Genomic DNA, 72,089 nt, shown 5'->3' with positions numbered 1-72,089 from the left:
GCTACGAAAATGATACCTGAATTGGAAGACCTAAGTTACGAGGAAAGACTGGAAGAAATTGGATTACCAACACTGCAAGAAAGAAGGGAAAGAGGAGACCTGATAACAATGTTCAAATTAGTAAATGGCATGGAGAAGATAGACAGAGATGACCTAGTTGTAAAAGTAGAGGAAGGAGATAGACGTACAAGGGGACATATGAAGAAATTAAAGAAGAGTCTTTGTTTGGGAGATATTAAGAAATACAGCTTTCCGCATTGAACGGTTGAAATATGGAATAACTTAAAAGAAGAGGTAGTTGCGGCAAAGAGTGTGCACATGTTTAAAGAGAAATTGGACAAATTCGGGTATGGAGACAGGACTAATTGAGCTTTGGCTCGGACCCTGTATTATACAACTAGGTAAATACAACTAGGTAAATACACACACACACACACACACACACACACACACACACACACACACACACACACACACACACACACACACACACACACTTATATGAAATATCCCTTCCACTGATGCATTTCTGACAGCCTTCTGAGGCATTTTACTGGTTCTAGAATATTCATTTGTTGCCTGCTTGTACCTTTCATAAGCCTGGTTCACTGCTGTCTGCTATATCTGTTCTATAGTAAAGTCTTGGGTTGCCTTGGCTTCAGCAAATTTATTATTGTAACCAGTTCTTTTCTTTATAGCAGGGAATGTATTTGGTAATCCCTCACATAAATTTCAAAAAATCTTTCATAGTGTTTGTCTTTGTCTCCTAATTCTTGTTCTCAACTCACTACTTTGAAAATTTCCCGAGTTCATCGTAGTTTCCATCATTATAATTCAGTTTTTTCCTATAGCCCTCCTTTTCATTTCCAACATCATATGCTACAATAAAATCATATTCGAACAAGAAGTGAATATTTTTTTCCCAGTGGAGAAATATAAATTATGTTTTCAGTTTCTTCTTTATGTCTTGTGAACAGTAGGTCTGATATGGATGGCTCATCTAAGCCTCTTTCTGGTACTGGATGTGATGTGTTGTGATTGGAAAAAAAAATTAGTTAAGTTTAATAGCATACTATCCCAGTAGTTCCCAGTATTCTTAACTTCCATGTCTTGCCAATTTTTTTTCCCAGTGGAGAAATATAAATTATGTTTTCAGTTTCTTCTTTATGTCTTGTGAACAGTAGGTCTGATATGGATGACTCATCTAAGCTTCTTTCTGGTACTGGATATGATGTGTTGTGATTGAAAAAAGATTTAGTTAAGTTTAATAGCATATTATCCCAGTAGTTTGCAGTATTCTTAACTTCCATGTCTTGCCAATTTTTATTGCTTTTGAAGTTGCCATTTACTATTATCCTTTAAAATCTCTCTCTTCCATACTTTGCACTCCTCACTCTTTTTCTCGACCTAAGCCTTCCAAACCTTGGTTTAACACAGCCTGTTCTCATGCTATATGTAGTGATATAGAAACACTTGCATGTGGTTACCCAAGCTTTACTTAGCTTAAAACCTTGGTACAGTCTGGAAACAGAACATAACTTCTCAGTACCAACATAACGCTCCCCATGAACACTCCAATAAACAAATGACACTTGTCAGTCATAGAACACACATCTTACAAGAGCACACAATCCATACCTAATAAATAATACCCTAAACAACAAGAAACTTAATAATAATTACCAGCAAGATTCATGCGTGTGTACGTGGAGCTGTCAATTGATCTTGACTGAAGGTCCTGTATGTAAACAATGTATGAGAAGGGCTTGCATCAAGTATGAAAAAGCTGCAGTAGCCAAATACATATTCCTAATATCACACTATACATGATAGAGAGGTGGCCCACAATAGGTACTTAAGTCTTCCATCACCAGAATCTCATGCACTTTATATTTCTACCCAGAACCATGCCAAGTCTGTTCTCCAATTAGCCATTTACTCCTTCACTAATAGAAAATGTCAAAATCTTTCAAGATCTAACTCCCCTTGTGACTTCTGGTATCTAGCCAAAAATATCTCCAATAACTTTGCTTCTTCTTTCTCTACTTTAATTCTACCAGATGGCACCACTGCTATCACATCTATCTCTAAAAGCTGAACTCTTCCCTCAGACTTCTGTTAAAAACTCTACCTTGGATGATTCAGGGTTTGTTCCTCCCTCTCCTCCACCCTCTGATTACTTCATGTTACCTATTAAAATTCTTTGCAGGGATGTTTTCCATGCCCTCACTGGCCTTAACCCTCAAAAGGTTTATGAACCTGATGGGGTCCCTTCTATTGTTCTCCGAAACTTTGCCTCCATGCGTGTACCTTGCCTAGTCAAACTCTTTCAACTCTTTGCAACTCTGTCTTTCCTTCTTGCTGGAAGTTTGCCTACATTCAGCCTGTTTTTAAAAAGGGTGACCGTTCTAATTCCTCAAACTACCATTGTATTGTCTTAATTTCCTGCCTATTTAAAGGTTTTGAATCTATCCTCAACAGGAATATTCTTAAACATCTATCACTTCACAACCTTGTATCTGATTGCTAGTATGGGTTCCATCAAGGCTGCTCTGCTGATGATATTCTGGCTTTCCTTACTGAGTCTTGGTCATCCTCTTTTAGAGATTTTCATGAAACTTTTGCTGTTGCCTCACAAATAGAGTTTGGCACAAAGCTTTGATATCCAAACCACCCTCCTACATCTTCTATCCATCTCTCTGTAACTTCATCTCAAGTTTCCTTTCTGACCGTTCTTTTGCTGCTGTGGTAGACGGTCACTGTTCTTCTCCTAAATCTATTAACAGTGGTGTTCCTCTGGGTTCTGTCCTGTCAGCCACTCTCTTCTTATTATTCACCAATGACCTTTTAAACCAAACTTCTTGTCCTATCCACTCCTATGCTGTTGATACCACCCTGCACTTTTCCACATCTTTTCCACACCCAACACTTCAGAAAGTAAACATTTCGTGCAGGGAAGTCACAGAATGCCTGATTTCTGATCTTTCTAACATTTCTGATTTGGGGCAGAGCAAGACTTGGTATTGTTCCATGCCTCAAAAATTCAATTCCTCCATCTGTCAATTCATCAACCTTCCAGACAACTATCCCCTTTTCCTCAATGACACTCATCTGTCCCCCTCTTTTACACTGAACATCCTCAGTCTGTACATATAATCTAAACTGAAAACTTCACATCTTATCTCTAGCTAAAACAGCTTCTATGAAGTTAGGCATTCTGAGATGTCTCTGCCAGTTTATCTCACCCTGCCCCAGCTGCTAACTCTGTACAAGGGCCTTATCCATCTATGTATGGAGTATGCCTCACATGTCTGGGGGGACTCCACTCATACCGCTGTTCTAGATAGGGTGGAATGAAAAGCTTTCCATCTCATCAATTCCTCTCCTCTCACTGACTGTCTTCAGCCTCTCTCTCTCATCGCTGCAATGTTGCATGTCTAGCTAGTTTTTACTGCTAACTACTCTTCTGATCTTGCTAACTGTATGCCTCCCCTCCTCCCGAGCCCTCTCTGTACAAGACTTTCTTCTTTCTCTCACCCCTATTCTGTCCACCTCTCTAATGAACCAGTATTCTCAATCATTCATCCCTTTCTTTGGTAATCTCTGGAACTCTCTGCCTGCTCCTTTATTTCCACCTTCCTATAACTTGAATTCCTTCAAGAGAGAGGTTTCGAGACACTTATCCTTCAATTTTTGACTACTGCTTTGGACCCAGTTCTGGGACTCGCATCTCTGTTTTTTTTTTTATTTGATTTTTGTTGCCCTTGGCAACAAAAAAAGTCCCTCCTATGTAAAAAAAAAAATACTGATTTCATATCTTTTAGTGTGTTTTCAGCAAAGTTTTTGTATTAATCTGAATTCCAAGATCTTGTGTGAAGAGGCATATATAAGGTTGCTACTTTTATATTACCTTCCTTGGTTTTAATTTCAGCTGCTATTAACTCAATTCCACTTCATCAAATGCTTCTATTTCAATTTTTTTGCACTACAACTTTACTTGCATCATGACTTTTTTTCCTTCACCTCTGTCTCTCTTGTACATATGTGGTAATCTTGTATCCCTGAAGTCTCATCCTTGATGTTCTTGTTGAGTTTAGTCTCAGTGAGGCAGAATATCTGTGAATTTTTTTTCTTTATTGTATCTTTGACCTCCAGGAAGTTTGAGACTAGCCCATCCACATTACCGTATAATACCTTCATTTTGCTGCACCTACATTATGTCAGCATACTTTCCTCATTTAGTTTTCAATTCTCTTTATGTACCACTTTACCTGTAATCCCACGACTCAGTAGAAAATTATTTTCTTGTGTCCTTTCATCGTTCTTTTTATAGCTTCACATTTTTCCTTTATCCCAAACCTCCTTAGACAGACACCTGGTTATTTTTGTGTTCTTTTTCGTCTCATCTCCCTTTAATTTTCTAAGATTTCTGATTACTTCCTCCATCATTGGTGACATTTGGAAAGTTATTTGAAGTGGTCTGTTCTTGCCATTTTTCATATTTACCAATCTTGTGGTGTTCAATGTCTTTCTCTGATATTTGATTGTTACCTAATTTATTTTTCTTTCTGCTTTGTCTCTTATTATTCTATTGGGAATATCTTCCTTCTTGTCATGTATAATAATGGCCATATTTATGTCCACTGTCTCCGTGAGGGATTTGCCACATCCTGATTACTTTCTTTATTTCCTGTATCATGTTGCACATTTGTTTTTCTTCCATTTCTTTCATTTCTTGTGGCATGTCAGCATAAGATACTTTGATTTCTTCTCCTGTGTTGACTTCCAGTCTCTTTAAGTACCTTATTGTATTATTTCATCATCATTGATTTTTTTCTCTCCTTCCCATTGCATTATTTTGGTGGGAGACAATTTCTCCTCTTTCTTTAAATTTTCTTTCTACTATACTCAAATCTGATGACAGTTCAGTAGACGTCTTCTTGCTGCTTTTTTTCTTTTCTTTTTCCTTTCTTTCTTTTTCTCTAGTTTCTAGTGCAGCACACTGCTTGTATTCATGACCATCTTGGAGATACACTCAACATTCTTGACCTTTTCTTAACTTCTACTCATGCTTATGCTGTCACTCTGTCTTTTCCATTAGGCTCCTCCAATCACAACCTCATGTTTGTTACTTGTCCTATCACTCTAATCCCTCTTCAGGATCCCCATAAAGCAGAGGTGCCTCTGCTGTTTGGTCTTCAGTAATTGGGAGGATCTGAGGAGGTATTATCCTGATTTTCCTTGGAATGACTACTGCTTCCATGTCAGAGACCTGTCTCTGTGTGCGGAGCACATAACATTGGCATGGTGTCTGGCATGGAGGCATACATTCTTCACTTTTGTCTCACCCTAAACCTTCCAAACCTTGGTTTAACTCAGCCTGTTCTTGTTCTGTACATGACAGAGAGGCAGCCCACAAACAATACACCAATACTTAAGCCTTCCATCACTTAAATCTTAAATCTCATGCACTTTATATTTCTGCCAGAAATCATGTCAAGACTGTTCTCTAGCCATAAACTCCTTCATCTGTAGAAAATGTCAAAATCTTTCTCAATAAAATTTCCCTTGTGATTTCTGGCACATTGCCAAAAATATCTTTAATAACTCTGCTTCTTCATTTTTCCCTCCCTTATTTCAACCTGATGGCACCACTGCCATCTCATCTACTTCTGAAGCTGAACTTTTTGCTCATACTTTGCTAAAATCTCTACCTTGAATGATTCTGGGCTTGTTCCTCCCTCTCTTCCACCCTCTGACTACTTCATGGTACCCATTAAGATCCTTTCCAATGATGTTTTCCATGCCCTCGCTGGCCAAAACCCTCAGAAGGCTTATGGACCTGATGGGGTCCCTCCTATTGTTCTGCAAAATTGCCTCTGTGCTTCCACCTTGCTTAGTCAAATTCTTCCAACTCTGTCTATCAACATCTACCTTTCTTTCTTGCTGGAAGTTTGCGTACATTCAGCTTGTTCCTTAAAAGGGTGACTGCCCTTATCCCTCAAACTACTCTCCTATTGCTTGAATTTTCTGCCTACCTAAAGTTTAAATCTATTCTCAACAGGAAGATTGTTAAACATCTATCACTTCACAACCTTTTATCTGATTGCCAATATGGGTTCCGTTGTGCCTGCTCTATGGCCCTCCTTACTGAGTTTTGGACATCATCTTTTAGGGATTTTAGTGGAAGTTTTGTTGTTAATGTAGGCATATCAAAAGCTTTTGATAGAGTCTGGCACAAAGCTTTGATTTCCAAAGTACCCTCCTACAGCTTCTGTCCTCCTCACTGTAACTTCTCTGACTGTTCTATTACTGTTGTGTTAGACAGTCACTGTTCTTCTCCTAAGTCTATTAACAGTGGTGTTCCTCAGGGTTCTGTCTTATCTTCCTATAATTCATCAATGATAGGATAAGTGGGTAGGATAAGAAGTTTGGGTTAGAAACTCATATTTCTTATCGTATCCACACCTATGCTGATGATACAATCCTCCACTTTCCTACATTTCTTCATAGACACCCAACCATTCAGTAATCAAACAACTAATCCATGAGAGCCACAGAATGCTTAACTTCAGATCTTTTAAAAATTTCTGATTTGGGCAGAGCAAACATAGTATTGTTTAGTGCCTCAAAATCAACTTAACATAACCTTCCAGATTTTAAAATCATCATGGCGACTCCTACAACAGCCTCGGAGTCCCCATCTGGGGAGGGGACCATAAATGTCCCCAGGTCAGACTGCCTTTCTGTCGATGACCCTAAGTGTCTTGACACCCCCCCCTCAACTTTTTCTTCATTAACTTCTGCAACATTCGCGATCTAAGATCTAATTTTCAATCTGTAGAACACCACCTCTCCTCTTCTAAACCTCATCTTCTTTTCCTCACTGAAACTCAGGTGTCTGAGGCAACTAACAGTAGCCCCTTTTCTGTTCCCTCCTACTTTCTCTATCCTCATTTTTGATCCAAAGCTGGATGCTGCGTTTATGTGCGCAATGACTTAACCTGCTCTCGTGCCCATGCTCTTGAATCTTCTGAGTTTTCCACCATCTGGCTACGACTACATAGTCACTCTCATACTAAATTTATCTGTGCTGTATACCTCTCACCTAACTCCTCTGACTATAAGAAATTCTTTGACTACTTAACTTCTAAAGTGGAGCACATTCTGACCCTCTTCCCTTTTGCAGAGATCTCCATTCTTGGAGACTTCAATGTTCACCACCAGCTTTGGCTTTCCTCTCCCTTCACTGACCATCCTGGTGAACTAGCCTACAACTTTGCTATCCTCCATGATCTCGAGCAATTGGTGCAACACCCCACTCGTATTCCTGACCGTCTTGGAGATACGCCCAACATTCTTGACCTTTTACTGACCTCTAATCCTTCTGCTTATGCTGTCACCCTTTCTTCTCTGTTGGGCTCCTCCAATCACAATCTCATATCTTTATCTTGTCCTATCACTCCAATCCCTCCTCAGGATCCCCCTAAGCGAAGGTGCCTCTGGCGTTTTGCCTCTGCTAGTTGGGGGGACCTGAGGAGGTATTTTGCTGATTTTCCTTGGAATGACTACTGCTTCTGTGTCAGAGACCCGTCTTTGTGTGCTGAGCGCATAACAGAGGTGATAGTGTCTGGCATGGAGGCATACATTCCTCACTCTTTTTCTCGTCCTAGAAAACCTTGGTTTAACACAGCTTGCTCTCGTGCTATACATGATAGAGAGGTGGCCCACAAAAGGTACTTAAGCCTTCCATCACCAGAATCTCATGCACTTTATATTTCTGCCCGGAACCATGCCAAGTCTGTTCTCCAACTAGCGAAAAACTTCTTCATTAACAGAAAATGTCAAAACCTTTCAAGATCTAACTCCCCTTGTGACTTCTGGCATCTAGCCAAAAATATCTCCAATAACTTTGAATAATAAGAAGAGAGTGGGTGACAGGACAGAACCCTGAGGAACACCACTGTTAATAGATATAGGAGAAGAACAGTGACCGTCTACCACAGCAGCAATAGAACAGTCAAAAAGGAAACTTGAGATGAAGTTACAGAGAGAAGGATAGAAGCCGTAGGAGGGTAGTTTGGAAATCAAAGCTTTGTGCCAGACTCTATCAAAAGCTTTTGATATGTCCAAGGCAACACCAAAAGTTTCACCAAAATCACCAAAAAAGGATGACCAATACTCAATGAGGAAAGCCAGAAGATCACCAGTAGAGCGACCTTGATGGAACCCAAACTGGCGATCAGACAGAAGGTTGTGAAGTGACACTTGTTTAAGAATCTTCCTGTTGAGGATAGATTAAAAAACTTTATATAGGCAGGAAATTAAAGCAATACGACGGTATTTTGAGGGATTAGAACGGTCAACCTTTTTAGGAATAGGTTGAATGTAGACAAACTTCCGGCAAGAAGGAAAGGTAGATGTTGACAGACAGAGCTGAAAGAGTTTGACTAGGCAAGGTGCAAGCACGGAGGCACAGTTTCGGAGAACAATATTGGGACCCCATCAGGTCCATAAGCCTTCTGAGGGTTTAAGTCAGTGAGGGCATGGAAAACATCATTACAAAGAATTTTAATAGGTAGTATGAAGTAGTCAGAGTGTGGAGAAGAGGAAGGAACAAGTCCAGAATCATCCAAGATCGAGTTTTAGCAAAAGTTTGAGCAAAGAGTTCATCTTTAGAAATAGATGTGATAGCAGTGGTGCCATCTGGTTGAAATAGGTAAAGTAAAGTTACTTTACTTTTTCCCAATGTTTCTGCCATTCAATCACCATATTCCACTTCCTCAACAACAATATCCTCTTTTACCAATATCATCACTCCTCCTCCTTTTCCTTTTCTGTCTCTCCACCATGTCCTATATCCTTCCTTTGCAAATCCAAACTTTATTTCCTCTTTTAGTTTGGTTTCTGTTAAACATACATCTGGTTTATTGATCTTTAAGGAATCTTCATGTTCCAATAAACTTGACACCAAACCATCTATACATAATTTTTAAGCTTCTGCTTGCTGTTCCTCTGTGGCATCTTTGTGCCATCATTTCCTCACTTTCATGTGTGTGTGTGTGTGTGTGTGTGTGTGTGTGTGTGTGTGTGTGTGTGTGTGTGTGTGTGTGTGTGTGTGTGTGTGTGTGTGTACTGATGTGGCTGGGAAGGTCGTCTTATGACATTTACTGATGAATGAAGGTAATGGATGTGTGCCTGTTACTTTTTTTTTTTATATGTGTGTGTGTGTGTGTGTGTGTGTGTGTATATATATATATATATATATATATATATATATATATATATAGAGAGAGAGAGAGAGAGAGAGAGAGAGAGAGAGAGAGAGAGAGAGAGAGAGAGATAAATCACAGCATTAGAGATCAGATAAGTTACTGCTCGTGGGCCCACCCCATATATGAGCAATGTGTGTTTTTAAGCATCCTGAGCAAAGTGGTTAAGTTAGGTATAAGCTGAACTGAGTGTAGTGGCAACTGCGAAGGGGGCTGAACCTGTTTGTAACAATATATATATATATATATATATATATATATATATATATATATATATATATATATATATATATATATATATATATATATAGTTACAACCAGGTTCAGTCCCCCTTCACAGTTGGCACTACACTTGGGTCAGCTTATACCTAAGCTACCTCATATGTAGCTTAGTGTAGGGCACAAACACAGGAAATCCAGGCACCTACTGGTCACCAGCAACTATACAGCCTTAATTAGGTTGCCACTCTGTTTACCCACCCACAGAGAAGGGAATATAACTAATACCAAACTTAATTCTCCAAGCTGCATAGTACTACTCAGCCACATTCAAGGGCACAGACGGTATAAACGGCGCACACTCAGAACGAGGGTAAGAATCCTGCTGGACAATCAACCCACAGTAACAAAAACCACCTCCCTGTACAGCAGAAATATTACGCTCTATGGCCAGAGAGAAGCCTATCTACAATCTTCCAGAAGAAAGACCCCGACATCCTATAAAATTGGTGGAAAGCTGAGAAGAAAGTAGAGAGGTGTAGCCTGGCTCAAAAAAAATTATACAATTCTCTGGTTTGTCCCACTCACAACTGTGGGATCCAATACCAGTAGCATTTAAACATGGCTCACAACATTCATGACAATCAGACACACATCAGACCCATAACAAGATACTTGACTTAGGCAGATAGGGGAGAAGACAGGAGCCTGGTCCCATCAAAATACTCTGTACAGTGACACAAATACCCCCAGACAGCTGGACATCACAAGACTGTACACAGAATCACACTCTGTTCACAGCAGTAGCTGGAACTTGAACCACAAATGCTCGCTCACCCAATATCTGGCTTTTCCCAGATCCTGGTCTCCTGTAGGGCCTGTATAGTATACAATAATGATAATAATAACAAGATGTTACACTGTAATCTCACCCATAGATATACAGTAGTATGCCCTCCCTGGACATGCCTTCACATGCTTTGCTAAGCACCACATCTATTTCCTATGATATCCGGCCAGCTGCTAAGCTGGCATCAGTGGGGATGTCCATTAAATTCATCCCCAATGCAGACACAGGAGGGGGGGGGGGCTGGGAGGGAAGGATTGGGGGAATGGAGATCTGAGGTTTGAGAAGTCCAGCTGCTTCCCCACTCTCTCACTAATTGCAAACTCTCTCTCCCTATCTAAACACTTATGCTTTGAAATTTAGTATGGGGCTGTTTGGAGGCCTGGGTGAAAACTAATTACACTGTGGGAAAGAACAACTCTTCTGGTATATGATCTATCAATTTCAACTCTCAAATAGGAATGGGAGTGGAGGAAACTGAGTGGGCAAGATCAGCTTCTCATTAATATAAGTTTTACTGTAAACTTTCAGTGTGTCTCTCGACTAGATGCATCAGTGACGTGTGCCCACGCTATCTTGTCTCTCTCTCTCTCTCTCTCTCTTCCCCTTGTCATCTTCCTCCTTCTCTGTTCAGTTCTCCCTGTCTTCTCACTATCTCTGCTATTTTGCTGAGATTAATATATATATATATATATATATATATATATATATATATATATATATATATATATATATATATATATATATATATATATATATATATATATATATATATATATATATATATATATATATATATATATATATATAAATGTAAAAAATTGAAGAAGTTCAAGCACCTTGATGAAAAAAAAACAAGGTTTGGCACTTGGGAGTAATCCCGAGCCTCTTTGTGGCTCTATATGACCCACAATGCCATCACTACTGCACAACTGCATTTTCTCAGTAGCTATATATATATATATATATATATATATATATATATATATATATATATATATATATATATATATATATATATATATATATATATATATATATATTCGAATTAAGTTCGAAAACCAAGGTTCCACTATATGTGTATGTGTGTGTATATATATATATATATATATATATATATATATATATATATATATATATATATATATATATATATATATATATATATATATATATATATATAGAGTAGAGGAGGCAGTTTGCGCTACCCTAAGCAGAAAAAAATTGCTACAAAATCACCAGACTTGAATACAAAAACAAAATTTTAACAAGGAGTGTAAAATTTTGTCTGCTCATGATGGCGGGTAACGCGCTACCCTCAATCGCTGCAGTTTCCCCGATTGTGCACTGTAAGTAAGGGAAAGTTAGGTAGGGTCTGTGCGCCACCCAGCCGGGTCTACGCGCTAGGTTGAGGAGGGGGTTGCGCCATGGGGGGGTCAGTGCGCTATGGCATGTCGGGTCATCGCGCTAGGTGCCTTAAGTTCTTTGTTTTAATCTACAAGCTATCAAAATCACTCTCAATAGGTAGTTAATAAATCCTCTTGCCTCTCAAGGAGTAAAAGCTTTGGAAAAATAAATGAAAGATTGCAAACTAACTTTTTTTTATTTTTTAAAATAGTGTATTGACAAACATAAAAACTGTGCTTTGGTTATGAATATCATAAACAAATAAATGTCCCACAGAGTTCAAAACAAAAATCTTAACAATACTCCGGGAAAAGTTTCATTTACCAGTATCAAAATAACAAATAAATGTCTCACAGAGTTAAAAACGAAAATCTTAAGAATATTCCGTGAAATGTTTCATTTAACAGTGTCAAAATAACAAATAAATGCCTTTCAGAAATCGAAACGAAAATCTTAAGAATACTCCGTGAAAAAAATCATTCAACAGTATCAAAATAGCCTAATTACATTTATTACAAAAAAACTCAGTATCCATTGTATCAATGTCCTCCTGAGACTTTTCACTCAAATTCATCTCACTCAGACATTCTGCATGCCACCAGCTGTCACACAATACACATTTTATCCTTAACTTTCCTTTTGTTTCACATTGACATTTTCCACAGAGCTCGTTCATATCATCAATTACATCATCCGAGTCATCGTCCAAGACTGGCTCATCCGCACTCTCTGAAGTTTCTGTTTCCTTGTCTTTCTGCTTTTGGGAAACATACTGAAGTGTCCTGAATCGTTTTTCTTTCCTTTTTCTCTTTTCTTTTTCTTTCCTGTTGTTTTCCTTCTGCCTTTTCTTTTCCTCCATTCTCTTTCTCTTTGCTTCAGCTTCTTGTTCTTTAATTTTTTTTCTCTTTTCTCTCTTTCTTTTTCTTTCCATTTTCTCCCTCTCCTCCTCTCGTTTCTTTCTCTGTTTCTCTTCAGTCATTTGCCGGTACTCAACACCGCTTATTGAGCATGGCAATACTGCGATGGTCTTTTTTAATCCTTTTTTCTTCGGGAATGAGGGCAGCGTGAGGTAATCATCAATCGTTTTGGAATTTTTCTTTGTAGAAGGCAGAGGTTGTGGAGCAGGCTGGGATGTGTAAGGCAGGGGTTGTGGAGCCGGCTGGGATGTGGAAGGCAAGGGTTGTGAGGCAGGCTGGGATGTGTAAGGCAGGGGTTGTGAGGCAGGCTGGGATGTGGAAGGCAGGGGTTGTGAGGCAGGCTGGGATGTGAAAGGCAGGGGTTGTGAGGCAGCCTGGGATGTGTAAAGCAGGGGTTGTGAGGCAGGCTGGGATGTGGAAGGCAGGGTTTGTGAGGCAGCCTGGTATGTGGAAGGCAGGGGTTGTGAGGCAGGCTGGGATGTGGAAGGCAGGGACTGTGAGGCAGGCTGTAAGGTTTTCTCCAACAACACCTTCCAGTCTTCATAGGGTGGGTCATCCATGTTGTATCGCTCCTCGTACCGCTTCATGAATTTTAGAGTTGTTCCTTCCCCTAATGACAGGCTCAGCTTCATCAGCTCAAAAATGTTGGAGAATGCTGAGAGAATGGGAGTTCTTTGTTCTGGCCCAGGGAACTTGGATTTGGCTGCTGGTGAAGCAGAAGGAACAGAGGTTGAGATTGTTGGGGTACATGCGGGAAGAGCAGTGATGCCAAAAGATGCTGAGGTAGGGAGAGTGACTGGAGCAGCGCTGGAGAAACTGCAGCTTGGCTTCAGCTTGTCTGAGTTGAGTACAACCTCAGGGTTATACAAGTTAAAATAGCTTGTGAGTAGCATCTCTCCAATGTTTTTCACGATAACATTAACCATACTGAAAATGCAGATAGCCTAAAAAGAGAAAACAAAAACAAAACAAGCACTCTAGCCTAGTGTTGCTTTTGCCTGTTGGGCGCGCGACTCGCCATGAGCGTTTGTGGCGGGTTTGCGAGCTACCCACGCCATCTCCTATTTGCTGACACTCCGGCATGTTTATCCTCAACCATTTGACAGTCATGTATTATAACAAAGAATTGATTGACAAGTTATGTCAGTTTTGTATCAAAATAGGTAGCAGTGACTAACACTGATATTCATGTGTGTTAACGAAACAGCGGAAGACAACTTACCTCAGTATAGCGGAAGACGCACTGCCTCTCTCTCCCTGGCGCAAACACAACACTGGAACGGTACTGGCGGGAAAATTTGAACTACGGCCCGCCATTTAAACACTCTGTTTGTGTGTTATGAGATTTAACGCGGGGCTTAGCGCACAGACCCGACTGGCGCACAGACCCTCCAGTACTCTATATATATATATATATATATATATATATATATATATATATATATATATATATATATATATATATATATATATATATATATATATATATATATATATATATATATATATATATATATATATATATATATATATATATATATATATATATATATATATATATATATATATATATATATATATATATATTTTTTTTTTTTTTTTTTTTTTTTTTTTTATGTAGGAAGAGCACTGGCCAAGGGCAAAAAATCTAATAAAAAAAAATGCCCACTGAAATGCCAGTCCCATAAAAGGGTCAAAGCAGTAGTCAAAAATTGATGGATAAGTGTCTTGAAACCTTCCTCTTGAAGGAATTCAAGTCATAGGAAGGTGGAAATACAGAAGCAGGCAGGGAGTTCCACAGTTTACCAGAAGTTATTAATGCTCTCAATGAAATTCTGACTATCACAAAGAATACAAACTATAATGAAATATTTATTTTTGGAGATTTCAATTTAAATTTACTGCTACATAATGACAACAAGATACAAGAATTTAGTAATTTAATGTATAGTTACTCCCTGACTCCACTTACAACGTTACCGACACGAGTTACTGCCACCTCCGCCACCATTATAGATCACATTTGGTCCACTTTTATAGAAAACAATGTAGGTAATTTTGTCATCAAAACAGATATAACTGATCACTTTCCTGTTGTTTCCTTATTTAAATGTAACAACATTCCATCTCCTCCTGTTTATATAACAAAAAGAACGTTTACTGAAGAAGCTTTGGATAAATTCAGTACTACACTCTCTCAAATAGATTGGTCTGATGTTATTAATTCTACCTGTCCTGACAAATCCTATAACTTTTTTTTTACCAAATTCCAGACAACCTATGATAACTGTTTCCCCAAGAAGAGAATTAAGATTAATAGCAAGAGTAGTCGCAGTCCCCATGTTACCCCAGCATTAAAGAAGAGTATCAAAGAAAAGCATCGTCTTGAAAAGCTAGCATATAAGTGGCCATTAACCTTTCGAGAGCAATACAGAACTTATAGAAATAGACTGACATCGCTCTTAAAGGAAGCTAAGAAAAAGTACTACCAAGAGCAATTGGTAGCTAATCAAGGCAATCCTAAGTCCCACTGGCAATCAATAAACAACATACTTGGTAGGTCGGCAGACGGTACAAATAGCGTTATAGAACTCAAACCAGCTTGTTCTAACATTCCAAATAAATTTAACGAACACTTTCTACAAGCAGGAGGGCAAATAACAGTAACTACTGGTAATGATTTTCTAGATAATTTACAATGTTCTCCAAATTTTTCAATGTTTTTATATCCAGCCACAAATTTATAAATTGAACAATATATTAAGGCATTCAAAACATCCTCCTGTGGATATGATGAAATTTCCCCAGTTGTTATGAAACGGTCAGTAAGTGACATTATCCTTCCACTGACCCACATAATGAACTTAACATTAAAAACAGGCATCTTCCCTGAGGCACTAAAAAAAGCCAAAGTTATACCTTTGCTCAAATCAGGTAATAGATCAGATATAAAAAATTACAGACCAATCTCTATACTACCTGCCTTCAGTAAAGTATTTGAAAAAGTTATTAATGCACGCCTTATTAAGTATCTTGAAGATAATAATCTACTTACAGACTCTCAACATGGGTTTAGGACACGTCGTTCTACAGAAACGGCTATTTTTCATTTCACCTCTAATGTGTATCACTTCCTAGAACAAAAACAATTTTTAATAGGAATATTCTTAGACCTATCCAAAGCATTCGATACTTTGAATCACAAGATTTTGTTAACCAAACTGAACCATTATGGCGTTAGAGGCATTCCTTTAAAACTAATTGAAAATTACTTGAGCAATAGGCTACAATCTGTATATTGCAATTTCACACATTCTTCCTTCAGAGTAATTAACAAGGGTGTACCACAAGGTTCTATATTAGGACCAACTCTTTTCCTTATTTATATAAATGATATTGTCAATGTTAGCTCTAAATTCAAATACACTATATATGCTGATGATACAAATTTACTATTAAACAACTTAAATATTAACAATCTTCACACAGATTTGGTTACAGAATTAAGAAAAATTTATCATTGGACTAAAATAAATAGTCTGAGCTTAAATATTGCAAAAACAAGTTACATAATGTTTCAAAATCGCTCTGTACATCATGAGTTTCCCCCTGTTACTATTGCAGAAAACACATTGAATATAGTAGAATACACTAAATTTTTAGGCGTCTATATAGATGAAAATATTAATTGGAGTAAACAGATATCTTTTGTTACAAATAAATTATCAAGGATGTGTGGTATTTTGTTTAGAGTTCGTAATTGTCTCACCACTGAATCACTCACTAGTATTTATTACACTCTCTGTTATCCCCACCTCACCTATTGCGTAGCAGTCTGGGCGTGTACCTGGCAGTCTTTTATTAAAAAAATAACTATTGCTCAAAATAAAATATTTAGATGTATTTTCCATATGAATAAGTTTGAATCAACACGCAACATTTATAATGAACAAAATTTTCTGAAGTTTTCAAATATTCATAAACATTTCCTACTGTTAAGTATTTATAAGTATTTTACACAATACTCTGGAGCTCAACCTTTTAAATTAGTACAGACATCATACAATATTCGGGGTAATAATGTCAATCTTATGTGTCCGCAATTCAGAACGACTCTCTTTAAATATAGTGTATTATGCTCCGGTCCACAAATATGGAATTCATTACCTTTGGAAATAAAAATGCTTCTTCATAATGATAACTTGCCAACTTTTAAAAGATCTTTGAAGACATACTTGTATAACTGCCAAAATACATGATTTTAAATTTAACATTTTGAATACAAAACTAACATTTCTATCTGAAATTTCCCTTATTCTTTGCCTGTCCCATGTATAGCAAATTTTTATAGATGTATTTTCTAATGTGGTATTGCAATGTGTAGTGTTTATTTCCCTTCATGATATGTTTAGTCTAATTTCCTTTTAATTTTATTATTATTATTATTATTATTATTATTATTATAATTATTATTATTATTATTATTATTATTATTATGATTATTATTATTGTTATTGTTATTGTTATTGTTATTATTATTATTACTATTATTATTATTATTATTATTATTATTATTATTATTATTATTATTATTACTATTATTATTATTATTATTATTATTATTATTATTATTATTATTATTATCAATATTTGCATTTGCAGTATATTTATTGTAATTTCCTTAGCTTTAATCTTGTAATTATTATTGTTATTATTACTAGTCTAGTTACTTAAATAATTCTTTAGATAGTTTACCTAAAATATTGCCAATTAGTGTTGGTGTAAACAATATTCAAGCTTGGGCTTGACAGTCTCTGCCATCTTACTTCTTTTGTAAACATGTCTTTCTCAAATGTATTTATGCAAATGGGCAATAAACCTTTACTTACTTACTTACTTACTTACTTACTTACTTACTTACTTAGAAAGGGATGAATGATTGAGAATACTGGTTAACTCTTGCATTAGAGAGGTGGACAGAATAGGGGTGAGAGAAAGAAGAAAGTCTTGTGCAGCGAGGCCGCGGAAGGAGGGGAGGCATGCACTTAGCAAGATCAGAAGAGCAGTTAGCATGAAAATAGTGGTAGAAAACAGCTAGATATGCAACATTGCGGCGGTGAGAGAGAGGCTGAAGACAGTCAGTTAGAGGAGAGGAGTTGATGAGATGAAAAGCTTTTGATTCCACCCTGTCTAGAAGAGCAGTATGAGTGGTACCCCCCCAGACATGTGAAGCATACTCCATACATGGACGGATAAGGCCCTTGTACAGAGTTAGCAGCTGGGGGGGGTGAGAAAAACTGGCGGAGATGTCTCAGATTACCTAACTTCATAGAAGCTGTTTTAGCTAGAGATGAGATGTGAAGTTTCCAGTTCAAATTATAAGTAAAGGAAAGACCGAGGATGTTCAGTGTAGAAGAGGGGGACAGTTGAGTGTCATTGAAGAAGAGGGGATAGTTGTCTGGAAGGTTGTGTCAAGTTGATAGATGGAGGAATTGAGTTTTTGAGGCATTGAACAATACCAAGTTTGCTCTACCCCAATCAGAAATTTTAGAAAGATCAGAAGTCAGGCGTTCTGTGGCCTCCCTGCGTGACATGTTTACCTCTTGAAGGATTGGATGTCTATGTAAAGACGTGGAAAAGTCCAGGGTGGTATCATCAGCATAGGAGTGGATAGGACAAGAAGTTTGGTTTAGAAGATCTTTAATGAATAATAAGAAGAGAGTGGGTGACAGGACAGAACCCTGAGGAACACCACTGTTAATAGATTTAGGAGAAGAACAGTGACCGTCTACCACAGCAGCAATAGATTGGTCAGAAAGGAAACTTGAGATAAAGTTACAGAGAGAAGGATAGAAACTGCAGGAGGGTAGTTTGGAAATCAGAGCTTTGTGCCAGACTCTATCAAAAGCTTTTGATATGTCCAAGGCAACAGCAAAAGTTTCACCAAAATCTCTAAAAGAGGATGACCAAGACTCAGTAAGGAAAGCCAGAAGATCACCAGTAGAGCGGCCTTGACGGAACCCATACTGGCGATCAGATAGAAGGTTGTGAAGTGATAGATGTTTAAGAATCTTCCTGTTGAGAATAGATTAAATAACTTTAGATAGGCAGGAAATTAACCCTTTCCTTCCGGCAATCGTATATATACGATTGCAAAAATGCGACCGTAGCGACGGCGATCATACCGGTAATCAAGAATTTTCACGCCTCAATTTTGAGGTCCAAGCGCGGTTTCTCGAGTCAGATGGTGTGAATGGAAGTGTCTGGCATGTTTCCACATGTAGTGTTGTCACTAGCTCTGGAAATTTAGCGGTAACTAAGCTATTTTCCCTTTCTCCGGGCGACACTTGGCAACCCCAGCGACCCGCCGGGTGGAAAGCACTCGCCGGGTGGAAAGCACCATGATAAGTGTGAAGAGACATCCTGATAAGAGCCAAGGATCTCAGTTCATAACTCACCATGGAGCAGGACACAACATATGTATTTAGCAGTGCTTCTGAGTTTGAAGACAGTGACAGTGAATATTTAGAAGAAGCTGAAGAAAGCGAAGACATTAGTGAGGACTCGGAAAATGATTTACAGGATCCACCTGTTTTATCAGAACAGAGAGATGATACCTATCATTCTTTATTGTTAATTTTTTCATTATCTTCGATTTTATAATAAAATGGTAGAAGGTAACTTGTCAGAGAGAGAGAGAGAAAGAGAGAGAATGTTATTTGCCTGAAACTTGATGTGAAAAGGGATGAAATCTCTCTCTCTCTCTCTCTCTCTCTCTCTCTCTCTCTCTCTCTCTCTCTCTCTCTCTCTCTCTCTCTCTCTCTCTCTCTCTCTCTCTCTCATTGGAAGTGTACAATTTCCCCTCCAAGATGAGAGAGAGAGAGAGATAGAGAGAGGGAGAGAGAGAGAGAGAGAGAGAGAGAGAGAGAGAGAGCGAGAGAGTGTGTGTGCGAGAGAGTGTGTGTCATCGCTCTCCGGGCTGTTTCTGGATGACGGATCACACAGCGGGAGGAGGAGGAATCCTTTATAAGGCATAAACTCAACTTTCAGAGGTCACATCGAGCTACAAAGTATATCATTGTATTCAGAATAACAAAGAGAAAATAATTATTAGTATTCAAACAATTTTCTGACAATTTCTAGGTTTACCATTTTTAGCCGTCATACAAAACGGGAAAATAATTTAAGCGCCGGAAGGAAAGGGTTAAAGCAATAGGACGGTAGTTTGAGGGATTAGAACAGTCACCCTTTTTAGGAACAGGTTGAATGTAGGCAAACTTCCAGCAAGAAGGAAAGGTAGATGTTGACAGACAGAGCTGAAAGAGTTTGACTAGGCAAGGTGCAAGCACGGAGGCACAGTTTCGGAGAACAATAGGAGGGACCCCGTCAGGTCCATAAGCCTTCCGAGGGTTTAGGCCAGCGAGGGCATGGAAAACATCATTACGAAGAATTTTAATAGGTGGCATGAAGTAGTCAGAGGGTGGAGGAGAGGGAGGAACAAGCCCAGAATCGTGCAAGGTAGAGTTTTTAGCAAAGGTTTGAGCAAAGAGTTCAGCTCTTTGCTGCTTTGTGATAGCAGTGGTGCCATCTGGTTGAAATAGAGGAGGGAAAGAAGAAAAAGCAAAGTTGTTGGAGATATTTTTGGCTAGATGCCAGAAATCACGAGGGGAGTTAGATCTTGAAAGGTTTTGACATTTTCTGTTAATGAAGGAGTTTTTGGCTAGTTGGAGAACAGACTTGGCATGGTTCCGGGCAGAAATATAAAGTGCATGAGATTCTGGTGATGGAAGGCTCAAGTACCTTTTGTGGGCCACCTCTCTATCATGTATAGCACGAGAGCAAGCTGTGTTAAACCAAGGTTTTCTAGGACGAGAAAAAGAGTGAGGAATGTATGCCTCCATGCCAGACACTATCACCTCTGTTATGCGCTCAGCACACAAAGACGGGCCTCTGACACAGAAGCAGTAGTCATTCCAAGGAAAATCAGCAAAATACCTCCTCAGGTCCCCCCAACTAGCAGAGGCAAAACGCCAGAGGCACCTTCGCTTAGGGGGATCCTGAGGAGGGATTGGAGTGATAGGACAAGATAAAGATATGAGATTGTGATTGGAGGAGCCCAACAGAGAAGAAAGGGTGACAGCATAAGCAGAAGGATTAGAGGTCAGTAAAAGGTCAAGAATGTTGGGCGTATCTCCAAGACGGTCAGGAATACGAGTAGGGTGTTGCACCAATTGCTCTAGGTCATGGAGGATAGCAAAGTTGTAGGCTAGTTCACCAGGATGGTCAGTGAAGGGAGAGGAAAGCCAAAGCTGGTGGTGAACATTGAAGTCTCCAAGAATGGAGATCTCTGCAAAAGGGAAGAGGGTCAGAATGTGCTCCACTTTGGAAGTTAAGTAGTCAAAGAATTTCTTATAGTCAGAGGAGTTAGGTGAGAGGTATACAGCACAGATAAATTTAGTATGAGAGTGACTCTGTAGTCGTAGCCAGATGGTGGAAAACTCGGAAGATTCAAGAGCGTGGGCACGAGAGCAGGTTAAGTCATTGCGCACATAAACGCAGCATCTAGCTTTGGATCGAAAATGAGGATAGAGAAAATAGGAGGGAACAGAAAAGGGGCTACTGTCAGTTCCCTCAGACACCTGAGTTTCAGTGAGGAAAAGAAGATGAGGTTTAGAAGAGGAGAGGTGGTGTTCTACAGATTGAAAATTAGATCTTAGACCGCGAATGTTGCAGAAGTTAATGAAGAAAAAGTTGAGGGGGGTGTCAAGACACTTAGGGTCATCAACAGAAAGGCAGTCCGACCTGGGGACATTTATGGTCCCCTCCCCAGATGGGGATTCCGAGGCTGGTGTAGGAGTCGCCATGATGATTTTAAAATTCTTGAGTGAAGGGTGTGTGTGTTATGAGGTGCTTGTAGTTTTGTGTGGAGGAAGAGAGTTGTCTTTAGAGGGCAGGCTGTGACTGCCCCCTTGTGTTGTGAGACACAAAGGGAAACGTTCAGTGAGGTCACAGCTGGGTTTAATGATAAGTTCACAGCACCCCCTGAACAGTGCTTTAGACTTCACTGGGAGTAATTATATATATATATATATATATATATATATATATATATATATATATATATATATATATATATATATATATATATATATATATATATATATATATATATATATATATATATATTTATAAAATTTTCTTTAATTTATTTATTTTTTTTCCCACCAAGTTCATAGTCTGTGTATTGCTTCCTTGCCTTCAGATGTATACAAGAGCATTTCATTCCATTATGACCATTGAAGTCTTGCATATTTAAGGAAAAAATTAAGTTAATTATGTTCTTCTCACATTGACCTCTTGCTTACAGGTGACAGATGTCATCACCAGAAATCTCCCGAGTCTGCCTGTGGATGATAGAAAAAAACTCATGTCCATTCTTCATGGTATGAAGTTAAAGACATCAATGTTTCTTGACATTTTATCACAAGATCTTGCAGAGGCAACAGACAGAGATGCTGATGAACTGTTGCAGGTTAGTATATGTCAGGCCTTTTTAAGACATGCAAACAGAAGTATTGACACGTAAGTTGTTGGTGTAATGAGATTACATGACTAATATAATATAAAAAAGTAACACTTGTCAATGCACAGATGATAAAGGACATCCAGAACCAGAGACAACCTCCAGCACAGGATTGAGACCAGGACAGGCAAGTGCCTCAAGGCCCTGTCTGATGGCTACATTGGTCTAGTGCATTATCACCGCTGGAAGAGTTCCTTGCCGAATACCATGTCAGCCACTGGACGGTGAGCCTAAGGCAGGAAGGGGAGGGAGGCATATTTCAGAGTTGTAGGAAGAGGAAAAAAATAGAAACTTAATAACTTGTATCAATGAGGGAAGCAGGTGTCTGCTGCTCATGAGTGTCAGGCATCTGCTGCCTGCTGCTGATGCTGCTGCCTGCTGCTGCTGATGCTGATGCTGCTGCTGCTGCTGCTGCTGCTGCTGCTGCTGCTGCTGCTGGTGCTGGTGCTGGTGCTGCTGGTGCTGGTGCTGGTGCTGCTGCTGCTGCTGCTGCTGCTGCTGCTGCTGCTGCTGTCTGCTTTGCTGAGTGTCCTGCCTGGAGTTTGATCTCAGGTCATCCTCTCCATGGCTTATGCATGCTGCAGTTTCTTCTGTCTATCTTTCTATTTTCTGTTTGTCGCTGTGAAACCTTGCTGCCTCCAGGATGGGGTGGCTATGGCAGAAGAGACTTCCCCTCTGTATTCAAACATTCCCTTCTTTCTTGCTGAAACACTTGTCCTCTATTAACACTTCTTTTCACACATGTACTTTTCCCTAATTCTCTTATTTCATAATGTGGCAAAACAAACCTTGTTTTGTTGATTACCTCAAAAATTCATTATCTCCCTTTATTTACTCAACATAATCTTCCAGATAACTATCCCTTCTTCAGTGACACACAACTTTCATTCTCTACACAAAACATTTTTGGTCTGTCCTTCACTAAAACTCTGAATTTAAAAAAGAAACAGATCCCTTGCTACTCCTTTGTACCCCATAGATATATGTAGCTGCCCCTCCAATTCAAGCAGTCTAAAACTGTCACTGTCACTGTACAAGACTTTCTACAGCCTCTCATCACTATTCTGTCTACCTTCCTCACTCTTTCTTACCCTTTACTGGTAAAGTTTGGAATTGTTGCTGAATATTTATTTCTCTCTGTCACATGTGTCATGATCCTGGTTATCTTTCCAAGAAAGTGTACGTTACACTGATCCCAGAAAGTTTTAAAGGTCTGGATTTTTAAAGGCTTTGAATACCTATCTTACCTATCCAAAATCACCAGCTATTAAACCCTCTCACAAAACCCTTACCTTGGCACAGCACGCCAGGAATTACCTCAGTACCAAATCAGTGTTGGGGTAGAAAACACAATTATTCAATATAATAACAGAATATATTAATAATAATGGTAACTCAAACAAATTGAGGTATCACACATTAAAGGGAATTAGGGAACAAATTTCTGCCCATGGACCAACACAGGATAATTCCCACACTCAGTCACCATAAGTTCTCTTACTTCAGGCTCTCATATCACATCCTGTGTTGCTTAAAGGTTATACACACAAATATATGACATTCCTGTCACTTCACAAATCATTAAAACCCTTTTACTCCTTCATAGGCTGCTGAAATATTTTCCCTAACTGCAGGAATTTCCCCAAATGCCGTGACCGTGTCACCAAATAACCTTTTACCTCCTCAAACTTCACAAGACATCACCACCATCGACATAGTTCACCTATAGCACCATAATGCTATCCCCAAAGACACCAATAATGCCACAACACCACCATAACCCCAACCACAAAATGGCTGCTGCTTAGCACTGATGCTGCCCCACAGCATTATGCCACCAACACAGCTCACCAAACAAATTTCAGCGGACAAGAGCTTTTGGTCCCACAAAAGATTCACAAACCTGACCCTGGATATCAGGGTTATACCACCACATCACTAACACCTCCACACACCTACTCAATTGCCACAACACCACCCAAATTTACCCTGTGAGAATGCCACCCCTCTATTCCCTTGGGACAGGTATCTGTTTTATTTTCTGTCTCTCCTCCAAATATATAAAAATGAAGGAAATATTTATAGAAATTATAAATTAGTAATAAACGGCAGCTTTTGCTATGTCTTGTAGTATTTCAAGTAAATTTGTTTGAAAACCAAATTATGGTATGGCAACCAAAGCAATTAATTTTGTTTGAAAACCAAGTTATTCAGAAAGAGAGACATTTGCTAACCTAGGTTCCACTGTATGTGTGTGTGTGTGTGTGTGTGTGTGTGTGTGTCTATATATATATATATATATATATATATATATATATATATATATATATATATATATATATATATATATATATATATATATATATATATATATATATATATATATATATATATATATATATATATATATATATATATATATATATATATATATTATTACACTCAGCAAAATAGCGCAGATAGTGAGAAGAAAGAGGGAACTGAACAGAGAAGGAGGAAGATGACAAGGGGAAGAGAGAGAGACAAGATAGCATGGGCAGACACGTCACTGATGCATCAAGTCGAGAGACACACTGAAAGTTTACAGTAAAACTTATATTAATGAGAAGCTGATCTTGCCCACTCAGTTTCCTCCACTTCCATTCCTATTTGAGAGTTGAAATTGATAGATCATATACCAGAAGAGTTCTTTCCCATAGTATATTTAGTTTTCACCCAGGCCTCCAAACAGCCCCATACTAAATTTTTAAAACATAAGTGTTTAGATAGGGAGAGAGTTTGCAGTTCGCGAGAGAGTGATGAAGCAGCTGGACTTTTCAAACCTCAGATCTTCATTTCCTTCTCCTTCCCTCCCAGCACCCCCGTCCTGTGTCTTTATTGGGGACAAATTTAATGGACGTTCCCACAGATGCCAGCTTAGCAGCTGGCCAGGGATGAAGTTACAGAGTGAAGGATAGAAGCTGTAGGAGGGTAATTTGGAAATCAAAGTTTTGTGCCAGACTCTATCAAAAGCTTTTGATATCTCTAAGACATCAAATTTTTCACCAACACTCTAAAAGAGGATGACCAATAATCAGTAAGGAAAGCCAGATCACCAGTAGAGTGGCCTTGACGGAACCCATACTAGCAATCAGATAGAAGATTGTGAAGTGATAGATGTTTAAGAATCTTCCTGTTGAGGATAGATTTAAAAAAAAATAGGTAGGCAATAAATTAAAACAATGGTACAGTAGTTTGAGGTATTAGAATGGTCACCCTTTTTAGGAACAGGCTGAATGTATGCAAACTTCCAGCAAAAAGGAAAGGTAGATGTTAATAGACACAGCTAAAAGAGTTTAACTAGGCAAGGTGCAATCATGGAGGAACAGTTTTAGAGAATAGCAGGGATCCTATCAGGTCCATAAGGACAGTGAGGCCATGGAAAATATTGTGAAGGATTTTAATAGGTAGCATGAAGTATTTAGACAGTGGAGGAGAGGGAGGAACAAACCCTGAATCACCCAAGGTGGAGTTTTTAGCAAAGATTTCTGCAGAGTTCAGCTCTCGGGTAACAGCACAAGGAGAAGGATTAGAGGTTAGGAAAAGGTCAAGAATGTTGTGGATATCTCAAAAACGGTCAGGAATATGAGTAGGTTGTTGCACTGGTTCCTCTAGTTGTAGAGGATAGCAAAGTTAAAGGCTAGTTCATCAGGATGGTCAGTGAAGTTAGAGAAAATCCAAAGCTGTTGGTGAACATTGAAGTTTTGAAGAATGGAGATCTCTGCAAAAGGGAAGAGAGTAAGAATGTGCTCTAATTTGGAAGTTAAGTAGTCAAAGAATTTCTTATAGTCAGAGGAGTTAGGTGAGAGGTATACAGTACAGATAAATTTAGCTTAAGAGTGACTGTAGTAGATGATGGAAAACCCGGAAGATTCAAGAGCATGGGCATGAGAGCAGGTTAAGTCATTGTTCATGTAGATGCAACATCCAGCTTTGGATTGAAAATGAGGATAGAGAAAGTAGGAGGGAACATAAAAGGGGCTGCTGTCAGTTGCTTCAAACACCTGTGTTGGATTCAATGAGGAACAGATGAGGTTTAGTAGAGGAGAGGTGGTGTTTTACTGATTGAAAATTAGATCTAAGACTGCTGAAGTTAATGAAGAAAAAGGTGAGGGGGGGTGCTAAGACACTTAGGGTCAATACCAGAAGAGTAGTCAGACTGGGGACATTTGTGGCCCCCTCTCCAGATGGGGACTCAGTGGCTGGTGTAGGAGTCACCATATTGATTTTGAATTTTGAGTGAAGGGTGTGTGTGTAATTAGGTGGATGTAGTTTTGTGTGAAAGAAGATAGTTGTCTTTAGAGGGTAGGCTTTGACTGGCCCCTTGTGTTATGAGACACAAAGGGAAGCATTCAGTGAGGTCACAGGTGGGTTCAATGATAAGTTCTCAGCACCCCCTGATTAAGTGCTTTAGACCTCACTGGGAGTAATTATCATTTGGCAGGTGTCTACTGGCTCATCCTGTGTGGTTATTTGTTAATTTATACTCCTTATCCACTTCCTGAAGTTCTCTACTCTTGTTATCCCCACACTTCATCAGTTGTTTGAGTCTTGCTTAAAGATGTTTTTTTCTTTTGATTTTCAACCACAGTTTTTGGTTCATCAGTAATTCCTTGTTAGTTTGTTTCCTTGATGTCCAGACCTCCTTTACTGGTACACATTCTTTTATTGCTTCATCCACTCTAATTCTAAACTTTGATCACACTTCCTCTATGTCTCCCTCACCTAAGTACTCCCAATTCATGTCCAGTCTGTGTCTCATAAGGTAATAGTCTGCTCTCTCATATATGTATGTTTTGGTATAACAAGTCCTGCCTTGAACTTCAGCCTCACAGGTGAAAGTAATGCAGGCATGATCACTTCACCCTAAAGGACTTCCATAATGCAGGCATGATCGCTTCACCCAGTAGGACTTTTATAATGCAGGCACGATTGCTTCACCCAGTGAGACTTTCTATTCTAGTTTCTCCAACTGTTTCTTCCTCACTGGTAAATACTAGGTCTACAACACTTCCTCTTGGCCCCTCTCTATACCTTGTGATGTCCCTAATGTGTTGTGTCAAGATGCCTTTTCTCTTTCTGTCTCAATAAGCTTGTACTCTATACTGTTTCATCCTCCTGTTGTGGTGTTGTTTGTCCAGTTAATAAATGGTACATTAAATCCCCTAAAATGATCTTGTATGCTGTTTGCTTATTGTTTATTTCTTTCGTTAATTTCAGTAGTTTTTCATTCTCACTGGTTCAACACTTGGACTTTATATATGGTTGTAATTAATATGGTTTCAGTCATTCTTTTTACCTCTGTCCACAGATACTTGCAGTATTTTTGTTCCACAGTTATATTGTTAAAGTTTACATCTTTACATACCTTCTTTTCTATTGGTAATATTTTTTTTCAATTATTTTATATCCATCAATACTATATTCCAATGATAATACATTGGATCTGAAATTCTTAGGTTTAACTTCTTGCAGTGTTATGATACAAGGCTTCTCTTCATTATCCTGTACTCTTGTTTTCATTTCCCTTAGTTTATCTGGAGTGAGCACATCCACATTGCAGAATATAACTTTAACACGTTACCCACTTCTTGTTCCACGGGTGTACCACTAACTACATTTCTCTATGGCGACTTGGTACATCAATGGTGCAATGATGAGTAAACAGGAGTATATATTTAAACTCATTTTCTCCTTCGCAATTACTGATTGGACATTTTCTTGACTTTCAAACATTATCAAGGAACATGAATAAGTGGAAAATGAAACACAGGAATATGTATTCAAATTTATTTTCGAGGCAATGTGTTGAGACTCCAGAACATAATATTATTTTTTTCATATGAAAAATAAGACATGGTAAAATAAATAGGCAAACAAACAATCTTCAATGCAGAATGGAGTTGTGTAACCGAAAACCATCTATACTGATAAAATAAATAAATAAATTAAGCAGAAACTTAATATAATTAGATTTCTAAGAACTTGTATTTATGCTTGAAGACAATTAGTATGATTACTTCAACTCCTTTGACCAATGCCACACATTGTTTTATAGCATGGAAGCCTTCGCCATTCTTAATACTAAAATTAACATCTTAGTGAAAGAAAATTTTTTTTTATAATAATCCTGAAATAGATACAGCTTCACCAAAACAATAATCTTGAGTACAGTAACATGCTATATAACATTGTTTTCCTTATGATGAAAAGAAAGTATTGCTTGCATGTATTTTATGCACTGTGTTTCTCAGCAAAGCATATGATACAGAGGTGTGGCTTATCTTCACACTCAAAACAGAATGTGTTTACTCTTCTAGCTTTATTTCTAGCTATCTTGAATCCTTCAGAAAGTGAGATTTTTTGTAGCAGCCACAACATCTTTTTCTTGTATATCTCTTAGGTCCATCTTTCTCAGTCAGTATATGAGGGCTCCTTTTTCCTGACATGACTCCAGGACTTTTCCCAGGTCTAATGTTCTCAGGTTCATTTCCAGTGAGCGAATACACTAAAGCCTCTTGAAATTGTAGCTGATTCATCTTAGCCATAGGGAAGTACTGGCAATGGAGAGCCCATGTATTTACAACTAAGAGTCCAGCAGTCAGTTCAAAGGCCAACTTTCTGTACCATTTTTTTGCTCTTTCTCAGTGGACTGTAATAGGATGTGTATTGGTCAGAGACATCCACACCTTTGTTTGCCCTGTTGTATGCCATTACACTTTCTGGTTTGAAAACTTCTTCTTTGTGTCTTTTTATCATGCCACTGGGAACTAATTGATCACTGTGTTCAGGCAGAGTTGAAATAGTCAGTACATTTCTTTTATCCCTCCATTTGAAAACTCATGCCCTTGCTGTTCTCCTGTCCTTTCATTTCATTCTATCTGAGTTTACTTTGAGTAACTTCCTTGGGCAGGTATTTTCTTGTGCCCTTTAGATAAGTTTTCTTATCCGATAGGTATTCTGCTAATGTCACTGAACAATAGTAGTTATCAGCATAAAGGGTGGCACCCTGGTCAAATAGCTCTTCACAAAGTTCTCCTGTTAGGCTTTCTGTGGAGTTTAGTCCCTGACTTTTTTTTTGACTTCTGGCGTGAATCTTGAAATTCCATGTATAGCCACTTGGAATACATACCTTGTACAACTTGAAGCCATATTTATGTGCTTTCCCAGGAAGATACTGCCTTACATTAATTCTGCCCCTAAGGGGAACCATACTCTCATCAATTACAAAAATGGGCCTGGCTTATGAACAGCCTGACAGCAGTCTGTAATGGCAGTGACCAAGGGTCACATCTTGAATAATGGATTAGGTGGATCATCAACTTCAGTATTATCCCTGAAATGTATACACCTAAGAAGGATTTCAAGTCTCTATTGTCATCACACTGCTGACATAAGAATCAGAATACAGCTTGTTCTTACTCCAATAGGAAAAAATTTCTGGCATTGCAACAATTCCCATGCATACAGTTATACCTATGAACTTATTTATTTCTTCCGTAGTTGTGGGTTTCCATGAAATGAGATGTGACCTCCTTGCCAGAGGTGCTTCATTTATTTTTTGTTGAGCATATACATTTGGCTGAGTAACTATTGTGTCCAAAAGAGCATCACTTATGAATAATTTACACATATCAATAGGGTCTGGTTTGCCTGTGACTGAGTTTACTTGAGGCAAAATAACCAGCTCTTTTTTACTACTAAAGGTATAGGAATACTGTTTGGAAGAAACAGGCCATCCCTGTATGGCTGGTACAGAATCATCATCTGTCTTTCCCTCTACTTCATCTGATCCATCATCATCTTCTGTCTCTCCTCCTGCTTCATCACTTTCTTCACTGTTACTTAAGTCACTCAAATTGGAGGGAATGAAATCTTCATCAGAGCTTTCTTGCTCAAAATGACTGCTGTAGAATGACGAAGGATCCATTTCCTGCATACCAAAAACACCTAAAGATGTTAACAAATCACTCTAAGTAAAATAAAATCATTGCATAGTATTTCCATATCAGTTATTATCAATTATATTTAAATCTAATAAAAAAAACTGTGATTTCCTGTATACCAAAAACACCTAAAGATGTTAACAAATCACTCTAAGTAAAATAAAATCATTGCATAGTATTTCCATATCAGTTATTATCAATTATATTTAAATCTAATAAAAAAAACTGTGATATATATATATATATATATATATATATATATATATATATATATATATATATATATATATATATATATATATATATATATATATATATATATATATATATATTAACTTATTACAATTTTTTTTTACTTGAAAATCAGTGGTACATGAGTGGCCCAAGACACAACAGATGAATAAGATATTTGAGTATGGTGAATTAGGCCACTGGTGGTACACTGAGTAAGTGCTACACTGGTGGCCCAACACACAGTGGACAGTGGCATACACTAATGTGGATGGTTTAGTTTCGGTGATGGATGAAGTGAATGAATTTATAAAAGCAAATGAACCAGACGTCATGGCAGTGGTAGAAACTAAACTAAGAGATTCAGAGACACCAAATTTAGGAGGGGGAAAGTACAATATGTGGATAAGAAACAGATGTGGAAAAGGAGGTGGAGTGATGATGCTTGTTAAAAAGGGTATCAGGGTGGAGAGTGTGGAAAAGGCAGAAGGCTTGGTGGAAGGCCTAAACTTACAACTAATAAATGGAAGAAGAGGAATACGATGTCACAGTGGTGTATGTCCCACCAAAAACAAAGACCTGGAATAGACAAGAGCATGAACAGTTGCTGAGTGAGACAAAAGAATGGCTTGTAAAGAAAATTAAAGAAAACAACAAAATTGCAGCCATGTCATGATAAGCAACCATGTCATGATAAGGTTTTATATTAAAGAAAAAAGAGAGGAACGTAGATGTGAAGATTATAAAAGTGAAAGATTTAATTATGGTAAGTCAAATGTTGAACAAATGAGGAGATACTTTGGTGAAGTGGACTGGAGTACACTTATCACAACAAGTAATGTGCAAAAGAAGTGGGAAGCTTTCATCAATATTTATGAAGAGGGAGTGAAAAGATATGTACCAAAAGTAGAGACAAAGAGAAGATATAACAATGACTGGTATAATAGAAGATGTGAAATAACTAGGGAGGAGAGGGAAACAGCATGGAATAGATGGTGGAGGAAAAATACGCAGGAGCTATGGGAAAACTACACAACTACAAGAAATGAATATGTAAGGGTTATTAGAGAAGAAAGGAAAAATTATGAAAAAGATGTTATGGACAAATGCAAAGAGGAACCAAAACTATTCCTCAGATATGTGAACAGTAATATGAAAAATAGAGAAAGAATAAGCAGATTGAAGGTGAATGGAGGATCCAGCTGAATTGGCAGAGATAATGAACAGGAGTTTTCAATCAGTATTCAAAAAAGAGAAAACATTTGTGTGGCAGAGTGAGATGAGTGAGGAAATGGGTCTTTTTTTATTTTATTTTATTTTTTTTTATGTAGGAAGGACACTGGCCAAGGGCAACAAAAATCCAAAAAAAAAATATGCCCACTGAAATGCCAGTCCCATAAAAGGGTCACAGCAGTGGTCAAAAATTGATGAATAAGTGTCTTGAAACCTCCCTCTTGAAGGAATTCAAGTCATAGGAAGGTGGAAATACAGAAGCAGGCAGGGAATTCCAGAGTTTACCAGAGAAAGGGATGAATGATTGAGAATACTGGTTAACTCTTGCGTTAGAGAGTGGACAGAATAGGAGTAAGAGAAAGAAGAAAGTCTTGTGCAGCGAGACCTCCCTTCAAGAGGGAGGTTTCAAGACACTTATTCATCAATTTTTGACCACTGCTTTGACCCTTTTATGGGACTGGCATTTCAGTGGGCAAATTTTTTTATTGGATTTTTGTTGCCCTTGGCCAGTGTCCTTCCTACATAAAAAAAAAAAAAAAAACCTGTCTAGAAGAGCAGTATGAGTGGAACCCCCCCCAGACATATGAAGCATACTCCATACATGGATGGATAAGGCCCTTGTACAGAGTTAGCAGCTGGGGGTGGTGAGAAAAACTGGCGGAGATGTCTCAGAACGCCTAACTTCATAGAAGCTGTTTTTTTGGCTAGATGCCAGAAGTCATGAGGGGAGTTAGATCTTAAAAGGTTTTGACACTTCCTGTTAATGAAGGAGTTTTTGGCTAGTTAGAGAACAGACATGGCATGGTTCTGGGCAGAAATATAAAATGCATGAGATTCTGGTGATGGAAGCCTTAAGTACCTTTTGTGGGCCACCTCTCTATCATGTATAGCACGAAAACAAGCTGTGTTAAGCCAAGGTTTAGAAGGTTTAGAACAAGAAAAAGAGTGAGGAATGTATGCCTCCATGCCAGACAATATCACCCCTGTTATGCACTCAGCACACAAAGATGGGTCTCTGACACGGAAACAGTAGTCATTCCAAGGAAAATCAGAAAAATACCTCCTCAGGTCCCCCCAACTAGCAGAGGCAAAACACCAGAGGCACCTTCGATTAGGGGGATCCTGAGGAGGGATTGGAGCGATAGGACAAGATAAAGATATGAGATTGTGATCGGAGGAGCCCAAGGGAGAAGAAAGGGTGACAGCATAAGCAGAAGGATTAGAGGTCAGGAAAAGGTCAAGAATGTTGGGCGTATCTCCAAGACGGTCAGGAATACGTGTAGGATGTTGCACCAATTGCTTTAGGTCATGAAGGATAGCAAAGTTGTAGGCTAGTTCACCAGGATGGTCAGTGAAGGGAGAGGAAAACCAAAGCTGGTGGTGAACATTGAAGTCTCCAAGAATGGAGATCTCTGCAAAAGGGAAGAGGGTCAGAATGTGCTCCACTTTGGAAGTTAAGTAGTCAAAGAATTTCTTATAGTCAGAGGAGTTAGGTGAGAGGTATACAGCACAGATAAATTTAGTATGAGAGTGACTTTGTAGTCGTAGCCAGATGGTGGAAAACTTGGAAGATTCAAGAGCGTGGGCACGAGAGCAGGTTAAGTCATTGCGCACATAAACGCAGCATCCAGCTTTGGATCGAAAATGAGGATAGAGAAAGTAGGAGGGAACAGAAAAGGGGCTACTGTCAGTTGCCTCAGACACCTGAGTTTCAGTGAGGAAAAGATGATGAGGTTTAGAAGAGGAGAGGTGGTGTTCTACAGATTGAAAATTAGATCTTAGACCGCGAATGTTGCAGAAGTTAATGAAGAAAAAGTTGAGGGGGGTGTCAAGACACTTAGGGTCGTCGACAGAAAGGCAGTCACAGAACGCCTGACTTCTGATCTTTCTAAAATTTCTGATTGGGGCAGAGCAAACTTGGTATTGTTCAATGCCTCAAAAACTCAATTCCTCCATCTATCAACTCGACACAACCTTCCAGACAACTATCCCCTCTTCTTCAATGACACTCAACTGTCCCCCTCTTCTACACTGAACATCCTCGGTCTGTCCTTTTCTTATAATCTGAACTGGAAACTTCACATCTCATCTCTAGCTAAAACAGCTTCTATGAAGTTGGATGTTCTGAGACGTCTTCGCCAGTTTTTCTCACCCCCCCCAGCTGCTAACTCTGTACAAGGGCCTTATCCGTCCATGTATGGAGTATGCTTCACATGTCTGGGGGGGTTCCACTCATACTGCTCTTCTAGACAGGGTGGAATCAAAAGCTTTTTGTCTCATCAACTCCTCTCCTCTAACTGACTGTCTTCAGCCTCTCTCTCACCGCTGCAATGTTGCATATCTAGCTGTCTTCTACCGCTATTTTCATGCTAACTGCTCTTCTGATCTTGCCAAGTGCATGCCTCCCCTCCTTCCGCGGCCTCGCTGCACAAGACTTTCTTCTTTCTCTCACCCCTATTCTGTCCACCTCTAATGCAAGAGTTAACCAGTATTCTCAATCATTCATCCCTTTCTCTGGTAAACTGTGGAACTCCCTGCTTGCTTTTGTATTTCCACCTTCCTATGACTTGAATTCCTTCAAGAGGGAGGTTTCAAGACACTTATCCATCAATTTTTGACCACTGCTTTGACTTTTTTATGGGACTGGGATTTCAGTGGGCATTTTTTTTTGTTTGATTTTTGTTGCCCTTGGCCAGTGTCACTCCTACGTAAAAAAAAAAAAAAAAAAAAGTTGACATAGGTAATACATAATATTATTAAAAGCTCCCTAATTCAAATCAGAGTCCCAGTTGAATGGAAGAGAGCCAATATAGTGCCAATCTACAAAGGTGGTAGTAAAGAGGAGCCCTTAAACTATAGACCTGTGTCTCTAACAAGTGTGGTGTGCAAAATGTGTGAAAGATTGGTGAAGGATAAATGGATGTAGTACCTAGAAGGAAATGAAGTGATAATAAAGCAACAATTTGGATTTAGGAGAGGGAGATCGTGCGTTACAAACTTACTGAGTTTTTATTCTAGAGTGGTGGATATAATGCAAGAAAGAGATGGATGGGCTGATAGTGTTTATTTAGACCTGAAGAAGGCCTTTGATAAAGTGCCACACAGGAAATTCTTGTGGAAGTTGAAGCATAATGGTGGGCTAATAGGGGGCCTGCTGATATGGATGGAAAATTTCTTTACAAACAGAGAAATGAGAACAGTGGTAAAAGATAAAAAATCATCATGGAGGGAAGTCATAAGTGGAGTACCCCAAGGCTCAGCACTTGCACCAGTCATGTTTGCAGTCTATGTAAATGATATGACAGAGAGTGTGAACAGCTACATGAGCCTTTTTGCAGATGATGCAAAGTTGCTGAAGAAAGTTGAGAGTGCAGAGGACTGTAAAATGTTACAAAAAGACCAGAACAAGATATCAGTGGAGTTATAGATGGGAAATGGAATTTGATTTAAAGAAGTGTAAGGTAATAGAATCTGGAAAAAAGTACAAGAAGAGTAAAAGGAAATTATGTGTTGAATGGTGTAAGGTTAAGTGGAGCAGAAGTGTTACAGTGACTGGGAACCTGACCCCAGAGAGACACATTAGCAAAATTACAGGAGAAACCTATAACTTGTTGAGAAGAATAAGACAGGCCTTTGCATGTATGGATGAGGTTATGGTCAGGAAGATGATTGTGTTGCTGATAAGACCTAGACTAGAATATGCAGCAGTAGTGTTGTTGCCATACAAGAAAAAGGATATAAGGAAGTTGGAGAGAGTTCAGAGAGCAGCTACGAAGATGGTACCAAGTATCAGGGACTTGTCATATGAAGAGAGACTGGAAAGGATACATCTACCAACGTTGGAAAAGAGGAGAGAAAGGGGAGACGATTGCGATATATAAAGCACATGACGGAGTAGAGGAGGTGGACCATAGTGACTTAATGGTCTGGGATACATGGGACTCTAGAGGACATGGAAAGAGGCTGAAGAGGAGTGCTTGTAGAAGAGATGTCAAAAAGTATAGTTTCCCATATAGAAGTATTGATGTATGGAACAGTCTGGATGAGGAGATAGTAAATGCAGAAAGTATACATGGATTCAAGGCTAAGTTGGATATTAAAAGATATGTAGATGGGACAGCACGAGCATAGCTCTTTTCCCATAAAGCACAACTAGGTAAATACAACTTGGTAAATACAGTAGAAGAAAATATCCTGATACTGCGTGTTGGGGCACCAGTGAGACATCACTTTTATGAAGCCATATGAGTCATTGGGACTAAGAGAAGGTATGTACTTATTTTCTCCTTGATAGCTCCAGTGCAACTGACATGAGAGCGATGTAAAGGTTGCTGCGACAGAGGCAAATCTTGTTATTGCCGTAACGTGGGTAATGTGTTAAACTCATTTGCAATATTTTCAGGTGGTTGAGATTTACTTGAACTGAGCTTGCCCCCTCCACTTGTTGGCCTTCTCCTTCCTGTATTAAGTTCCTCTTTTCCTGTACTGTGTTCCTCATTCTTACGTTTCTTTCCCATGTTGCCTGTGTCCTTTATCTCTGTGCCTTTCTCCATAGTGTTGGGGTGCTTGGCCATGACCCCATTGCTGGATCTCATTGGATCTTCTTCTCTGTACCACCTTCTCCATCTCACCAGATGCCTGTTCCATGGGTCGCCCCTTACCACGTACAACTTTCTCAACTCACTCTCTTTCTGACTTGCATTCTTTAGTCTTGCTTCTTCTCTCAGCTCTTTGTCCTTGTTTCTTTCCTCTTTGTTCATGAGAGACAGTAACATTCCTTAGCATTTCCCGGTTTTTTGCTGCTTGTGTCCTTTAATTTTGTAGGCATTTTTAAGCACTCTGTCCTTTAGTCCTTCTCTCATAGTTACTACAGTTGGCCTTCCCTTCTTGAGGTTGCTTTTTCTGTCATCCTTATTGGGCTCTCCATTATACTTCCCGATTCTTTTATTTCCATCATATCATCCTCAAATATCTCCACTCCAGCCACTTCACACATTTCATGAATGGTAATTTTGTCTTGCTTAATTTTCTCCTACCTAAGACCAATATTAGCTTTCCTGTTAATATGCTCAGGCACACCAATGACCACCATGGTATTCTTCTTGTCAAGTCTACTCTGTACTTGAGTTGCTGCTTTCTCCACAAGAACTCTGTCAGTGTCCTTTTGTTCATGCATCTGTTTCATCTCTTCCTTCATTACATCCCTGTAAGACTCTAGGGCAGGTTTGACGCTGGTGCACGCCCTCAGTTATCTCCCTAGACTTTTTTACTCTCCACGTCCGCCAAATCCTTCCTCATTGTCTTAAACTTCTCTTCTGAATCCATTTCTGGTACTTTGAGTTTTGTCTCAATCTCATCCTGCCATCCCTGGAGTGGTGTCATTTGTGATGCTATTTTACCACTGACTATGTTGCATTTATTGCAATACCAGTGAAGGGATTCAAGTTCATAACTCATTAAAAACTTGTAAATTTCCATCAACATAAATGCTCTCATAGGTGATATGATGCCACTTATCACACAGATTGCACATTAAAGCCTCATCCTTATTGTATGTTTATCTTTGCAGGTGCCACAAGTATTTGGGGCAGCACCTTGCTTAATCCTCTTGGTGCCAACTGAGCTTTGTTTACCACTCATCACAGACCTCAGATATTTTATACACATTCTCACTATGGGTGTTTTTAGGACTTGTGCTGTTCTTGATTTATATTAAGGTCTATATCCCAGTATGCACTCAATAGACTCAAAAGTAACAAAATATTGAAGTAAATGCAGGAGCTACACTGAATACGTCTGCTCTCTGCCACTGCCAAAAATTATAAGATTATTATTTATCTCCATCTTACATTGCAGATGATTCCTGCTCTTTGAGCATCTGTGAAAATCAAGGAACAGGAAACACTGACAAGAAGATAGCCAGAATGGCTCACTGGTTCCTGAAGAAAGCTTTCAGTGGCCTTATTGAACCTGTGAGTTCTTTGCTGTTGTATCTGTGTTATTTTCCTTCCTAGCTTTCTTTCCTTAATTTGATCCTTTTTTACATGTGAGGGACAATGTTAAGGTGGTATATCAGCCTTTTTGACCCAATTTTTGTCAAAAATGGTGAAATGAGATATTTGCCCCAAAAAATCAACCAGTGTTCTGGTAATATTTCAGAGATAAAGTTTTAGTGTTCCATGCCATTTTTAAAACCTCTAGAGGACATTTAAAGGGACATGTGCTTTGCATTTAAAGGTCCAATCTGAGGCATAGGAAATGTACATTTTCATGTTTTTTTTTCCTGATTTTTTAAATTTAATGTTTTTTTTATTATTATTATTTTTCTATCTTGCAAAACACGAGATCTATCTGAACAGCTGGCATCCCTCTCACTGCCTTAGTATGGTATGCCTACCAGCACCATTGCCCTTGAGGACTTCCAAGCAAGAGTTGGGTGTATCGCCTTGCTCAATTGCACTTTTTGTTATTCTTATTTCTGAATACTTATGCTTGGCCTCATCATGCCAAAAACAAGTGCTTTATGTAAGAAGAGGAAGAAAGCCTTTATCAAGGAAAGAGCTCACTGGTGGAAACATCAAAATCAGCAAGAAACATACGCAATACTATTACCACCAACACCAGCAGGCTTAGGCCTTAGCTCCTTGTTCATGTGCTAAAAAGCAGAAGAGGTTTCTCACACACTCATTCAAATTTCCAGACTGCAGTGGCAAAACGCGAAACACCACCAAACTATCGAGAGATGAAAATATTCTTCTCCCTCCTACCTGAGCAACTGGAATTAGTGAAGAGTGTGTATACTTGGCTTACATCAGATGAAATAATGAAAAGAGTCAAGGAGTCACACAGAACCCAAATGAATCTTACCGCGGTCACATATGGCTACACTGCCTGAAGCACCTCAGAGCTGCAAAAAGAAAGCTTGACTTTGTAGTAGCTGTGGGGCAACGATGGAGTATAATGGTGGTTATGTCACCAGCAATCTCCATCACTGTCTTGGCCTGCCATGTAACTCCATACTTCACAAGGGCCTCGAGAAGAAGGACAACAGGATGGACAGGCCACTAATGAAAAAAAAAAAAAAGGAGTAACAAACGTTTCTCAAGAGAACTCATTTACTAACCCCAAAGCTTCTGTTGGGTTGGAGCGCGGCATCGTGGAGACTCACCTTTGCACTCTGTTTTCTCGAAACCAACTTTTTTGACTTTGTGTTTTAATAACTCCACTAATTTTTAATCAATTACCTTTGTTCTTTTTTTTTTAAAGTAATCATCATTTAATATTCTACATCTTATTCCGATTAAAATTTTTATTTTGCCAAATCTTCCCGTCAAATTTTTCCCTAACTTCTCACTTTTTTGACAAAATAAAAAAACACGCAAGTTTACAGCTTTATTAAAAATTGCACAAGCATATAAAATGAAAAAGAAAACATCAGATAAAACTTTAAAGTATCCATTCTCGTTTTAATCAGACAAAATTTAAAGCAATTTTGGAAAGTCATAATTACATCATTCTTTACATGCTAGGTGGACTAAATTAGGTTTTTTTTTTTTTTTTTTTTTTTTTTTTTTTTTTACATTTATATTGGAACAGCTTAAGTTTATCATTAAGACACAATAAAAATTCAAAAAATGATTGAATGAGTTTTAGCAAAAATGACTAAAAAGGGTGATACACTCAGTTAGAGTGCATAAGATTGATGTCATTGCAGTGTGACTGGTTCATGCTGCAATTCCTGGAGCTGGAGAAGAAGCTGTATGGACAGGAGTCAGCTATCAGTGTGTTGGAGTGGTACAAGAGTGACCCTTGCCGTGCTCCAGCACATCACCTCGCCTTCCACTTCTACAAGAACCTAGTGCCAGTCACGGAGCAACTAATGGAGCTGGAGGTGTGTAAGGGGAGAAATGACCAAGATAGGTTATAGTGAAGTGTCCAGCCATTTTTCCAGCTCCCAGAGTCATCTGAGCCAAGCAGGAAGATAGGTTATAGTGAAGTATCCAGCCATTTTTCCAGATCCCAGAATCATCTGAGCCAAGCAGGGGATGTTCCACAAAGGGGTGATGGGACAGAAACACAAGTGAGCAGTGTTGAAGTTTAATCACAATGCTTTCTTCACACACTACACACAAGATACCAAAGACAAGAGTAATACACATTTACGCAAGGACACTGCTGCTGAAGTTTCTCAACACCCTTCCCCATTCCGTTACTGTGACATGAGAAAACACTAACATACACACACACACTATACAACCTGTCATTAGGGACAAATGAGGGTGAGGGCACTTCATTGCAGTGGAAACCGAGATGACAGCCAAGAGAGAACAGGTGTGCCTAGTCTTGGCACTGAGTCTGTTCTGCTGGAGCTGGAATTACAGGGTCTGCAAATAACCTTGGAAAGAGGCTACAAGAAGCCTACACACACACACACACACACACACACACACACACACACACACACACACACACACACACACACACACACACACACACACACACACACACACACACACACACACACTCACACAACACACACACACACACACACACACACACACACACACACACACACACACACACACACACACACACACACACACACTGAAGCCTTGAGACAGGTTCAGCTGTTCAAAGCATCCACACACTCTAAAACAGCCGATGACTTGATGCTCTGGGACGGGCGCTAGTGAGCTGACCTTCTCCTGCACTCCCAGGTGGTGAAAGAGGGAAGAGTACCAGGTTCCCCTGCTCCTCCTCAGCTTGCTTAGGTGGGAGTGGTGTTTCATCCCTTACAAGGTGCTTCTGTTTTCTCACTTCTCTTAATTCTTCTTACTTCACATTTTGTTTTGTTTTGTTGTGATGAATGAGTGAACAAGAGAGCAACTAATGGAGCTGGAGGTGCTTCTGTCATCTCACTTCTCTTAGTTCTTTTTATTTCACATTTTGTTATAAGCTGCCTATGTTGTGACAAGTGAGTGAACAAAAGAGTAACTAATGGAACTAGAGGTGCTTCCATCTTCTCACTCCTCTTGGTTCCTTGGTGATTCATTTCTCTTTCTACTTTATATTGTGTGTTGTGATAATTGAAGTGACAAGAGAGCTAATACAGTCAGTGCCAAATGGTTGTGTGTGTTTTAAACATAGTGTTATACTTAATTGCTGTGCAGTGCTTAGAAAATACACAGGTCATGATGAAAGTTCAAGCTATAGAGTTTTATAAGAATGGTGAAACAAGTAGAAAAATAAGCTGTGCAACTGATGCCAATGTAAAGACTGTGATGTGATGAGTGGTGTGAGGATGTGCCTCACTTTGACAGTGGTGGTGGACCAGCCCAAAAAGTTTGACAACACCTTGCATGTTATCAAAATACAGTTAAAAGTAAATTCTCAGTTTATAATAAAACAATTGAAAGAACAAACTTGTTGGGCTGGTCCACCACCATGCTTGTGGTAAAGGACATCCTAGCATCTTTTGTCATGCCCTTTCTTTACCAACACACTCACATACAACGTGCTGCATACAACTTTTTATCCTTTCTGAAGAACTCTTCTATTATAATTTTAATCCCAAAAATCAGATTCACACAACTTTCTCCTTTCCTAAATTAGATATGTGCTGATTTCCAGTCACATATTTTATTTCGCCAAGAAAAAATGAGAATAAAAATAAAGATCAACTAACAATCATTCACTTATTCAGACAACAGAAAACTAACAAAAACATATGCAATACAAATGTGCAATTTTTAGAATTCTCAAATACAAAATATGAATTGTTGTGTATATGCAAATGGAAATACATATTTGATCCTATTCCTGTTTGAAGTGTAAATGGTGCCAAGTCTGAAATGAACTAAACTTCAAGATAACTATTTCAGGAAGTAGATGAAATTATAATAGATAAGGTTATATCGGTGATATACAGGACCTCCCCACTATGTGATTCATCGTTATATGATAATTCGCTTTTACGATCATTCTTCTTTACTACCCCTTACCCGCTAAATGATCAGTTATGCTCCACTTTTATGATCACCCAAGTGCACATTCACCCTCTCTGCAAACAAGTGTAGTGGCATTTATTTGGGTGAATGATCATAGCACCATGATGTTCCAACAGCCAGTATTTCCAGCACTTGTGTTCACCAACTGTGTTGTGTTTGGAAGTGCCAAAGATTTACCAGTGATATACAACATCATTGACTTTATATTGCCAACCATGGTTTCCAAATGTCCTGCTGGCTCCACTGACTGCCTTGCCAAGGCCAAGAGAGCAAGGACAAGCATCAATCTTGAGATGAAATTGGTGATTCTGAGGCAGCATACTGGAGGAGAAGGGATGAATGCCATCGTATGCTTGCTTGATTTGGCCCAGTCATCTGTCTCCATCGTCCTCAAGAATACTGCCAGCATCAGAAAAGCAGGTGAAGCTTGCACTATGCTCATGGCAAAGACGACCACCACACTTACTCACTACAGTGAGATTAAGTAGGAAAATTTTTTATATTTTATTGCTTTATTCTTGTGTTTGTTTTATTAATGTAACATGTTTTATTACTTTAGGCAATAACTATTTATGATATTTCATATCATATGATATTTCATGGTTTTTATGGGTTTTAGAGACAATTGGGGCACATTCATACAGGTCTTGGAATGCATCCCTTTTTTACCCCACTCATTCTTAACTTGGCTATACGATCATTTGCTATATGATTGCATTTTCAGGACCCTAATTCAATCACATAGTAGAGAGTATATATATATATATATATATATATATATATATATATATATATATATATATATATATATATATATATATATATATATATATATATATATATATATATATATATATATATATATATATATATATATATATATATATATATATATATATATATATATATATATATATATATATATATATATATATATATATATATATAGTTAGTTAGTTAGTTAGTTACAACTACAGATTCATGTCCCATTTACAGCTGCCTCAAGCTGGGCTAGCTTCCCCCAAGTCACTATCTATGTGACTTGGTGCAAGGCCTAATATGGGTTACAAAATCCTTCTGGTCTCTTGCAGATGCTCATAATACCAGGTTCTGCTCCCCTTCTCAGCCGCCACTACCTTGGTTGGCCTACTTGTGCTGCCACTTAATGTGCAGTATAATGCAGAGCCTAGTTTACCTCCACTGGGTCCTTCTGGCCTCCTGTAATGAATTAAACAACTGAGGTCACCAGTCTGTTTATCCCACCCACAGACAAAGATATAATACAACAATCAGTTCCAACAGCTGAGTAAGAGTCACCAGCCACATTCTAGGGAAAAGACAATTATAACAAGTGACAACACGTATAGGGTTGAAGTAGCTCTGTTGGACTACTGCCCTCACATCAAAGCCACCCACTGTCCAACAGCATGTTATAGCCTCTTGCCAAGTAATGTCATTTACAGCCTCCTGGATGGCAGGCCTTGTCAGGGCCTGAGGAGAGAGTAAAGTTCACTACACAGCTCTTCACTTAAGTCCTCTGTGGCTAAACAACCTCAGTCAGCAGTAGCATTTAAAACAAAACAAGAACACAAAGGGACATGAATACTGACAGGTGCCCACAAACAAACAGGAGAGTAATTCACCTCTCACTGTATCACAAAGTACTTGGCTGGCTTTAGCATTGCCAAGGAGTCATGCCCCCCAATATCAGTGTGTTACAAATAACTACACTCACTGGCAGACTGAAGTGGAGACTCCTAAAGCTACCTAGATAGGATGGGACATATGGCTGGTAGTTACTCAATTATCTAGATAAAGCAACTTCATTGTCAAGACCAACTCTTCTACTAAATGCTGGGTGAGACTTAAATTGAATGAACAATGGGAAATAAGGAAATTTAAGTAGGAATATAAGAGACATCTATGCAGGTAAATTTAACACTAAGATCTGTGGACTAGGCTACCCATCAGAGATGTGTCAAATTTTCATTCCCAGCCTTTCTTCTCATCTCTGTCTCTCTTTCTCTCTCCCCTTCCTTCTTTCATTCTTATTTCTCATCCTTTCTTCATTCATCTCTCTACATCACTTTGTGTCGCTGTGCACAACAATATATATATACAGAGGGTGTCTGAGTCATGAAGTGACGAGTTACAAATGTTCAGAAATGCGAGCAGTCTATTCATAAAATGAAATTGTGCTCTTCATATTGTTACCTTTGCTAACCAAAAGTTCAAATTTGGCACTATGCCCCATATTTACCTAGTACGCTGCTTTGCCACTACCCACAGTGCATCAGTATAGCAAAGGACCACCCTCCACCCCAGGACACAGGCCCTTTAGCAGTTTATTCTGAGACGCTAGTTTAAAATTTGTTTTATTTAAACATTTATTGTATTGCACCACAGTGAGTATGGCTTGAGATTCCACTGTATAGAGACCTCTGCCAGTTGGCCTAAGAGAGACATAAAGATGGGACTGTTGTGCTGCTTGGTGTAGAAAGCCTTCTCCATTACATTGTCTATAAATAGGCAGACATACCTGTCATGCTTTCAGTCAGCTTTCAGTCAGCCAGCTTAATAAATTATATGAATAAAGGCTTGTATAACCCAAGAAAGAAAGAGAGAGCGAGAAAGGAAAAAATGTGTATGAGAGAGAGAGAGAGAGAGAGAGAGAGAGAGAGAGAGAGAGAGAGAGAGAGAGACAGTCTCATAACTCAGAGCTACACCTGCCAAACTTTGGCTACACCCACTCCTAAGTCTATGAATAGGCAAACAAACCTTATGCTTTTCAACAGCCATCTTGATTGATTATATGAGTAGAGATGTATACAACCTGAAAAGGAGAGAGAGAGAGAGAGAGAGAGAGAGAGAGAGAGAGAGAGAGAGAGAGAGAGAGAGAGAGAGAGAGAGAGAGGCGTTTCATTTTAACCGAGGTCATATGCCTGGCAAATTTGAGTCTTGCATTTGGCAGAAGCCTCAAGCCTATCACTATTCAGTAGTATCACATCACCCACAAAGCAAAGTACTCTCTCTCTCTCTCTCTCTCTCTCTCTCTCTCTCTCTCTCTCTCTCTCTCTCTCTCTCTCTCTCTCTCTCTCTCTCTCTCTCTCTCTCTCTCTCTCTCTCTCACATGGTATCAAGTATCAAGTAAGTAAGCATTACATTGTGGAACGTATGTTTTTTTTTATAGAAAAATTATTATGAGTTTTGAGCAAAACGACTTAAGAGCAGCCTTCCAGAACATAACTAGCTCATAAATTGAACACCCTCTGTGTGTGTGTGTGTGTGTGTGTGTGTGTGTGTATAATCTTGTACAGTTAGCTCCAAAAATTTTAGTACACATCATGGCAAGGTGAAGGCAATGTTTGGCATGACTACACAGTGGGGCTGAAAATGTCCCCAGGATTAGGGTAACAGATGGAAAAGCTGTTGTCAGTGCTGCCTGAGACAGAAATGCATGCAGTATCTCCATCCCAATTACCCTAACCTTGGGGATAATTCCTGCTCGGTTTTGTGTCATGCCAGACATTGCCCTCCCCTTGCTGTGATGAATACCAAAATATTTGGAGCCCACTGTACCAAATAACTCCCTCGTGCATTGAAACTAGTGTCTTGCCAACAGTGCATCAGCAGAGCGTGTCCTGACGATCCCCTGGTGCTGGAGCAAGTGAACATCTACCTTCACAGTTGTAAGTCCACTGCCTCATTTCTTCATTAGTTCCCCTTATTAGTTCAATGTGCTGCATCAGAGTACACCTCTGAATGTCATTTACTCAATGTTTTTATAAGCTATCACATATATCACATTTTCTAACATGTAGTGTTTTATTTATATACTTTTTTTTTTTTTTCATCCTGGAATATTTCCCTGCACTATATGATATATTTATTCAGTACATAGTAAGCAAGCCTGTTTCCACAGTATCCATGTGCTGCTGATGACACCACATTTTTGCCACCACACTTGTTTAGAAGCATTGACAGTGATGGTGTGTAGTGCTTAACCAGTCCTGACAGCTTTGTATTAGGGGCAGTAATCGGAAGTGTCAGCAGTGCAGAATGATAATATTAATGGTGATGATTCACAATTTTTGTGTTGGTGATTAATAGTGATTAGTTTTACTAACGATGGCCAGTATTGGTGATGGAGGAGGTCACTGGTGGTATTTGGTAGTATTAAAGTAAGTTCTGTAACTTAGGTTACCTTGATAACTTGTCAAAGTGTGTCTCTAAATTTCCTTGATTCATGTGCATGAAAATGCTATAACCAACGCCTGAATAGTTATTAAGTAATGTGTACCGTCAAATGGGCTGAGGGGTGGAAGTGTGAGGAATTCAGTGGAGAGAATGGAGGACAGAAAACTAATAAAGATAAAAGTGAAGTCAGATGTTCTCAGTGAAAGATTAAGAGATAGATCATGTCTGGAGTGAATGAACTGCATGAAGAGAGCACTAAATGAGAGAGGAATGACAGCAGCAAGCAAGAGTGATTTTGTCTGATAGAGGTGAATGAAGAGTGAGGGGGAAGTGCATGAAAATGACATGGTTTCCTTGACCACAGGGAGGGGATGTAGACACATGGAGTGGCCCATTGGCATATGGACTGAGAGTGCAGGGCGCTCTGTAGGAAGTAGCCTGCATCTGCTGTGGTCTCAGGATTGGAGTAGGTGCGGAGTAGGGAAGAGTCTCATTATGAGGGGACAAGGATAAACCAGTGTATACTGATGGGCCAGCCAAAATTAATATTTATCTTATAATTATGCTTGTGCTTCTTCAATGCTGGAAAATGAAGTAATATTTTGCATTTGCATCCAGTGAGTTTTTGTGTTGTACTTGTTCATGTTTTATTTCTTTCACTTCTCTTCCAAATAGAGTGCGATTAAAACCTTTTTATTATATTTGAATATCCAGCCATGTCATCAAAGTGGAGTTAAAAATAAAAATGGTTCTTCAGTAGTCATTAAGAATATAACTTAAGCTGCAAGAAGCCTGTAAGCCTGAAAGTGTCAATCCCTAAGAAGTAGGTGCAGCTGTATTACATGTTTGTCTGTGTATGAATAGCTTTGTGTCTTGCCTCACAGTGGAGCATGGAGGGCCGGCACTAGAGAGGGCTGTGATGTGGATGAGGAGTGCTGAGAGTGACAGTGGCCAAGAAAGCAGTGATGAGTGTCCAGGTCCCACAAATGCCTCCTGCACATTGAGGACAAGTGAGTGCTGTGAGTGATGTTTCTTGGCAGCTGGTAGGGATATTCTGTTCTTTGCAGTTTCCTTATGCTACACTTATGAATTTTTTTTGGTATTGGTTGCTTCAGTCATTTTACAGATACGCCTAAGTATGGCTTAGTATTATTCATTGGCATATTCTTTAAAGCATGATGTGTGTTAGTTGAAAAGGTTATCTTCTAAATGAAACGAATGTGAAGAACAGTAATGGTAATGGAATGTTCAGGCAGTTGAGATAATTTGTGTATTTACCTAGTTGTATTGTACAGGGCATGAGCCAAAGCTCATTTTGTCTTGTTTCCATAACCATATTTATCCAATTATTCTTGAAACATGTACACTGCTTTCTGCAACCACCTCTTCCTTTAAATCATTCAGATTTCAGTAATTCTTTACAGGAAACTGTATTTCTTGATTTTACTTGAACATCCATTCTTCTTTATTTTCTTCCCATGCCCCCCCGTCTGTTTCTCTCCCTCCTCCATCTGGGGTACCAAGTAATTTCTGTCTATTCTTTCTAAATTGTTTACTAATTTGTACATTGTTATTAGGTCTCCTCTTTCTCCTCTCTCTCTCTCTCTCTTGTGTGTTGGTAAACCCATCTCTTCAAGTCTTTCTTCATAGCTTGAGTCTTTCAATTCTGGTACCATCTTTGTCACTTTCCTCTGTATTCTCTCCAGTTTCCATATATCTTTTTTTTTCTGTATAGAGCCCAAACTACTGCTCCATATTCATATCATGCTTGCTATAATTTTCTTTATCATTTCTTTATCTAAATAGTTAAATGCCACCCTAATGTTGGTTAACAAGCTGTATGTAGAGCCGAATATTCCTTTTATGTGCCTTCCAGGTGATATAGTGTGTCCTGGATCATTACTCCAAAATCTTTTTCTTCATTACTTTTCATTATTATTTCTGCCATTTTGTAATTCCATAAAGGCCTCTTTCTACTTTTTCCTATTTCTAACTCATGGCATTTTCTGGCATTAAATTCTAGTTTCCATCTTTGGCTCAATGTATGTAACTCCTTGCAGTCATTTTCATCCGTAATTATTTTAATTATTTTTGCATCATCAGCAGAAAGCTTTATATAATTACTTAGATCATTTGTCATATCATTTATATATATTTGTAACAAAATGGGTGCCAACACAGATCCTTGCAGTACCCCACTTGTTACATAGCACAAACTTGAATTAGTGTCTCTGATTAGTATTCTCATTTCTCTTCCTTGTAAATAATCACCTATCCATCTTTATGTTGCTCCCTTTAGTCCTCCTCCATTTTCTAACTTTCACAAAAGACTTGTGTGGGGAACTTTATTGAATGCTTTTTTTTTGAGATCCAGGTATACCACATCACCCCATCTGTCCCTGTCGTGCACTCCATTTGTTACTTTCATATAGAAGCTCAGTAGATTTCTGATACAGGATCTCCCTTTCCTGAATCCAAATTGCTTTTCTGTAATTATATTTTCATCTTCTAAATATTGCACCCATCTATCTTTAATTACTATTTAACAAAGCTTGCATACAATACTTGTTAGTGACACTGGTCTGTAATTTAATGGTTCCATTTTATTTCCCCCTTTGTATATTGGGATTATGTTTGCCCTTTTCCATTCCTTTGGTACTTTTCCTTCTTTCAGTGAACTGTTAATTATATCCCATATGGGTTCCTCCATTTGTTCTTTGCATTCTTTAATATCCATCCATTTACTTGATATAGTCCCATAGCTTTTATAACATCCAGCTCTTCCAGCAGTTTCTTAATTTCTTGTCTCTTTACTTGTATCTCCTGTATTCCCTCATTGTGATACCACTTTTGGTGCCACAAAATCAGTTTCCTTTGTAAACACAGATTGAAAACTCTCATTCATTAGTTCACTCATCTGAGTAGTTTCATAAGTTCTTCCTTCTCTTTTTAACTTGTTTATGTCATCCCTGTTTCATTTTGTCCATTTACATATCTGTAAAAGAGTTTGGGCTCTTCCTTGCATTTTCTTACTCTGTCATTTTCAAAACTTCTTTCTTCTTCACTTCTTATTATACCATATTCATTCTTTACCTTTCTGTATTCTTCCCTAATATTTCTGCTCAGTTTTCTCATAATTTTCCTCTATGCCCTGTCCTTTTCCTTTTTTTTGGTTCTACTCACCTAGCATTATATCATTCATTCTTCCCAATTTTCACTTTATAACTTGGTACAAACTGTTGCACCCCACTCTATAGTTGCTGAAAAATATCTCATATTTTTCTTGGACTACTTTACCTTCAAATAGTTCTTTACAGTTATTTTTCCATAAAATTTAGTAAGACCTGCAAAGTTTTCCTTAGCATAGTTCTGTCTCCCATTTCTAAAGTGTTAATTTCTGTGCAACACTGTTTCCTTCTGTAGCAATATTTCTGTTGTCACATGATAACTTCTTCCCATTGGACTCAGACAATGTATATTTGGTGTACTTTCTGGAGTTTTTGTAAACACTAAGTCCAAATGTGATGGTTCTTCTTCTCCTCTGCATCTTGTAGGTTCATTCACCCACTGTTTCATTGTATTCACCATCATAAATTCTTATCATAAGTTCTTCCCTCCATGACCCGACATTTTCTTTCACTTCCATCTCCTAGTTAATTCCTTCAGTGTTGAAATCTTCTACTAAGAGCACTTTGTTATTTTTGCTTATCATTTCCTCTATGCTATTTTGTGTGTGTGTGTGTCTGTGTCTGTGTGGACCAATGTTCATTGTCCTATGTAATGTATAGTTTATCATATTTTTTCATGTGTGTGTGTGTGTGTGTGTGTGTGTGTGTGTGTGTGTGTGTGTGTGTGTGTGTGTGTGTGTATTTACCTAGTTGTATTTACCTAGTTGTATAGTACAGGGTCCAAGCCAAAGCTCAATTAGTCCTGTCTCCCTACCCGAATTTGTCCAATCTCTCTTTAAACATGTGCACACTCTTTGCCGCAACCACCCCTTCTTTTAAGTTATTCCATATTTCAACCACTCGATGCGGAAAGCTGTATTTCTTAATATCTCCCAAACAATGACTCTTCTTTAATTTCTTCATGTGTCCCCTTGTACGTCTATCTCCTTCCTCCACTTTTACAACTAGGTCATCTCTGTCTATCTTCTCCATGCCATTTACTAATTTGAACATTATTATCAGGTCTCCTCTTTCCCTTCTTTCTTGCAGTGTTGGTAATCCAATTTCTTCCAGTCTTTCCTCGTAACTTAGGTCTTCCAATTCAGGTATCATATTCATAGCTGTTCTTTGTATTCTTTCCAATTTCCTTATATCTTTCTTCTTGTGTAGAGACCATACCACTGCTGCGTATTCCAGTTTGGGGCGTATCATGTGTGTTATGATTTTCTTCATCATTTCTTTGTCTAGGTAATTAAATGCCACCCTGATATTTGCTAGCAAATTATATGTAGAGCCAAATATTCCATTGATGTGTTTTTCTGGTGATAGCATGTCTTGAATTATTACTCCCAAGTCTTTTTCTTCTTTGCTCTTTGGTATTGTGATTCCTCCCATCTTATACTCCCATGAAGGTCTCCTTTTACTTCTTCCCATCTCCATTACATGGCACTTCTTTATATTGAATTCTAATTTCCATCATTTTCTCCATTCATAAATTCTATCAATATCCCTCTGTAGTTCCTCACAATCCTCTTGTGTGTGTGTGTGTGTGTGTGTGTGTGTGTGTGTGTGTGTGTGTGTGTGTGTGTGTGTGTGTGTGTGTGACATTAAGCTTAAGACATTAAGCTAATGGGGTGCCAGTCTTAAGGGGATGCTTAGAGTAACGTTAAGTTCACCTGCAGCAGGGAAGATGGAGGTGCTGATGAGATGCCTGTCGCTGCTTGTGGCAATGCTGGACTACCCTGCTCACACCTGGGATCTGCAGCGATGGCAGAAGCTGACGCAGGTGTTGACCAAGTTTTACCAGGCCTGGGTCCAGTACGTGTCTTGCAGGCTTACTTTTCTTGCAGTCTTTTGAGTGGTTAGTTAACCATTTTGTACCTGTGGTCATCCTTTGCTCATTTGACTCCTCTTGGCCACATAACTATTTAATAAATTGTAGCATAAAAAAAGTTATTGATAATTATGGGAAAAATGGTGCAGCAGTGAGAGGGTTAATGATTTTTTTGTTGGGGACTTCACTTGCTTTTGGTTTCCAGTGTGGAAGTCATCAGCAACCCTGACTTCACCATTTCAAGAGGCCAGGTTATGTGTACAAGTCACCTTCAGTTGTGTCACAAGAGTAGTGAAGTGCTTCTCAGTTTTTGCTGTTACCAGGTCTCTGAATCTGAATGGGTTCTTTCTTTGGAATTCTTTCCTCTTCTCTTTGGGAGAGAACTAATGGGCTTTATCTCTCTTCTGAATTTGTTCTTGGCATTGGTGTGTCTTCTTTGTGATTAAAAAAATGTTATAGAAATAGTGTGTTGTTGGTGCCATCCCTTAATGTGGGAAGGCATTAACCAGGTAACCTCAGTACCACAATACTTACCCCCTCATCCCTATACTGTCTGAACACTATACTGCCATTCCCACAAAGCAGGCACTATTATTCCTATTGTTATTGTCTATGACTTTATCCTTTACTTACAACATTTTCTGTTTTACTAACTATTTAATTGGTGGTATTATTATTATTGTTTTTTTTAATTTATCCATTTACCTATTTATTTATTTATTTACTTCTTTATTTCTTTCTTTCTTTCTTTCTTTCTTTCTTTATTTATTAGTTTATTTTTTCTGGTGTGTGTGTCAGTGAGAGGAGGGGTTACCTAGTTATATTGTACAGGGTCCAAGCTAAAGCTCATTTGACGTCTCCATACGTGCATTATCCAATTTCTTTTTAAATTTGGTGACAACAATTGTAACCACCTCCTCAGTAAAGCTATTCCAGTGCTTCAATATGGGAAACTATATTTCTTAGTGTCATTGAGACATTTACTCTTCTTAATCTTTTTTATTTTTTATTTTATGTCTTCTTGTACATCTTGTCTCCTCATCCATATGCATCACCAAAACTTGTCTGTCTACCTTTTCCATACAGTTTATTTAATTTGTACATTGTTATCAAGCCTCTCATTTCTTCCAGTTGCTCTTCCTAAGTCTTTTCCTTCAATTCTGGCACCATCTCGTTGCTGTTGTTTGTATTCTTTCCAATTTCTTTGTATTCTTTCTATGTGGAGACCATGAAGCATACTCCAACTTGAGTGTATCAGACGTATCATGGTTATAATTATTGTTTATTTATTTATTATTATTATTTTTTTTTTCATCATATCCATGTCCATGTAGGTGAAAGCCACTCATAATGTTACTTAACATCCTATATGTGGAACCAAATATCCAACTTATATGTTCTTATGGTGACTGTGTCCTAAATAATCATCCCCAAATCCTTTTCTTTATTACTTTTCATCATCATATTTTCACCCATTTTATAGTACCATATAGGTCTCCTTGTACTTTTCCTGTTTCCTACACATGTCATTTCTTAGGATTAAATTCAGGTTTCCACTTTAGGTTTCAAGCATGAATTTTATCCAAATCTCTCTGTAATTCCTTACAATCCTCCTGGCCCTTTATAGCTCATAACAACTTTGCATACAGCAGACATATTAATGTCTGCATACAGCAGACATATAGCTATTTAATTCTTTCGGTATATCATTCATGTAAATGTGAAACATAATTGGTGCTAATACAGATCCTTATGGTAATTCACTTGTTATCTCACCCCAGCTTGAAATTACATTGATTATTGTCCTCATTTGTCTATCCTTCAAATAATCTTGCATCCAACTTAATATGTTGCTTTTTAATCCTCCTATATTTTTCAGTCTCCACAGTAGGCTCATATGTGGAACCCTGTCAAATGCTTTTATATATATATATATATATATATAGATATATAGATAGATAGATAGATAGATAGATAAATAGATACAGATATACAGCCTCCACCCATCCATCACTCTAGTATAAAAGCTCAGCAGATTTAGAACACACAATCTTTTTTGTCTAAATCCAAATTGTTTATCTGTAATTACCTCATTTTCTTCCAAATACTGCACCCATTTGTTTTTTATTACAATTTCACAGTTTACCTATGACACTAGTTAATGATACTGGCCTATGATTAAGTGACTCCAGTTTGTCACCTTTATAGATAGGCATTATATTGCCTCTTTTCCATTTTTAGACACTCTTCCTTCCTTCAATGAACAATTTACCACATTCCAGATTGACTCTATCAGTTGGTCTCTACATTCTTTCAATACCCATCCAGACACACCATCTGGTCCCATTGCTTTTGTAACATCTAAATCACTCAACAGCTTGTAGATTTCATACTTTCTACCTTAATTCATATAACCCTTCATTTGATACTCCACTTATAGACAATATAAAATCTGCTTCCGTTTTAAGTATGAATTTAAAACTCTCAATCATAATTTCACTCATCTCCTTGTTATCTTCATGTGTCCTTCCTTCTTTTTTTTTAAATTAATACAATCTCTATATTTCATTTTATCATTTATTTATAAGGAGGAGGCAGTAGGCACCTGCCAAAATGATAATTACTCCCAGTGAGGTCTAAAGCACTGGATCAGGGGGTGCTGTGAAATTATCATTAAACCCAGCTGTGACCTCACTGAACGTTTCCTTTTGTGTCTCACAACAACTCCCTTCCTCCACACAAAACTACAAGCACCTAATAACACACACACCCTTCACTCAAAATTTCAAAATTCATTGCAACTCCTTCCCTAGCCTTGAAGTCCCCATCTAGGGAAGGGACCACAAGTGTCCCCAGGTCGGACTGCCCTTCTGACAACAACCCTAAATGTCTTGACACCCCCCCTCAACTTTTCTTAATTAACTTCTGCAACATTCGTGGTCTAAGATCTAATTTTCAATCTGTAGAACACCACCTCTCCTCTTCTAAACCATATCTTCTTTTCCTCGCTGAAACTCAGGTGTCTGAGGCAACTGACAGTAGCTCCTTTTCTGTTCCCTCCTACTTTCTCTACCTTAATTTTCAATCCAAAGCTGGATATTGTGTTTATGTGTGCAATGACTTAACCTGCTCTCTTGCCCATGCTCTTGAATCTTCCGAGTTTTCCACCATCTGGCTACGACTACAGAGTCACTCTCAAACTAAATTTTTCTGTGCTGTATATCTCTCACCTAACTCCTCTGACTATAAGAAATTCTTTGACTACTTAACTTCCAAAGTAGAGCACATTCTGGCTCTCTTCCTTTTTGCAGAGATCTCCATTCTTGGAGACTTCAATGTTCACCACCAGCTTTGGCTTTTCTCTACTTTCACTGATCATCCTGGTGAACTAGCCTTCAGCTTTGCTATCCTCCATGACCTAGAGCAATTGGTTCAGCACCCTACTTGCATTCCTGACCATCTTGGAGATATGCCTATTCTTGACCTTTTCCTGACCTCTAATCCTTCTGCTTATGCTGTCACCCTCTCTTCTCCGTTGGGCTCCTCCAACCACAATCTCATATCTGTATCTTGTCCTATCGCTCCAATCCGTCTTCATGATACCCCTAAGCGAAGGTGCCTCTGGCGTTTTGCCTCTGCTAGTTTAGCAGACCTGAGGAGGTATTTTGCTGATTTTCCTTGGAATGACTACTGCTTCCATGTCAGAGATCTGTCTTTGTGTGCTGATTGCATAACAGAGGTGATGGTGTCTGGCATGGAGGCGTACATTCCTCACTCTTTTTCTCGACCTAAACCTTCCAAACCTTGGTTTAACTCAGCTTGTGCTCGTGCTGTACATCATAGAGAGGTGGATCACAAAACATACTTTAAGCCTTCCATCACCAGAATCTCATGCATTTTATATTTCTGCCCAGAACCATGCCAAGTCTGTTCTCCAGCTAGCCATAAACTCCTTCATTAACAAAAAGTGTCAAAATCTTTCAAGATCTAACTCTCCTGGTGGCTTCTGGCATCTAGCCAAAAATATTTCTAATAACTTTGCTTCTTCTTCTTTCCCTCCTGTATTTCAACCAGATGGCACCACTGCTATCACATCTATTTCTAAAGCTGAACTCTTTGCTCAAACTTTTGCTAAAACTCTATCTTGGACGATTGTGAGCTTGTTTCTTCCTCTTTTCCACACTCTACTTCATACTACCTATTAAAATTCTTTGTAATGATGTTTTTCATGCCCTTGCTGACTTAAACCCTTGGAAGGCTTATGGACCTGATGGGCTCCCTCCTATTGTTCTCTGAAACTGTGCCTCCATGCTTGCACCTTGCCTAGTGAAACTCTTTCAGCTCTGTCTGTCAACATCTACCTTTCCTTCTTGCTGGAAGTTTGTCTACATTCAGCCTTTTCCTAAAAAGGGTGACCATTCTAATCCCTCAAAATACCGTCCTATTGCTTTAATTTCCTGCCTATATAAAGTTTTTGAATCTATCCTCAACAGGGAGATTCTTAAACATCTGTCACTTCACAACCTTCTGTCTGATCGCCAGTTTGGGTTCCATCAAGGGCGCTCTACTGGTGATCTTCTGGCTTTCCTTACTGATTTTACTTCGGCAAATCACTTGTCTGCTAGATGGTGCCGTTCACATGAGATACACTACACTTCGCCACACAGTCAGTTACTACGCAGACACCACACAAGTCGGACGTCGGTCCCGCCTCCTGTTCTGTTGTTACGACTTCTGTTATCGAGGAGTGATAGGAATATTACAGTTTTCTTGTTTGGATTGTGTATTATGATTTCCATTACCTGTTATAAGGGTGGAATATTGTCTTTAGTTATCCGTTACCTGATTATAGGGCGGAGTATTGCCTATGGATATCCGTTACCTGATAAGGGCGGAGTGTTGCCTATTTGAATCAGTTACCTGATTTAAGGGCGGATTATGGACTATAAATATCCGTTGCCTTGTATAAGGGCGGATTATTGGTTATATGATATCCGTTACTTGGTATAAGGCGGATTATTGGCAAATATTTTATGCTATATATATATAACATTATTTGGGCACTCTCGTGAGCCGACATAGGTGCGAGATGGTTCCATCTTGTTACCCATTATTGGGGCAAGAGGAATATTGCCTTATTTACAAGCCTGGGGGCATTTGACTTCCCAGATTACTATAAGGAAGGAGTTTTTGATTTAAAGTTACCCTGTGTGCGAGGTTAAGGCACCCATGGGGTTATAAAAGGAACTGCTGTTAAAAGGGGTGGCATCTTGTTAACATTAGCCGCCATGTCTAGGATGCCTTCTGATGCTTGCCCCAGTCCTGAGAGATTCAGAACTACCAGCATGCCACGCACCTCAGCCAAGGTAAAGGGACTACACAAGGGGAGTAAACATGAAGAAAGATCCAGATCTAAGAGCCGTTCTACTCGTCATGAGAGGTTAAGTTACTCTCGGTCACCTTCCCCTTCTCCAAAATACGCTGGTGAAGACAGCACTGCGCCTTCTTTGGGCATGATTATGGATGCTTTGACTGAGTTGAGGAAAGACATGGACAAGCTTAAGAAGGAAAATGGGGCTGTGAAGTCAAAAGTAGTTCATAACAATGCTCCCCTGTAGGTGTCAAATAATACTTTGCCTGATTCTCAGGAATCACAGGCAGGATTTTCTGGATTTAGAACTCCACTGAGGGAGGACAGTGATGAAGAAGAGGAAATCCAGAGGGATGTTCCTCATGATAGTATATTGTTACAAGGTGCTAAGAATTATGGACCCATGGAAACTGTCTCAAAAGAACTTGACAAGGAAATTGCTGCAATGGTGAACCACCTGTTTATTAATGGCATGAGGCAGGAAGATTACAAAGCCATTGTAGAGGATGAGGTGACATTTAGACCAAATAACTGCCATGCATTAACTCAAATGGATTGCAACCCACAGGTCCTGGATGCACTGCCTGCAGAGGCAAAGAAGGCAGACTTCCGCTTAAGGGAAGTGGGAAAAAGATATTACCAAGGCAGCTACTATTGTTGTAAAATCGCTTACTGTGCTAGACAAGGTGGCACGTGATGAAGAGCACCAAATTATTGCAAATGAGGTGGCCATGCTCAATGGTGCATTGGCATTATTGGGTAATGCCCACTACAGAAATAACTTGAACAGGCGACATATCATAAAGAGGGACATTAATTCCAAATATTCTCATTTGTGTGCTGACAAGGCTCCCATGACAGGTCTATTGTTTGGGGATGACCAGTCACAAGCCAACAGAAATATTGAGGAGGCAGAAAGGCTGAAAACCAAATTCACTTTTAAGAAGCCTACATCTTGGACTGCAAGCAGTGGCAGATTTGGTGGAGGTAAACAATGTAACTTTTTTGCCAAGGCCTCCTCCTGTGGATTCCCATCCAGATATCAGCCGTATGGTTTTCGCAGGATGCCTTCCAGTGGTGAACACAGGCACTCCTACCCTGCTCAAGCTTGGACAACAAAAAACGTGAGAGGCCGGGGTCAACATATCCCCCGGCATTAACCCAGGTGAAAGAACAATTTGAGGCTGGGCAACTTCACAAGTTTATCAATAAATGGCGTGTGATTACAAGTGACCTGTTCATTTTGGATATGGTGGAACATTGTCATCTGAATATAGATGAAGCTAATATCGGATATTTATTTAGAGAGGATATACAGTATGTCTTTAGTGAGGAAGATAAACTGATTATGCATTAGGAGGTTAAAAAATTGTTAGAGATAAAGGCCATCATAGAGACACATGGACAGGATCAACAAATACTTTCACCAGTTTTTCTGAGGAAGAATAAGACGGGGGATTATAGGATGGTGTTAAATCTTGAAAACTGAACAGGCATGTAGAATATACTCATTTTAAAATGGAAAATTTTGAACAAGTATTACAGTTGCTTAGTCAAGGAGATTATATGGCTTCTATAGACCTTAAGAAAGCCTATTATTCAGTAAAAATTGCAGAGGAACAACAAAAATATCTTTGTTTTAGATGGTTGGATAAGATTTACTAGTTCACATGTCTACCTAACGGGTTTTCGGATGGTCCTCGTCTATTTACAAAACTTCTGAAGCCAGTTTTCTCTACACTTAGGCATAAAAGCCACAACATCACTAGTTATATTGATGATACGCTTCTGTATAGTAGCTCTTTGCTGAGATGTTTTGATTGCATGAATGACAACATTCAGTTGTTGCAGAGTGTAGGTTTCTGCATAAATGTGGAGAAATCTGTTTTCAGTCCCACTACGCGTATTGAGTATTTAGGTAACGTGATAGATTTGGTGGCCATGACAGTTACCTTGCCGGCGCGTAGGAGGGATGAGATTATACAGCATTGCTCTCTTTTAGTCAATAGACAAAGAAAAAATTAGAATTGTGGCAAGAGTGATTGGCCTGCTGGTGGCAGCAATCCCAGCTGTAGAGATGGGGAAGATACACTATAGGAGGATGGAAAGAGCAAAGATCAAGGCTTTGGAAGAGGCATGTGGAGACTTTAATAGATGGATGAACATTACAGAGAAGATTAGAACAGATTTAAACTGGTGGATTAAGGAATTGGAGAATCAAAACAGGAAAATATTCAGAAATGCACCAGATACTGAGTTGTTCACAGATGCTTAAAATCTAGGATGGGCAGGTTGCCAAAATAGCATCACTACCAATGGCAGATGGTCCCCTGAAGAGGTGCGTTTGCACATTAATGCGTGAATTATTGGCTATGTTATTCTCATTGAGATCTTTTACACATCTCCTTAGAGGTTTACACGTCAGGGTGTTCTGTGATAACACCACAGCGATTAATTACGTTAATGAGATGGGAGGTGTTAAGTCAATAGTTTGTGATGACATTAGTAGGAACATCTGGGAATGGTGTCTTAGTAATGGGGTATGGCTGACAGCTTCCCACATACCAGGCAAATGTAACGTCATGGCCGAAGAGGCATCACGTTCCTTTAATGACAGACATGAGTGGCGGCTGAATGAGATGATATTTAAGGAATTGTGTTCTATATTTGGGAATCCTTGTATAGACCTATTCGCTTCACGTTTGAACAAACAAATGACTCCATTCTGTGCATGGACACCAGATCCAGAGGCTGCATATATTGATGCAGTTACAATTCCGTGGGTTAATTTAAATTGGTTTACCTCTTTCCTCCCTTCTCTCTGATCTCTAGATGTCTGCAGAAGTTAAGGGAGGAAAGGACCAGAGGATGGATCATAGTGCCACTTTGGCCATCACAACCGTGGATGGGGGTGCTCCTTCGGATGCTAGTAGACGACCCTCGGGTCATACAGAGAAGGAAAAATGTGCTAATGCATCCGTCAACTGCTGAGGAACACCCAATAATGAAACACACAAATTTGATGGCTTGTCAGTTGTCCGGAAACAACTCGGAGAACGTGGCATATCTAAAGAAGGTACGGAAATCATTATGGCCTCTTGGAAACCAGCAACAGGTAGACAATACAACACTCACATCAAGAGGTGGACACTCTTTTGTAGTAGAGGGAACATTAATCCCATTGCACCATCTATAGCAGATATATTAAACTTTGTCTCATAACTTTCAAAGGAATGTGGGTTATGAAAGCATTAACACGGCAAGAGGGACTCTATCTGCAATAGGAATTATGGTGGAAGGCTGCAGAGCGGGCAATCACCCACTTGTCAACAGATTTCTGCGGGGAGTCTTCAACTTACGCCCTTCTACACCCAGGTATGCGACGACCTGGGATGTGAAACTTGTATTACAAAAGATAAGACTCATGGAACCACTACACAGCCTAACACTGAAAGACTTATCGCTAAAAATGGTGATGCTGATGGCAATGACACAAGCAGCCAGGATCCAAACTTTGCACTTATTGTTGGTGAATATGGCATTTGGAGAAGAATCTGTTTCAGTTTTGTTCGGAGGTAACATCAAGCAATGCAGGCCAAAATTTAATGTTCGTACTATTGTGTTTAAAGCTTATCCTCAGGATTACAGATTGTGTGTAGTTAAGGCTATGAAAGAATATATAGAAAGAACTGAGAGGCTAAGGACAGAATCTGGAAATGCAGATGGGAGACTACTCATAAGTTATATAAAACCTCGTAGGGGTGTTTCTAAGGACATGGTGGCAAGGTGGCTTAAGACCATGTTATGTAAGTGTGGGATTGATACCAAGAGGTACACAGCAGGTAGTATTAGACCTGTGTCAGTGTCTAAGGCCAAGGCACTGGATGTGCCTATTGCCACCATCATGGCAAAAGCTGGTTGGACACAGGAAGCCACATTTGCTAAATATTATAATAAGGATATACAAGGGGAAATAGACCCTTTTTCAAGAAGCAGTGCCAGGCTCAGTATAATGTAAGGTTTGAAATGTTATCAGCAGTAAAAATCATGTTCTATTTTCATATATGACAATGGGGTTTTTGTAATAGGAACTTTTATTTACACCTATTTACAAAATGTGAAATTTGACAGAACCCTTTACATACAACACCCACATGACTTTAAAATCTCATGTGAACGGCACCATCTAGCAGACAAGTGATTTGCCGAAGTAAAATTACAGAAGTACATGAGACTTACCGTAGGTTAGTTGAAATGTGCTTCGGATTTTGCGAGGCACATCACGTCTGCTAGATGGTAGAGTTCACATGCCCTCCACTCCCTCCCTTTGTTAATTGATAATTCTTGGTTTACACACCAAAAATTCACTGACTGGAAGGGTTGGGAAATAATATTTCATGTGGGTAGTTGTATCTTTAAAGACTGACTGTGTGGCGAAGTGTAGTGTATCTCATGTGAACTCTACCATCTAGCAGACGTGATGTGCCTTGCAAAATCCGAAGCACATTTCAACTAACCTACGGTAAGTCTCATGTACTTCTGTAAGTATTGGTCATCCTCTCTTAGTGATTTTGGTGAAATTTTTGGTGTTGCCTTGGACATATCAAAAGCTTTTGATAGAGTCTGGCACAAAGAATTGATTTCCAAACTACCCTCCTACAGCTTCTATCCTCCTCTCTGTAACTTCATCTTGAGTTCCCTTTCTGACCATTCTATTGCTGTTGTGGTAGACGGTCACTGTTCTTCTCCTAAATCTATTAACAGTGGTGTTCCTCAGTTCTCTGTCCTGTCAGCCACTCTCTTTTTATTATTCATCAATGACCTTCTAAGCCAAACTTCTTGTCTTATTCACTCCTATGTTGATGATACCACCCTGCATTTTTCTGTGTCTTTTCATAGCATCCAACCCTTCAGGAAGTAAACATTTAACACAGGGAAGCTATGGAACGCTTGACTTCTGATCTTTCTAAAATTTCTGTAGGTACCTTTTTAATTCCTCAAAATCCTTCCTAAAGTCAGGCATTTTACTAGTGTTTTTGCTTCTAAAAGTTTCTTCCCATTTTAAATTGTACCTAATTTCCCAATGGTCACTGTTACCCAGCTGTCCTCCAACCTCTACCTGCGTGACTGCTTCCTCCCTGTTAGTAAGAATTAAATCTATAATACTGTCCCCTTGTGGGTTCTACGACTACCTGTTTTAAAAAATTATCCTGAATTACTTTGAGAAATTCCTCTGCTTCCTTGTTACCCACCATCAGGCTCCAGTTGATATTCATAAAATTAAAATCTCCTACGCTGATTTTACCACCCTGAACTTTTACACATCTTTTCATAGACGTGAAACCCTTCAGGAAGTAAACTTTTCAGGCAGAAAAGCTACAGATCGCCTGACTTCTGATCTTTGTAAAATTTTTGATTGGGGCAGAGCAAACTTGGTATTGTTCAGTGCCTCAAAACTCAATTCCTCCATCTATCAACTCAACACAACCTCCCAGATAACTATCCCCTCTTCCTCAATGACACTCAACTGTCCCCTCTTCTACACTGAACATCCTCGGTCTGTCCTTTACTTATAACCTGAACTGGAAACTTCACATCTCATTTCTAGCTTAAACAGCATCTATGAGGTTAGGCATTCTGAGATGTCTCCGCCAGTTTTTCTCACTCTCCCAGCTACAAACTCTGCCTTATCTGTCCACGTATGGAGTATGCTTCACATGTCTGGGGAGTTCCATTCATACCACTCTTCTAGACAGGGTGGAATCAAAAGCTTTTCATCTCATCAAGTCCTCTAACTGACCGTCTTCAGTATCTCTCTCATCGCCGCAATGTTACATCTCTGGCTGTCTTCTACCTTTATTTTCATGCTAACTGGTCTTCTGATCTTGCTAACTGCATGCCTCCCCTCCTCCCGCAGCCTCACTGCACAAGACTTTCTTCTTTCTCTCACCTATATTCTGTCCACCCCTCTAATGCAAGAGTTACTGTAACCAGTATTCTTAATCATTCATTTTTTTCTCTGGTAAATTCTGGAACTCCCTGCCTGCTTCTGTATTTTCACCTTCCTATGACTTGAATTCCTTCAAGAGGGAGGTTTCAAGACACTTATCTTTCAGTTTTTGACTACCACTGTGGACCCTTTTCTGGGACTGTCATCTCAGTGGGCTTTTTTTATTTATTGTATTTTTGTTGCCCTTGGACAGTGTCCCTCCTACATAAAAAAAAAAATGTTTCTCTAGAAAAGCTTTACATATAGTTCACTATATCCTTTTCAAAGTTCCTTCTCTTTTTTTCCTAAGATATTAATTTCTTACTTTTTTATAGTCTCTATTCCCTTTATTCCACTGCTTCTTCACCTTTTTTCTATGTCTTGCCCTTGTCCCTTTTTGCCCTTCCCACATCTGGCATTATACCAACTATGCCTGCTCATTTTCACTTTGTACGTTGGTACAAATTTAAACACTTCCTCTTTGTACGTATTTAACAGTGCTTCACATTTTGTCTGTACTTCCTTGTCTTACAACAGCCTATCCCACTTTATAATTCCTTAAAGTTTTTTAGGTTCTTTAAAATTTACCTTTGCATAGTTTAGTCTGCCATTTCTGTATTCTTTCCAATCCTTTACTGTTATCACTTCTAATTTAATCCCTATTACAGTATGATCACTTCCAAATGGGGGCAATTACGTCGTATTTTGCCTAGATTCCTGTAAACACTAGGTCAAACATTGAAGGTTGCTCTTCTCCTCTGTATCTTGTAGCTTCGTCTACCCATTGCTCTAAAGTATTCGCCATTTCTAATTGTATTATCTCTTCATATCATAAATCTGCACCCTCCCCTGGTTCCGACCCCTCCCACTTAACATTCTTGCAATTAAAGTCTGCCATGAGCAACACCTTATTTGTTTTTCTGATCATATTTTCCAAGCATTTCCATAATTCTTGCATCTTATACTCTTTTGTCTTTCATATATTTGTCTTGGATGGTATATGTGACAATAATCTTTCTCTTCTCTTTTCACTGCCTTTTACCCTTTCCTTCTGGCAATTGTATATATACGATTGCAAAAATGCATCCGTAGCGACGGCGATCATACCGGTAATCAAGAATTTTCGCGCCTCAATTTTGAGGTCCAAGCACGGTTTCTCGAGTCAGATGGTGTGAGTGGAAGTGTCTGGCATGTTTCCACATGTAGTGTTGTCACTAGCTCTGGAAATTTAGCAGTAACTAAGCTAGTTTCCCTTTCTCCGGGCGACACTTGGCAACCCCAGCGACCCGCCGGGTGGAAAGCACTCGCCGGGTGGAAAGCACCATGATAAGTGTGAAGAGACATCCTGATAAGAGCCAAGGATCTCAGATCATAACTCACCATGGAGCAGGACACAACATATGTATTTAGCAGTGCTTCTGAGTTTGAAGACAGTGACAGTGAATATTTAGAAGAAGAAGCTGAAGAAAGCGAAGACATTAGTGAGGACTTGGAAAATGATTTACAGGATCCACCTGTTTTATCAGAACAGAGAGATGATACCTATCATTCTTTCATGTTAATTTTTTCATTATCTTCGATTTTATAATAAAATGGTAGAAGGTAACTTGTCAGAGAGAGAGAGAGAGAGAGAGAGAGAGAGAGAGAGAGAGAGAGAGAGAGAGAGAGAGAGAATGTTATTTGCCTGAAACTTGATGTGAAAAGGGATGAAATCTCTCTCTCTCTCTCTCTCTCTCTCTCTCTCTCTCTCTCTCTCTCTCTCTCTCTCTCTCTCTCTCTCTCTCTCTCTCTCATTGGAAGTGTACAATTTCCCCTCCAAGATGAGAGAGAGAGAGAGAGAGAGAGAGTGTGTGCGCGCGGCGTCATCGCTCTCCGGGCTGTTTCTGGATGACGGATCACACAGCAGGAGGAGGAGGAATCCTTTATAAGGCATAAACTCAACTTTCAGAGGTCACATCGAGCTACAAAGTATATCATTGTATTCAGAATCACAAAGAGAAAATAATTATTAGTATTCAAACAATTTTCTGACAATTTCAAGGTTTACCATTTTTAGCCGTCACACAAAACGGGAAAATAATTTAAGCGCCGGAAGGAAAGGGTTAACTACTGTATCACAGTTTTTTATACCTAAGGGGAGACTTTATACTAATTCTCCCTGAAAATCTCTCACCTTCTTTTGAAAAGCACATTACAAGCCACTCAGTCAGAAGGTCCAGAAAATTCACTGAAATATGAATATTGTGCAGTAATTATGTCAAACCCAAGTTGAGGAGGATATTACTTAGATTTAGGAAAAGCAAGTAGGGAATAGGAATATTCTAGAAAGATTAAGTAGTGCAGAAGCATGTCATGGCCAGTCACCACCTGCCAAGCTAGGAGCACAGTGATATCGACACCTTGTTGGCATCTACTCCACCACCCTCACCCTCCCTCTGACTCCAACCTGTAACCAGTCAAGAGGTGGACCCTGATTTCCTCAAAAACCTCACACCAGGCATCCTGAAAATGCAGGAACAGTGAGTAGTGGCACAGTGGTGACTACATTCTCCTGAGAAGCGACCAGCAGAGGTGACACCCAACATTTCCCTTAAGGGCATCAAGGAGGGACCAGGTCACAGGGACAATCAAAAGCTTTTCGTCTCATCAACTCCTCTCCTCTAACTGACTGTCTTCAGCCTCTCTCTCACCGCCGCAATGTTGCATCTCTAGCTGTCTTCTACCGCTATTTTCATGCTAACTGCTCTTCTGATCTTGCTAACTGCATGCCTCCCCTCCTTCCGCGGCCTCGCTGCACAAGACTTTCTTCTTTCTCTCACTCCTATTCTGTCCACCTCTCTAACGCAAGAGTTAACCAGTATTCTCAATCATTCATCCCTTTCTCTGGTAAACTCTGGAACTCCTTGCCTGCTTCTGTATTTCCACCTTCCTATGACTTGAATTCCTTCAAGAGGGAGGTTTCAAGACACTTATCCACCAATTTTTGACCACTGCTTTGACCCTTTTAGGGACTGGCATTTCAGTGGGCATTTTTTTTATTAGATTTTTGTTGCCCTTGGCCAGTATCCTTCCTACATAAAAAAAAAAAAAAAAAAAAAAAAAAAAAGGTGGACAAGGCAGCTGGATGAGGTCAACCCAGGTCACCCTGGGGATTGCAAGGTAACACCACATGGACACCATGGGGCTGTGAGGGACCACCAGGGCTGCCTGGAGACCCGTTCCTTAACACCATTACTTCTACTCCTGTTGTGTCTCCTCTGCAGACAAGCCTATGTGGTCATGTGGCCAGCTCACCCACCATTCACCTAGATCCTGACCTGCCTACAGCCACTACACAAACATCCACTCTCTACAAAGAGACAGACTAGCACTCTGGGATCTTTGGTGTTTAGTTAGTTAGCTAGCTAGGTGGTGCTGCCCTAAAAAGGGGATTTGAATAGATAAGAATCCTCCTCGGTCTGTTGTTTTTTTAGTGTTATCTTTTTTTCTGTGACTTCGAGAGTGTTTAGTAAAAGTATTTATTTCTTTATTAATTTTTTTCACTTAAGCCAGTAACTGTTTTTTTTCTTTTCTTTTAGTCAGCTGTTAGGAATACTTATTTATTTTATTTTATTTATTTATTTATTTATCTATTTATTTATTTGTTTATTTATTTATTTATTTATTTATTTTATTTGTTTATTTATTCATTTATTAATTTATTTATTTGATTTTTTTCTCCTCTCCCTGAATAAGTTTTTTTTTTATAAGTGACCAGGGAATCAGCACACTACAATTCCTAAAACTTCTGCCATCCCATCACCATATTCCACTTCTTCAACAAAGATATCCTTCTTCACCAATATTAACACTCCTCTCCCACCTTTATCTTTTCTATCTCTCCTCCATATTTTATTTGTGTTTCCTCTTTTAATTTGGTCTCTGTTAAACATTCAATATCTGGCTTGTTATCTTCTAATGTACTTGACACAAGCCCATATATATTTGTGCACATAACTTTCAAAATGCTGCATTCCTTTTCAATCGTATTAAATTCATTCTCTATTGTTGCTCCTCTTCCCTGGCATGTGTGTGTGTGTGTGTGTGTGTGTGTGTGTGTGTGTGTGTGTGTGTGTGTGTGTGTGTGTTTACCTTGTTGTGGTTTACAGGAGGAGGAGTCTAAGCTTGTGCTGTCCTGTCTCAATATCTACTCTTATCCAGTTTTTCCTTAAAATCATTTATAGTGATTGCATTTACTACTTCTTTATGTAGTCTCATTTGCTCCTGCCTCGAATATTTCCCAATTTACTTCTTTGCAATTTAAGTCACCAACCAATAATACTCTTTTATTACTTTTGATTAATTTACTCAAGCACTTAATGGTATCCTCTATTATTTTTTCATAGTCTTCCTTGCTCCAAGAATTTGTTTTGGGTGGTACATAGGCTGTTTTAACTGGTAGTATTTCTCCATTATTATCCTCCAAGTTAAGACTCCTTATTTCTGCTTTTCCTTCCCCATATTTCACTATATTTGTCTTCACCTCATTTCTTGTCATTATCGTTACACCCCCATATATTGAAGTTACTGTTTATGACAATGTGATTCTCTTCTTTTAGCTTAGTTTTCGTTAAACACGCCACCTTCGGATTCTTTTCTTTTAAATAGTCTTGTAATTCCAGTGTTCTGTGTAACAGTCTGTCTATGTTGGTATATATCATATTGAATCCTTCATTCCTACTGTTTTTCTTTATTTTATTTTAATTTATTCCTTTTTCTTTATGTACCATTTCACTCTGTCTCCCAAAACTCTCAAAAAAATTTGGTCTTTTCTTCTGTTCCTGATTAATTTTTCTCTTTACCTTCTTTATACATTTCTTAAATTTTTTTTTTCTGTTTTTCTTAATGGATATATCTTTGCAATCTTATACTTCTGTTAGTTTGGATGTTCTTTCTAGTATCTCTTCTGCTGCTTGTGATTTAGTCTTATTTTCATGGGTCTTGTTTTGCCTTCCAGATAAGGTCCTAGTCGAACAACTTCTTTCACTTCTTCCTTGAATTTAATGTCATCTTCATCATTTTGTTTCTTCAACAAATCCTTTGCTGTTTTTGTTTCTTTTTCCCTTTTCAGTTTGTATGTTATATTTTCTCCGTTATTCCATAAACTATAACACTTTTCTTCTTATCTGGTGCATCTCTTACCAGATCTTCATTGTTTTTCAGTGCCTTCACCACTCACCTTTTCTACATTTTCATTTTTTCTTTCAGTTCCTTTTCAATTATTTCCTAGTCAACATATACTTTATCTATTTTTTTTTCTTCCAGCCTTTCATTTCATCCATGACTCCCTCTCTCACCCTCTGCTCATCTTCCACTAGTTCTGCTTTCAAATCTTTATTTTCTTTCATCACTTTCTCTAAGTTGTTTTGTAATTCTTTTTTTTCTTAGTAATATGCTGTTCTCTCACTCTTGTTTCCTCCTGTTCAGTTTTCAGTTTGAATATTTCACCATCTTTTCCAAGGTTCTTCTCCAGTTTGTCATGAAGGGTTTTTACCATTTGCAACACTACTTCCATCTACTTTTCTGCTGCTCTGCATCACTTTCCACTTTCCTTAGTCTCATTTTCAGAAACCCTATCTCACTTTTATATCGGTTATCTTCATTAAATCCATCAAAGTTCATTTCACTTCTGCCAGAGTCTGATAATTAGTTGGCCATCTTTGTTTTGAAACTTGGGCCCAGTCAGCTCGATTCCAGAAAACTACAACACTGTTTTCTCACCTACGGGACCACACTCCCTTACTCAGGCCCTAGAAACCACATCTCTAGCTATTCCTGGTGATGTGTGTGTGTACACCTAGTTGTGAGATACAGGAAGAGAGCCATACTTAGGCTTGTGCTATCCTGTCTTTATATTTCTTACCATCTAACTTTGTCCTAAATTCATGAATTGTTTTTGCACACACAATCTCTTCATCAAGTTCTTTCCAATCTGTTATACATCTATGTGGAAAGCTTAATTTCTTGAGATCTCTTCTGTATGTGCTCTTTTTCAGTTTCTATGTCCTGCTCTATCACATGAGTCCCTGGGACTATATTTATAAAACTTTCCTTTGTGAATCATAAGTCATCACTTAACCTGTCACTGCTATGGCGTAACATAGGCGGTAAAGATACGACTCGGTTACACATAAGCAGCAAAGATACGACTCGGTTACCCCTTGTCATCAGCTCAACTTAGCACAGTGATGCCAACCACAGCATAGGGCTGAAATTTACTGACATTTTATGGCTGAAATTAATCCAGTTATGGTGAATTGAAGAAATAAAAATATTGGACACATTTCTATATTAATAAGATTAACATTACATAAGATTTAATTATATTTGAAGATGATCATTAATAATATCCCCAGTCTCCTTCCATTTGATGTAACAAGCAGCATGTGCCCCATGCAACATGTACTTTGCAATAGTGTGTTACTGCTAACCTGGATGTATCAAAGCTACCACCCCAGCCACCACAGAAGAGAGAAAACAAAGCAACAACTGGATTATTGGTGAAACACTCCGCCATATTGAAGTATACAAAGATAAGGCACCCATCATAAGGGAAAAATTCTCCAATGTTGGGTGCTCAGCAGCAGCAAAATCCAAGGCTTGGGATAAAATAACAAGCCTCCTAGCTGTCAAAGAATGCCAGAAGTGGTGGCAGACTGTTCAGTCTGCCGCCAAAGCCAACAGGGCTGAATTTAACGAGGCCCAACATGGAGCAGGTAAAAATATTCTCATTGTTTAATTCCCTCGTACTAAACTGTATGCAACTCTTAGCCAAGTTGTAAAATATGCATTAATAATGTATGACCTTGGTTGTTCCTAGTAGCTTTTTGGTAGTATTAAACATGGGTACAAGGACATCTTTCCAGGTGAAACCAAGATATTAGATATTTCCTATAATTTGATATTTTCTATAACTGTAACTCATCATTTCTTTTGCAAATCAGTAACTTAAACCTAACAACCTTATGTAACCTAACTTAACCTAAACTAACAGAGTATAACATAAGTAAGATAGATAACTTAACCTAACCAAATTCATGGAACTCGTTCATTTCAAGAATAATTTCCAGTGTTGATATTCATTTATGGAAGGTGTGTCTAGGATTGGAAATACTTACAATGATGAGATGTAACAATCTGTAATGGCAAAATAGAGATTTTTTTTTTTTTTTTTTTTTTTTTTATGTAGGAAGGATACTGGCCAAGGGCAACAAAAATCTAATAAAAAAAAATGCCCACTGAAATGCCAGTCCCTAAAAGGGTCAAAGCAGTGGTCAAAAATTGGTGGATAAGTGTCTTGAAACCTCCCTCTTGAAGGAATTCAAGTCATAGGAAGGTGGAAATACAGAAGCAGGCAAGGAGTTCCAGAGTTTACCAGAGAAAGGGATGAATGATTGAGAATACTGGTTAACTCTTGCGTTAGAGAGGTGGACAGAATAGGAGTGAGAGAAAGAAGAAAGTCTTGTGCAGCGAGGCCGCGGAAGGAGGGGAGGCATGCAGTTAGCAAGATCAGAAGAGCAGTTAGCATGAAAATAGCGGTAGAAGACAGCTAGAGATGCAACATTGCGGCGGTGAGAGAGAGGCTGAAGACAGTCAGTTAGAGGAGAGGAGTTGATGAGACGAAAAGCTTTTGATTCCACCCTGTCTAGAACAGCAGTATGAGTGGAACCCCCCCAGACATGTGAAGCATACTCCATACATGGACGGATAAGGCCCTTGTACAGAGTTAGCAGCTGGGGGGGTGAGAAAAACTGGCGGAGATGTCTCAGAACACCTAACTTCATAGAAGCTGTTTTAGCTAGAGATGAGATGTGAAGTTTCCAGTTCAGATTATAAGTAAAGGACAGACCGAGGATGTTCAGTGTAGAAGAGGGGGACAGTTGAGTGTCATTGAAGAAGAGGGGATAGTTGTCTGGAAGATTGTGTCGAGTTGATAGATGGAGGAATTGAGTTTTTGAGGCATTGAACAATACCAAGTTTGCTCTGCCCCAATCAGAAATTTTAGAAAGATCAGAAGTCAGGCATTCTGTGGCTTCCCTGCGTGATATGTTTACCTCCTGAAGGGTTGGACGTCTATGAAAAGACGTGGAAAAGTGCAGGGTGGTATCATCAGCATAGGAGTGGATAGGACAAGAAGTTTGGTTTAGAAGATCATTAATGAATAATAAGAAGAGAGTGGGTGACAGGACAGAACCCTGAGGAACACCACTGTTAATAGATTTAGGAGAAGAACAGTGACCGTCTACCACAGCAGCAATAGAACGGTCAGAAAGGAAACTTGAGATGAAGTTACAGAGAGAAGGATAGAAACCGTAGGAGGGTAGTTTGGAAATCAAAGCTTTGTGCCAGACTCTATCAAAGGCTTTTGATATGTCCAAGGCAACAGCAAAAGTTTCACCAAAGTCTCTAAAAGAGGATGACCAAGACTCAGTAAGGAAAGCCAGAAGATCACCAGTAGAGCGGCCTTGACGGAACCCATACTGGCGAGATGGGTTATCCCTGTGCACTTGTAAAGTAAAATTGGGTTTTCTTGCACTAGCCTTATATAAAAAGAAAGATTTAGGCAAGCACAAGAAATCAGTGATGTGAACTAATAAGATAATCCTGTAAGGCATTTTTTTTTCCCATACTTACATTGTTATCCTTCATGGAAGGCAGTAGTGAAACACTGAACATTAGTGGCCACTTTACTAATGGGTCTGTTTGATTTAGGAGGCAGTCCACCTTCCAAGCCCATTGATAACATTGACAAGATGGTGCTTGACATCCTTGGGGAGGACAGCATAGCTGTTACTGGATTTGATGAGGTGGTTGAGATATTCCTCCCCAATGAAAATGAGGGTGCAGAATGTGGGTGAGTATATCATTCCATATACATGTGGATCATCTTGTGTTTGGAAGGTGTTTACCTTTCCACCCATGTGCTTCTATATTTTCCCACACCCTAGGTTACATTAAAAATCCATACCCTTCTTTTCCCCCCTCCTTTTTTTTTTTTTTTTAATTAAAATTTTTTTTTTTTTTTTTCATGTAGGATGGACACTGGCCAAGGGCAACACAAATCCAATAAAAAAAAATGCCTACTGAAATGCCAGTCCCATAAAAAGGTCAAAGCAGTAGTCAAAAATTGATGAATAAGTGTCTTGAAACCTCCCTCTTGAAGGAATTCAAGTCATTGGAAGGTGGAAATACAGAAGCAGGCAGAGAGTTCCAGAGTTTACCAAAGAAAGGGATGAATGATTGAGAATACTGGTTAACTCTTGCGTTAGAAAGGTGGACAGAATAGGGGTGAGAGAAAGAAGAAAGTCTTGTGCAGCAAGGCCATGGGAGGAGGAGAGGCATGTAGCTAGCAAAATCAGAAGAGCAGTTAGCCTGAAAATAGCGATAGAAGACAGCTAGAGATGCAACATTGCGGTGGTGAGAGAGAGGCTGAAGACAGTCAGTTAGAGGAGAGGAGTTGATGAGACGAAAAGCTTTTGATTCCACCCTGTCTAGAAGAGCAGTATGAGTGGAACCCCCCCCCCCACAGACATGTGAAGCATACTCCATACATGGACAGATAAGGCCCTTGTACTGAGTTAGCAGCTGGGGTGGTGAGAAAAACTGGCGGAGATGTCTCAGAACGCCCAACTTCATAGAAGCTGTTTTAGCTAGAGATGAGATGTGAAGTTTCCAGTTCAGATTATAAATAAAGGACAGACCGAGGATGTTCAGTGTAAAAGGGGGGGACAGTTCAGTGTCATTGAAGAAGAGAGGATAGTTGTCTGGAAGGTTGTGTCGAGTTGATAGAT

The 72,089-nt window shown here is 39.0% G+C and overlaps 1 protein-coding gene across 1 annotated transcript; it reads left to right on the top strand.

Moving 5' to 3' along the window:
* The first annotated feature begins 22,328 nt into the window (after positions 1 to 22,328).
* On the top strand, positions 22,329 to 52,763 carry LOC135099785 (uncharacterized). Its single transcript, XM_064002301.1, has 7 exons — positions 22,329 to 22,469; positions 37,551 to 37,666; positions 39,409 to 39,585; positions 45,324 to 45,390; positions 46,783 to 46,908; positions 50,748 to 50,883; positions 51,105 to 52,763. The coding sequence occupies exons 2-7, from the start codon at positions 37,619 to 37,621 to the stop codon at positions 51,343 to 51,345; spliced, it is 795 nt and encodes a 264-aa protein (XP_063858371.1). The 5' UTR covers positions 22,329 to 22,469; positions 37,551 to 37,618; the 3' UTR covers positions 51,346 to 52,763.
* The last annotated feature ends 19,326 nt before the right edge of the window (positions 52,764 to 72,089 follow it).

Source organism: Scylla paramamosain, chromosome 4 (assembly GCF_035594125.1).
Source record: "Scylla paramamosain isolate STU-SP2022 chromosome 4, ASM3559412v1, whole genome shotgun sequence".
NCBI classification, from domain to species: domain Eukaryota; kingdom Metazoa; phylum Arthropoda; class Malacostraca; order Decapoda; family Portunidae; genus Scylla; species Scylla paramamosain.
The sequence above is the reverse complement of the archived record's forward strand: the minus strand, read 5'-3'. Positions and strand labels throughout refer to the sequence as shown.

What these genes read in the sequence shown, in the direction of transcription:
- LOC135099785 (XM_064002301.1), top strand. Translation starts at nt 37,619, where the DNA reads ATGGCTCACTGGTTCCTGAAGAAAGCTTTCAGTGGCCTTATTGAACCT. An exon ending in AGCAACTAATGGAGCTGGAG is followed by an intron (nt 39,586 to 45,323) that starts GTGTGTAAGGGG and finishes TCTTGCCAACAG; the next exon opens with TGCATCAGCAGAGCGTGTCC. An exon ending in CTCCTGCACATTGAGGACAA is followed by an intron (nt 46,909 to 50,747) that starts GTGAGTGCTGTG and finishes GTTCACCTGCAG; the next exon opens with CAGGGAAGATGGAGGTGCTG.